We start from the raw sequence: 72,089 nt of genomic DNA on the forward strand, positions 1-72,089 counted from the left end.
CATAAAACACATTGACTTCGGGCGAATCTCGTACATGTTTAGTGGCTGCATGTGGTTTCTGTAGGCCCCAAATTCGAACATTGTGATTGTTTAGCTCACCACTAACATGGAAAGTCGCTTCATCACTGAACACGATGCGTTGTGCGAAAGTGTTATCATTGTCATTAGCATCAAGAATCTCGTTACAAACTGCCACACGTTTGGGTTTGTCACCAGGACGCAGAGATTGTACGAGCTGTAACTTGTACCGTATCATAGGCAACCGACGTCTCAAAACGGGCCAATTGTTATTGTAGGCAGTACAACGAACTGATTTTGAAGAACTACGTTGGAAAGTAGAGTGAATTCGTGCAACATTTTCTTCAGGAACTCAAGAGCAGCCAGGACTCTTTCCTTTACATACGCACCCTGTATCCAGAAACTGTCGATAGTATCTGCGAATTTTCCACCCATTCGGAGGATCAATTTGGTACCTCAACCTAAAACGTCTTTGCACTGTAATCACGGAATTGCACTTCGCAAACTCGAGACCACAAAATGATTTCTGCTGCGGAGTAGCCATTTTAAACATATGACGGTTACCAAGCAAGACAGAAGACAACTGACATCTAGTGGCTATTAATAAAAACTAGACTATGTATTCGTTTCTCCAATAGCCGAGACGAGGCGCAGCGATCGATAGTTTGGACAAAATAATACTTTGTAATATGTATATTCTTTTTGAAACACCCTGAACGTGGTGATGCTATTGACAACCTTTGATGGACTGCGCCATTCACAAAGTTAAGACAAATTTAAATATCAGCAGCTTTATGTAACGCCTTTCACGACTACTGCAGAGACAGTGTTGTAGAATGACGAGTGGGCCACGGAAGAGTTGTCAAGAAAATCATCAACAGATGCCCAAGGCATCCACATGTGGACTCATATTGTGAGAAATTGCTCGTAATGGCATCGGGAAACTCAAGAAGACACGTAGAACAAAAGCCTACGCATCCTGTCGTAGACATCAATGAATGGTGTTACAACAAAAAACTAAGAACGGAAGTAAATAAAATGGTGTACTTATTACTTAAAGTCGAACTTAAAAGAAACCCCAGCATCAAGCTCAATAAGAAAACATTACAACCCAAAATAGTGACAATATATGTAGGTTTACACCTTGACGACACACTAAAGTTTGCTGAACATGTCAGACTTACACCCGACAAAGCAATGAAAATAATGCATAAATTAACATACAGACTACCCATAAGGACAACACGTACATATCTTACCGCACAACTCGTATCGCTTTTTAGCGAGCACCTGGGCGCATCGACTGAGGCTTGCAACACATAAAACCATTGCGAGACGTGGACAAAGAAGTGTGCTGGGCAAGATACCGGGTGCCTTAGACAGAACGTAGGCGGAGGCACTACGCATGGTGATGCGAGTGTGCCCCACTGAAATCATTGTCAGTTAAATAACAGCAGCGTACTGGTTGAAAAAAAGGCAGACGCGACGAGGCATTTGTCATTATAGGAAAGAACGTCACAGAAAGGCTGCAACAAAACCGCTAGCGAAATCATATGCCATATGTAAAGCACATATGAACCTGTGACAAATATAATGTTAGAGTAATACAAATACACGTCGGTACACATATATTTATCAGACGAAAGATGTATTTTGTACGCTGACTCGAATGCGACAGGCTCGATGATCTGCTGAACCCACACATTTGAGACAGCTAGGTGGTGGGATCTCTAATATGAATCTATGTACTTTCCTGTTACATTTTATTTCTCCTTCTTAACTGCAAAAACATTGCTATTTTAGAAACCTTGTCCGAATTTATATCGGAAAGCCGTAATATGGCACAATCACTCTCACCTTCTTGAATTCCCATCTTCTCTTCATGCATCGTTAATTTTAAGATTTTCATTTCTTAGTTACTTTTAGATCTGTAAATGTTTTAAACTGCTACATTAGTAATCCATATCACAAATAAGAAATACTAAATAAGTCTCATATTCCGTACACATACAATAGCATATTGTGAAAATACGACTTGTCTTAGTAACTATATAGAAGGTCATTTGTAAATGGCGGCAAGTAAAATAAGATAAACTGTATTTTAACAGTTTTAGTAACAACTGGTTGGTCTCATTTCATCGTATACATAAATTTTACAACTACCCTTCAGTAACTACTTAATCTTGATATACGTTTTTGTATCAGTGACACAGAATTTTTTTTTAAACGTACTTGATTTTATTTCTGTTGCTCGCTTATTATTTATATACATTAAAACCACATATACTGATAGTTTGGAACGCCACTTCTTTCTTCTGTTTAACTTTTAGTGATACTTACACACACAGTCTATAATTACGGTTTATGGTCTTAAGATACGACAGCGTCTGGAATATGGATATTTTTTAAAAGTACGTATAAATATTTGGCTTTGATTATTCTTACCCTTGCTTGTTCCTGTAACGCATAAACTGCATATAGCAAACATAAGTGTATACAGAGTGCGCTTCTATTCACCTCGCTTCGCCCGTGTCCTTTGTGTTTCCATTGCTCCCAGTTTCCCGTACCCCTTTCCTAATTTCCCGTACCTCTCCCATCCATAGCCTTACATAAACAGTAGACGGCAGTTTTTAATTTCAGTCTCTTTTACAATGCGACTACATTATATGCAATAGTTCATTGGCATATTTTATACCACTTGATGATGTTCAGAGCGCGTAACTTGAATTTTTCTACATCATGGCGAAGCCATAAATGCATTAAACACTTCTGAAAATCGCAATTAAATGACAAAGCGGTGGTGTGAAACTGTTGTTAGTAGGCGATCGTGACGTAATAAACTATAATAAATGAAGTACTGTTTATTACTACTCTATAAGATTTGTAAATTTTCTTCTTAATGACCATTTTCAAATATTATTTCATATAACTTAAAAAAAGGGCTCCTTTTATGGACATGCATGAAGGTGTGCTGCAAAGTAATGACTCAGAATTTCTTATGTCCAAACTCGTAAAACTTTTTAAATGAAACTGACGTTATTAACATTCTACTTCTTTATTCCTCATGTCTAAATATTAGCAACCCTCTGCTGCTAGACGTCTCCGAACTGTTGCGTGCAACATGGCAGTCTGGAAAGTAACTACATTGGTTGTGTGAGAAACAGCGTGCAGTAATCGATAATCGAATTCGAAGAGCTCGTTCACAGATGGAACACCCTTTGCTTCGGCAGGACAATGTCAGACCACAGACTAGTGTTGTGACGTCTGCAGTGGTCCGATGCCTTGGGTTCGCTGTCATCAATCATCCTCCATATAGTCCTGACTTGGCCACATCCGATTTGCATATGTTTCCAAAACTTAAAGAACACAATCGACGACTTCGCTTTGTTAATCATGAAGCGGTGCTAGCAGAGGTGAGGTTTTTCTCCATCAGCAAAGTTAAACATTCTGCAATGTCGCTATCAACAAAATGGTCTATCGTTGGGAGAAATTTGTTTCCTCGCCAGAGCGGCTCTGTTGAGACATAAATATCTAGACATGAAAGTTGTAGACTGTTAATAACCTTCGTTTTATTTAAAATGCTTTGAGAGTTTTCACATAAAAAATTCAGAAGCGTTTCTTTTGAGCATGTCCTTGTATTTATCAAATCACGTTGGTGCAAATATCAAAAGCACTATGAATTGTCTTGCACATTCGGTATTCTGTAGCTTGCAGAAATTTAAACACGTCATATTAATAATTAATTAATCACGTGACGTAAGTGATACCTCACAAGAAAATATGGGCTAATTTTAGGGAAAAACGCACGGAAGGCGGGCCCACATATTTCGCCATTTGTCCTTTCACGGAATGCACTTTATTGCTTACCAACAGTTATTATGGTTGCAAACCAAACATCTTCTCAAAAATTAAAGATAATGTTCACAACAGTTTAAAGAATTTGAACTGGATCAATTCATTAATAAACTTTACACCATTAAGAACAGGACTTGAAACCAGGAATATACAGTCCTCAAATACAAGTAAGAAGTCAGACGAACCACATGTGGATGAAAGCGGGTTCGCCGACCTCGGTGGCCGAGTGGTTCTAGGCGCTTCAGCCCGGAACCGCGTGACTGCTACGGTCGCAGGTTCGAATCCTGCCTCGGGCAGGGATGTGTGGGATGTCCTTAGTTTAGTTAGCTTAAAGTAGTTCTAAGTTCTAGGGGACCTATGACCCTAGATGTTAAGTCCCATAGTGCTCAGAGCCATTTGAACCATTTTGAAACGGAGTTTTCCCAGTAAAATAAATTACGACTGACTGTCACTAAATGTTCTAACAATTTCCAAGCATGGATAACACGTTAAATAAATATACAACGGTCACTCAATATACAGAAAGAATAAGAAGTCACGCCACTGATTGTGGCTGTTGGAAAGCCCTTAACAATCTAGAAGCCTTAAAAAATCCTTAAGCGATAAAATACACAATCCCCCAGAATGCAAGCAAAGCTGAGAAGGCATACAATTTAAATGTGACTCCCAGTTGGTTCACACCAGCAGAAATGCTTACAATGACCCCTAAATAAATATACAATCCCCCAAAATACATGATAAGCTGGCCAATACAGTAGGCAGCTATAACTGCCAACGAGCAACAATGAGGCAAGTGTTACAATCAATGCAGTTAGTTAATGACTGTGGATGAAAAGGAAAGCTTCCAGAACACACTTCAACGCCTATGTGCTTGCTCAGTTTATAATATTGGATAGATCAAGGTTCCCGATTAATTTGCGACGCTCCGTCGTGGCACGTATCAAACAATCAAAATTTACCTAACTTGAGCCAACACGAGGTGGCTGGTAGAGGCGACTCGTGTTGGCGGGCCAACCTAGACGTCGTGCGAAGACGGAAGTGTCGCCACAGCAGAAAGAAAACACGTCTCCGCTCCGGGCCCAAGAAACAGGAACGTGGCATCTGCTGCCAAAATTACCCTGCCAGTACACGTGGGAAAGGAACAATACACTGCCCAAGTAAGGCTACAGTCAGGAATGTATAGGATGTAGGTAATATTAAGTTATTGTGGAAGCAATTACACATACAAATTACAAGCATAACACTCCTTAAAACTACTTGAAAATTACAAGGTGACATATCAGATCTGCAAATCCAGTTACTATGGGCATCCTCATCTACAAAAGAATGCCTTGCCTTCGACACAGACTATATTAAAATTTCAATTTCATCAAATCAGTTTGTAACAGAGAATGTTGATACACTTGCACGGAATATGGCCTGGAACAACAAATTATCAGTTACACTGACCAACGATCACGCATACAATCATTCGGAAGCACATTAATATGACGGGTCAAATTCTCCACACTAACATACACGTGGCCTTACGATACCATGTATCAGTAAGAAACAACACTTAACTGCACTCACGTGCGAAGGAGCCACGACTTCCAGGATTACAAGCAGGGGTGTTTTCTCCAATCCGTGCCGGCCGAAGTCGCCGTGCGGTTAAAGGCGCTGCAGTCTGGAACCGCAAGACCACTACGGTCGCAGGTTCGAATCCTGCCTCGGGCATGGATGTTTGTGATGTCCTTAGGTTAGTTAGGTTTAACTAGTTCTAATTTCTAGGGGACTAATGACCTCAGCAGTTGAGTCCCATAGTGCTCAGAGCCATTTGAACCATTTGAACCATCTCCAATCCGTGCAGCTGATCTACAGGTGCAGTAATGCTTAAGCCTCCAGAGTTGCCCCGTGCTTGCTGCCCTGGTTGCCCCCGGCGTCAGCTGCCAAGCCGCAACTCGCTGCTATCAGTACTTAGTCTAGGCGGAAAACTTTAGCTGCGTTCACGAGTTCCAAGCCGAGGCAGCAGGAGTGCCGCAAAAAACCGACTCGACAGCCTCTGCCCTCTCTCTAACTGCCCGTACCATGGTCACCCTAACCCAATAACACACTGGCGTATGACCAGGATCGATGTTGGCTGCACAGTTACTTAGTCGCGTCAGAGGAGTAGCACGCCCGCCAAATTAAAGCCGCCACGGCGCAGTGAGCTGCTTGTTGGTAGTAGTTTAGTTTACCGGTAGCTCGTACAAAGCGTCCTCTGTGTCTTCCAACGACGTTGCGTCGTAATAATGGTGAGATACTACGATTATAAGATATACACACAGGGTGGTCCATTGATCGTGACCGGGTCAAATATCTCACGAAATAAGAGTCAAACGAAAAAACTACAAAGAACGTAACTTGTCTAGCTTCAATGGGACAACCAGATGGCGCTATGGTTGGCACGCTAGATAGCGCTGCCATAGGTCAAATGGATATCAACTGCGGTTTTTTAAATAGCAACCCCCATTTTAATTACATATTAGTGTAGTACGTAAAGAAATATGAATGTCTTAATTGGACATCTTTTTTGCTTTGTGATAGATGGCGCCGTAACAGTCACAAACATATGGCTCACAATTTTAGAGGAACAGGTAGGTTTTTAAATTAAAATACAGAACGTAGGTACGTTTGAACACTTTATTTCGGTTGTTTCAATGTGATACACGTACTTTTGTGAACTTATCATTTCTGAGAACGCATGCTGTTACAGCGTGATTACCTATACAAACCACATTAATGCAATAAATGCTCAAAATTATGTCCGTCAACCTCAATTCATTTGGCAATACGCGTAACGACATTCCTCTCAACAGCGAGTAGTTCGCCTTCCGTAATGTTCGCACATGCATTGACAATGCGCTGACGCATGTTGTCAGGCGTTGTCGGTGGATCACGATAGCAAATATCCTTCAACTTTCCCCGCAGAAAGAAATCTGGGGACGTCAGATCCGGTGAACGTGAAAGCCATGGTATGGTGCTTCGACGACCAATCCACCTGTCATGAAATATGATATTCAGTACTGCTTCAACCGCACGCGAGCTATGAGCCGGACATCCATCATGTTGGAAGTACATCGCCATTCTGTCATGCAGTGAAACATCTTGTAGTAACATCGGCAGAACATTACGTAGGAAATCAGCATACATTGCACCATTTAGATTGCCATCGATAAAATGGGGGTCAATTATCCTTCCTCCCATAATGCTGCACCGTACATTACCTCGCCAAGAACGCTGATATTCCACTTGTCGCAGCCATCGTGGATTTTCCGTCGCCCTATAGTGCATAATATGCCAGTTTACGTTACCGCTGTTGGTGAATGATGCTTCGTCGCAAAAAAGAACGCGTGCAAAAAATATCTCATCGTCCCGTAATTTCTCTTGTGCCCAGTGGCAGAACTGTACACGACGTTCAAAGTCGTCGCCACGCAATTTCTTGTGCATAGAAATGTGGTACGGGTGCAATCGATGTTGATGTAGCATTCTCAACACCGAAGGTTTTGAGATTCCCGATTCTCGTGCAATTTGTCTGCTACTGATGTGCAAATTAGCCGAGACAGCAGCTAAAACACCTACTTGGGCATCATCATTTGTTGCAGGTCGTGGTTGACGTTTCAGATGTTGCTGAAAACTCACTTCACGTTTCCTTAAATAACGTAACTATCCGGCGAACGGTCTCGACACTTGGACGATATCGTCCAGGATACCGAGCAACATACATAGCACACGCCCGTTGGGCATTTTGATCACTATAGCCATACATCAATACGATATCGACCTTTTCCTCAATTGGTAAACGGTCCATTTTAACACGGGTAATGTATCACGAAGCAAATACTGTCTACACTGGCGGAATGTTAAGTGATACCACGATATCACAAAGCGAAAAAGGTGGTCCAACTGAAGCATTCGTTCTTCGTTACGTACTACACGAAGACGTAATAAAAAATGGGGGTTCCTATTTTAAAAAACGCAGTTGATATCCGTTTGACCTATGGCAGCGCCATCTAGCGGGCCAACCATAGCGCCATCTGGTTTCCCCCTTCAAGCTAGACGAGTTTCGTTCTTTGTAGTTTTTTCGTTTGACGCTTATTTCGTGAGATATCACTATCAATGATATATATATATATATATATATATATATATATATATATATATACTATTTCGTGAGATATTTGACCCGGTCACGATGTATATATTTCGTGAGATATATATTTCGTGATATATATTTCGTGAGATATCACTATCAATGATATATATATATATATATATATTATTTCGTGAGATATTTGACCCGGTCACGATATATATATATATATATATATATATATATATATATATATATATATATATATCATTGATAGTGATATCTCACGAAATAAGCGTCAAACGTAAAAACTACAAAGAACGAAACTCGTCTAGCTTGAAGGGGGAAACCAGATGGCGCTATGGTTGGCCCGCTAGATGGCGCTGCCATAGGTCAAACGGATATCAACTGCGTTTTTTAAAATAGGAACCTCATTTTTTATTACGTCTTCGTGTAGTACGTAACGAAGAATGAATGCTTCAGTTGGACCACCTTTTTCGCTTTGTGATATCGTGGTATCACTTAACATTCCGCCAGTGTGGACAGTATTTGCTTCGTGATACATTACCCGTGTTAAAATGGACCGTTTACCAATTGAGGAAAAGGTATATATATATATATACGAAATATCGTCATTGGCATATATATATACGAAATATCGTCATTGGCATACGCTAAGAACATCACATATAAAATACTGCCAATGAAGGGCAAACGCCCGAAATTAATCTGGTAAAAATAAATTAATTTCAACAAGCAACTTACTGCAAACAATTCATTATTAATGTAACACATTTAGGCTATCAACTGTGTTTCGCATGGATAGGTGTATTAAAATTTCCACAAACCGAAGTATCCATTGGAGCTAGCAGAAAGAACTACATCTTTCCTAAATATCTGGGTGGAAAAGTAATACATTCGTCTCTTGAAGCTTCCTGGCAGGTTAAAACTGCTTGCCGTCTCTCTTATTGAACGTTACCTAAGCGACTTTCATGAATTACTGAAACCTCTTTTTTCAAGTTTATTTTTGGCTTTGGTGGCAAAGACCAACAGTGAACGGTAGTTAGAAAAGGCCCATAGTAACATAAGTGTAATTACCTCTGCAGAAAAATAAAAAAATTCCATATACAAACATAAGTTCTTAATGTAAAATTAAAACACTAAACGAAGAATACCGGACATCCAACCGTACCAAGTTAACAAAAAATGGTTCAAATGGCTCTGAGCACTATGGGACTTAACTTCTGAAGGTCATCAGTCCCCTAGAACTTAGAACTACTTAAACCTAACTAACCTAACGACATCACACACACCCATGCCCGAGGCAGGATTCGAACCTGCGACCGTCGCAGTCGAGCGGTTCCAGACTGTAGCGCCTAGAACCGCTCGGCCACTCCAGCCGGCACCAAGTTAACATTAGTGCAATTTTCACAATAGAACAATGATGAGAGTGTGAAGTACAAAAGCAATTTTTTATACAAATAAAAAATCATGACCCAGATTTCGAATCGGGCCGGTTCCAAAGGTGAATGATATCTACATTAACTTATAATTGAAAGCTGGACAAGTTGACGTCTATGAAGCACACTTCTCTACGTAGTAGTTAACGTCCTCCCGGATTACGTTCATGGACGTTGGGACCGAAATTGGTCACCGACAGGGTCAGATAAGACAGAAATATACTGCCGTTAGAGGCTGCAATCGACAGAAGACCAACACCGACAACGATAGTTCAGGTTTACATGCCGACGTTGTAAGCTGAAGTTGAACAGATAGAGAAAGTGTATGAGGATATTGAAAGGGTAATGCAGTATGTAAAGGGGGACGAAATTCTAATAGCCATGGGCGACTGGAATGCAGTTGTAGGGGAAGGAGTAGAAGAAAAGGTTACAGGAGAATATGGGCTTGGGACAGGAGAAAGACTAATTGAGTTCTGTAACAAGTTTCAGCTAGTAATAGCGAATACCCTGTTCAAGAATCACAAGAGGAGGAGGTATACTTGGAAAAGGCCGGGAGATACGGGAAGATTTCAATTAGATTACATCATGGTCAGACAGAGATTCCGAAATCAGATACTGGATTGTAAGGCGTACGCAGGAGCAGATATAGACTCAGGTCACAATATAGTAGTGATGAAGAGTAGGCTGAAGTTCAAGACATTAGTCAGGAAGAATCAATACGCAAAGAAGTGGGATACGGAAGTACTAAGGAATGACGAGATACGTTTGAAGTTCTCTAACGCTATAGATACAGCAATAAGGAATAGCGCAGTAGGCAGTACACTTGAACAGGAATGGACATCTCTAATAAGGGCCATCACAGAAGTTGGGAAGGAAAACGTAGGTACAAAGAAGGTAGCCTCGAAGAAACCATGGATAACAGAAGAAATACTTCAGTTGATTGATGAAAGGAGGAAGTACAAACATGTTCCGGGAAAATCAGGAATACAGAAATACAAGTCGCTGAGCAATGAAATAAATAGGAAGTGCAGGGAAGCTAAGACGAAATGGCTGCAAAAAAAATGTGAAGACATCGAAAAAGATATGATTGTCGGAAGGACAGACTCAGCATACAGGAAAGTCAAAACAACCTTTGGTGACATTAAAAGCAACGGTGGTAACATTAAGAGTGCAACGGGAATTCCACTGTTAAATGCAGGGGAGAGAGCAGATAGGTGGAAAGAATACATTGAAAGCCTCTATGAGGGTGAAGATTTGTCTGATGTGATAGAAGAAGAAACAGGAGTCGATTTAGAAGAGACAGGGTATCCAGTATTAGAATCGGAATTTAAAACAGCTTTGGAGGACTTACGGTCAAATAAGGCAGAAGGGATAGATAACATTGCATCAGAATTTCTAAAATCATTGGGGGAAGTGGCAACAAAACGACTATTCACGTTGGTGTGTAGAATATATGAGTCTGGCGACATACCAACTGACTTTCGGAAATGCATCATCCACACAATTCCAAAGACGGCAAGAGCTGACAAATGCGAGAATTATCGCACAATCAGCTTAACAGCTCATACATCGAAGCTGCTTACAAGAATAATATACAGAAGAATGGAAAAAAAATGAGAATGCTCTAGGTGACGATCAGTTTGGCTTTAGGAAAAGTAGTACGAGAGAGGCAATTCTGACGTTACGGCTAATAATGGAAGCAAGGCTAAAGAAAAATCAAGACACTTTCATAGGATTTGTCGACCTGGAAAAAGCGTTCGACAATATAAAATGGTGCAAGCTGTTCGATATGCTGAAAAAAGTAGGGGTAAGCTATAGAGAGAGACGGGTCATATACAATATGTACAACAACCAAGAGGGAATTAAAAGAGTGGACGATCAAGAACGAAGTGCTCGTGTTAAGAAGGGTGTAAGACAAGGCTGTAGCCTTTCGCCCCTACTCTTCAATCTGTACATCGAGGAAGCAATGATGGAAATGAAAGAAAGGTTCAGGAGTGGAATTAAAATACAAGGTACAAGGATATCAATGATACAATTCGCTGATGACATTGCTATCCTGAGTGAAAGTGAAGAAGAATTAAATGATCTGCTGAACGGAATGACCAGTCTAATGAGTAAACAGTATGGTTTGAGAGTAAATCGGAGAAAGACGAAGGTTATGAGAAGTAGTAGAAATGAGAACAACGAGAAACTTAACATCAGGATTGATGGTCACGAAGTCAATGAAGTTAAGGAATTCTGCTACCTAGGCAGTAAAATAACCAATGACGGAGTACATCAAAAGCAGACTCGCTATGGCGAAAAAGGCATTTCTGGCCAAGAGAAGTCTACTAATATCAAATACCGGCCTTAATTTGAGGAAGAAATTTCTGAGGATGTACGTCTGGAGTACAGCATTGTATGGTAGCGAAACATGGACTGTGGGAAAACCGGAACAGAAGAGAATCGAAACATTTGAGATGTGGTGCTATAGACGAATGTTGAAAATTAGGTGGACTGATAAGGTAAGGAATGAAGAGGTTCTACGCAGAATCGGAGAGGAAAGGAATATGTGGAAAACACTGATAAGGAGAAGGGACAGGATGATAGGACATCTGCTAAGACATGAGGGAATGACTTCCATGGTATTAGAGGGAGCTGTAGAGGGCAAAAACTGTAGAGGAAGACAGAGATTGGAATACGTCAAGCAAATAATTGAGGACGTAGGTTGCAAGTGCTACTCTGAGATGAAGAGGTTAGCACAGGAAAGAAATTCGTGGCGGGCCGCATCAAACCAGTCAGTAGACTGATGACCAAAAAAAAAAAAAAAAAAAAAAAAAAAAGAAAAGGGGCTGCAAACTAGCAAACCAGGTCGACTGAGAAAAAAGGCATATCCCATAACTGATCTTCTCAGGAATGGACAGAGATGCGAAAAGTTCCACTTTCCCGTCACGGGTTTGCGGAGATCGTGTTACGTCTAGGCTTCGCCAAGCACAAAATAAAACGACCAGTCCTGGGGCACCCGAGACACGAGAGCAGGTTGTCGGGCGCGGTCATACGTGACGTCAGAGAGAGCTGCCGACCGGTTTTTCCAGCCGAGAGCACGTTCCAGAATATTCCGCGACCAGTTCGTGCTCCTGACAGCTCAACGGTCTACTCGCGACGGCGGGGTCTGGCGTACACCCTGTCATGCTAGCAGCCACAAGAGTTCAACGTCCTAAAATACATGTATGGAATTCGGTATGCGATATACACCATGTGCGTAATATAAGAAATGACTTACTGAGGTGATAGAGTATATGTGTACATCAAAATGGCTATATTCGAAATCTGGCGAACAAAGCACATATACGTTAAACCAACTTAAGGGAATGTAGACGGGCAACGTCTTCGACGACCGCCGATATTTCGGCAGGGGTGTGGATCTGTCGAAACATCGACAGTTGTCGAAGACGTCGCCCGGCTGCATTCTTGTAGGTTATTTGAACATTTTATACACCAGCAGAAAATCAAGTTCCACTTAGAAAGTACAAACAGTTGACTTTATAGAAGGTGGAAGCAAAGGTGATCGCGTAACACTTTCCTATTTTCCCTTGAGCTTTTCGGGTTAAATAAAGAAAGTTGTGCACAGTACTTTACACGATTGTTTGTACGAAGTATGCAAGTTACATTTAACAAACTATTACAGATGAAGAAACTGGATGTTTACCACATGCCTGGTGTAAACATCTTATTGTTATGGTGCAAAATTCAGCACAAAGAGAAGTTATTAAAATTATAAGAGACGAAAGATGATTTATAGTATTTATTGGGTACTGCGGTTATCAACTTGTATGGTGTTTTACTATATAAAAGTCGTCACCATCATCACGATCATCATCATCATTGTCTCCAACATTTTGATCGTATTAAACATCAAAACATGACACTAACGTATCACTAATTTAAACACAAAGCATTTTAACGCAAGTAAACACATAGTACTATTATTATTTAGTATTTTCTTTCCACATTTTTATGCAGTTTTCCCATACATTCTGTATTGTTAGTCATTATAGCGTCGATGGGGGGGGAAAATCATGTATAGGTTCCAAAGTTTTCAAGTATCTCAAAAAAAGTTCCATTTCTGATTTATTGAACCTCATTGTCCTACCGACACCATTTTTCTTCAATTGCCTCAAATTTATAACTAGAGATGAATGAGCGAGCCCGTTTCTTTATTAAACGGGTGATTTAGGATATTATTTTTGGCAAACTGGTATGATAAATGTCTGTAGTGTTTAAACGTAATGCCATACAACGCAGAACCCAGACTGATACAGTGCTCTACCAGTCCAGTTTCTTTTGTCTGCGAAAATACTCTCTTGAAACAGCACAATGATGAAACTCCATAGCCTGCCTTAACACTTTTACGTATAGTAAATTAATTAAATCCACGAGTTAAACTGCATTGATAATAGAACACCTGCCTAATATCGTGTAGGGCTCCCGCGACCACGCAGAAGCGCCGCAACACGACGAGGCGTGAACTTGACTAATGTCTGAAGTAGTGCTGCAGGGAACTGACGCCATGAATCCTGCAGGGCTGTCCATAGATCAGTAACACTACGAAGGAGTGGAGATTTCTTCTCAACACCACGTTGCAAGTCACCCAAATATGCTCAATAATGTTCACGACTAAGGAGTTTGGTGACCAGCGGAAGTGTTTAAACTCATAAAAGTGTTCCAGGAGCCACTCTGTACCAAATATGGTTATGTGGGGTGTCGCATTGTCCTGCTGGAATTGCCCAAGTCCGTCGGAATGCACAATGGACATGAATGGATGCAGGTGACCAGACAAGATGCTTACGTACATGTCAGCTATCGGCCTCATATCTAGACGTTTCAGGGGTCCCACATCACTTCAGCTGCACACGCCCCATACCATTACAGAGCCTCCACCAGCTTCAACAGTCCCTTGCTGACATACAGGATCCCAGGAATCATGAGGCTGTCTCTATACCCGTACAAGTCCATCCGCTCGATACAATTTGAAACGAGACTCGTCCGACCAGGGAACTCGATTCCAGTCATCAACAGTCCAATGTCGCTGTTGATGGGCGCAGGTGAGGCATAAAGCCTTGTGTCACGCAGTCATCAAGAGTGGGGCTTCCGCTCCGAAATCCCACATCGATAATGTTTCGTTGAATGGTTCGCACGCTGACACCTGTTGATAGCCCAGGGTTGCACTTCTGTCACGTTGAACGATTAAGTCGTCGTTGGTCCCGTTCTTGCAGGATCTTTTACCGCCCGCAGCGGTGTCGGAGATTGGATGTTTTACGGATTCCTTATATTCACGGTACACTCGTGAAATGGTCGTACGGGAAAATTCAAACTTCATCGCTACCTCGGAGATGCTGTGTCCTATCGCTCTTACGACGAATTGTAGCAGCAGTAACCGATCGAACAACTGCGCCAGACACTTGTCTTGTACAGGCCATGCCGACTGCAGCGCCGTATTCTGTCTGTTTGTACATATCTGTTTAGAATACACATGTCTACAGCAGTTTCTTTGGCGCTTCAGTGTATGTCTTTCCTTGCGAGCTCTGATTTCCTTTACTTCATTGTGATAATCGTTTCTCCCGATGTAGGTCAACGTCAACAAAATGTTTTTGCATTCGGAGGAGAATGATGCTGACTGGTATTTCGTCGGAAGATCCCCCCCAAATCGAAAAACGTCCTTGTTTTAATTATTTCCACCCCAAATCCTGTAACATGTCAGTGACACTCTCTCCCATTTTTCTCGATAATACAAAACGTGCAGTTCTTCTTTGAACTTTGTCGTTGTACTCCGTTAATCCTATCTGGTAGGGACCCACGCTGTGCAGCAGTACTCCAAAAGACGACGGGCAAGCGTAATGTTGACAGTCTCAGTAATACAACTGTTGTATTTTCAAATTGTTCTGATTATAAAAGGAAGCCTCTGGTTCGCCTTTCCCAAAATATTTTCTATGTGTTCTTCCCAATTTACGTTGTTCGTAATTATAATTCCTAGGTTTTTAGTTGAATTTACGGCTTTAGATATGTGTGATTCATCGTAAAACCGGAGTTTAAAAAATACCTTCTAGCACTCGCGTGGATGACCTCATATTTTTCATTATATAAGGACAATTGCCAATTTTTGCAGCATACACGTGCCTTATCTAAACCTTTATGCAGTTGGTTATGATATTCTAATAAGTTTACTAGACGATAAACGACAGAATCATCTGCAAGGAACTTAAAACGGCTGCTCAGATTGTTTCCTAAATCGTACACACACCAAAAAAAGGTTTGCATTACTGCGGTTCTGAGAGTTAAAGAATGTTACAAGAAATTGGAACAGAGCTAACATGGACATCATTTCCGCCCTTTTTATTGCTCGTGAAAACCACACATTGCATGTTGTACCACCATATTTTATTTTATTTTATTTTATTTTTTTTTTTTTTTTTTTTTTTTTTTTTTTTTGGTCATCACTCCACTGACTGGTTTGATGCGGGCCGCCACGAATTCCTATCCTGTCCTAACCTCTTCATCACAGAATAGCACTTGCAACCTACGTCCTCAATTATTTGGTTGACGTATTCCAATCTCTGTCTTCCTCTACAGTTTTTGCCCTCTACAGCTTCCTCTAGTACCATGGAAGTCATTCCCTCATGTCATAGCAGATGTCCTATCATCCTGTCCCTTCTCCTTATCAGTGTTTTCCACATATTCCTTTCCTCTCCGATTCTGCGTAGAACCTTATCATTCCTTACCTTATCAGTCCACCTAATTTTCAACATTCGTCTATAGCACCACTTCTCAAATGCTTCGATTCTCTTCTGTTCCGGTTTTCCCACAGTCCATGTTTCGCTACCATACAATGCTGTACTCCAGACGTACATCCTCAGAAATTTCTTCCTCAAATTAAGGCCGGTATTTGATATTAGTAGACTTCTCTTGGCTAGAAATGCCCTTTTTGCCATAGCGAGTCTGCTTTTGATGTACTCCTTGCTCCGTCCGTCATTGGTTATTTTACTGCCTAGGTAGTAGAATTCCATAACTACACTGACTTCGTGACCATCAGTCCTGATGTTAAGTTTCTCGCTGTTCTCATTTCTACTACTTCTCATAACCTTCGACTTTCTCCGATTTACTCTCAAACCATACTGTTTACTCATTAGACTGTTCATTCCGTTCAGCAGATCATTTAATTATTCTTCACTTTCACTCAGGATAGCAATGTCATCAGCGAATCGTATCATTGATATCCTTGTACCTTGTATTTTAATTCCACTCCTGAACCTTTCCTTTGTTTCCATCATTGCTTCCTCGATGTACAGATTGAAGAGTAGGGGCGAAAGGCTACAGCCTTGACTTACACCCTTCTTAACACGAGCACTTCGTTCTTGATCGTCCACTCTTATTATTCCCTCTTGGTTGTTGTACATATTGTATATGACCCGTTTCTCTCTATAGCCACATATTCCTTTCCTCTACGATTCTGCGTAGAACCTCTTCATTCCTTACCTTATCAGTCCACCTAATTTTCAACATTCGTCTATAGCACCACATCTCAAATGCTTCGATTCTCTTCTGTTCCGGTTTTCCCACAGTCCATGTTTCGCTACCATACAATGCTGTACTCCAGTTGTACATCCTTAGAAATTTCTTCCTCAAATTAAGGCCGGTATATGATATTAGTAGACTTCTCTTGGCCAGAAATGCTTTTTTGCCATAGCGAGTCTGCTTTTGATGTACTCCTTGCTCCGTCCGTCATTGGTTATTTTACTGCCTAGGTAGCAGAATTCCTTAACTTCATTGACTTCGTGACCATCAATCCTGACGTTAAGTTTCTCGCTGTTCTCATTTCTGCTACTTCTCATAACCTTTGTCTTTCTCCGATTTACTCTCAAACCATACTGTTTACTCATTAGACTGTTCATTCCGTTCAGCAGATCATTTAATTCTTCTTCACTTTCACTCAGGATAGCAATGTCATCAGCGAATCGTATCATTGATATCGTTGTACCTTGTATTTTAATTCCACTCCTGAACCTTTCTTTTATTTCCATCATTGCTTCCTCGATGTACAGGTTGAAGAGTAGGGGCGAAAGGCTACAGCCTTGTCTTACACCCTTCTTAACACGAGCACTTCGTTCTTGATCGTCCACTCTTATTATTCCCTCTTGGTTGTTGTACATATTGTATATGACCCGTCTCTCTCTATAGCTTACCCCTACTTTTTTCAGCATCTCGAACAGCTTGCACCATTTTATATTGTCGAACGCTTTTTCCAGGTCGACAAATCCTATGAAAGTGTCTTGATTTTTCTTTAGCCTTGCTTCCATTATTAGCCGTAACGTCAGAATTGCCTCTCCCGTACCTTTACTTTTCCTAAAGCCAAACTGATCGTCACCTAGAGCATTCTCAAATTTTTTTTCATTCTTCTGTATATTATTCTTGTAAGCAGCTTCGACGCATGAGCTGTTAAGCTGATTGTGCGATAATTCTCGCACTTATCAGCTCTTGCCGTCTTCGAAATTGTGTGGATGATGCTTTTCCGGAAGTCAGTTCGTATGTCGCCAGACTCATAAATTCTACACACCAACGTGAATAGTCGTTTTGTTGCCACTTCCCCCAATGATTTTAGAAATTCTGATGCAATGTTATCTATCCCTTCTGCCTTATTTGACCGTAAGTCCTCCAAAGCTCTTTTAAATTCCGATTCTAATACTGGATCCCCTGTCTCTTCTAAATCGACTCCTGTTTCTTCTTCTATCACATCAGACAAATCTTCACCCTCATAGAGGCTTTCAATGTATTCTTTCCACCTATCTACTCTCTCCCCTGCATTTAACAGTGGAATTCCCGTTGCACTCTTAATGTTACCACCGTTGCTTTTAATGTCACCAAAGGTTGTTTTGACTTTCCTGTTTGCTGAGTCTGTCCTTCCGACAATCATATCTTTTTCGATGTCTTCACATTTTTCTTGCAGCCATTTCGTCTTAGCTTCCCTGCACTTCCTATTTATTTCATTGCTCAGCGACTCGTATTTCTGTATTCCTGATTTTCCCGGAACATGTTTGTACTTCCTCCTTTCATCAATCAACTGAAGTATTTCTTCTGTTACCCATGGTTTCTTCGAGGCTACCTTCTTTGTACCTATGTTTTCCTTCCCAACTTCTGTGATGGCTCTTTTTAGAGATGTCCATTCCTGTTCAAGTGTACTGCCTACTGCGCTATTCCTTATTGCTGTATCTATAGCGTTAGAGAACTTCAAACGTATCTCGTCATTCCTTAGTACTTCCGTATCCCACTTCTTTGCGTATTGATTCTTCCTGACTAATGTCTTGAACTTCAGCCTACTCTTCATCAATACTATATTGTGATCTGAGTCTATATCTGTTCCTGGGTACGCCTTACAATCCAGTATCTGATTTCGGAATCTCTGTCTGACCATGACGTAATCTAATTGAAATCTTCCCGTATCTCCCAGCCTTTTCCAAGTATACCTCCTCCTCTTGTGATTCTTGAACAGGGTATTCGCTATTACTAGCTGAAACTTGTTACAGAACTCAATTAGTCTTTCTCCTCTTTCATTCCTTGTCCCAAGCCCATATACTCCTGTAACCTTTTCTTCTACTCCTTCCCCTACAACTGCATTCCAGTCGCCCATGACTATTAGATTTTCGTCCCCCTTTACATACTGCATTACCCTTTCAATATCCTCATACACTTTCTCTATCTGTTCATCTTCAGCTTGCGACGTCGGCATGTATACCTGAACTATCGTTGTCGGTGTTGGTCTGCTGTCGATTATGATTAGATCAACCCGGTCATTGAACTGTTCACAGTAACACACCCTCTGCCCTACCTTCCTATTCATAACGAATCCTACACCTGTTATACCATTTTCTGCTGCTGTTGATATTACCCGATACTCATCTGACCAGAAATCCTTGTCTTCCTTCCACTTCACTTCACTGACTCCTACTATATCTAGATTGAGCCTTTGCATTTCCCTTTTCAGATTTTCTAGTTTCCCTACCACGTTCAAGCTTCTGACATTCCACGCCCCGACTCGTAGAACGTTATCCTTTCGTTGATTATTCAATCTTTATCTCATGGTAACCTCCCCCTTGGCAGTCCCCTCCCGGAGATCCGAATGGGGGACTATTACGGAATCTTTTGCCTATGGAGAGATCATCATGACACTTCTTCAATTCCTGTGGATACACGTTACGTGTCTTTATTGCAGTGGTTTCCATTGCCTTCTGCATCCTCATGTCGTTGATCATTGCTGATTCTTCCGCCTTTAGGGTCAATTTCCCACCCCTAGGACAAGAGAGTGCCCTGAACCTCTATCCGCTCCTCCGCCCTCTTTGACAAGGCCGTTGGCAGAATGAAGCTGACTTCTTATGCCGGAAGTCTTCGGCCGCCAATGCTGATTATTTATCAAAATTTAGGCAGTGGCGGGGCTCGAACCCGGGACCGATATCGTTTTGATTATTGACGCTACCCCTAGACCACGGGTACCACCATATAGCAAGACATACAGAGGTGGTGGTCCAGATTTCTGTACACACCGGTACCTCTAATATCAAGTAGCACGTACTCTTGCATTAATGCATGCCTATATTCGTCGTGGCATACGATCCACACGTTCATCAAGGCACTGTTGGTCCAGATTCTCCCACTCCTCAACGACGATTCGGCAGAGTAGTTGGTGGGTCACGTCGTCCATTAACAGCCCCTTACAATCTATCCTAGACATGTGCGATAGGGTTCATGTCTGGAGAACATTCTGATACGCTAGTCCTTCCCTGAATGAAATCATCCACAAGATGTTGACGATGGGGCCGCGAATTGTCTTCCATGAAGACGAATGCCTCAGCAATATGCTGCCGATATGGTAGCACTGTCGGTCGGAGTATGGCATTCACGTATCGTACAGACGTTACGGCGCCTTCCATGACTGCCAGCGGCCCCACATAATGCCACCCCAAAACAGCAGAAAACCTCCACGTTGCTGCACCCACTGGACAGTGTGTCTAAAGCGTTCAGCCTGACCGGGTTGCCTCCAAATACATCTCAGACAATTGTATAGTTGAAGGAATATGCGAAACTCATCGGTGATGAGAACGTGAGGCCAATCATGAGCGGTCCATTCGGCATGTTGTTGGGCCCATCTGAACCACGCTGCATGGTGTCGTGGTTGCAAAGATGGACCTCGCCATGGACGTCAGGAATGAAGTTGCGCAACATACGGCCTACTGCGCACAGTTTGAGTCGTAACACGACGTCCTGTGGCTGCACGAAAATCATTTTTCAACATAGTGGCGTGGCTGTCAGGGTTCCTCCGAACCATGCATAATCCGCAGGTAGCGGACTCCATTGCAGTAGGAGCCCTTGGGCGGCCTGAGCGAGGCATGTCATCGACAGTTCCTGTCTCTCTGTATCTCCTCCATGTCCGAACAACATCGCTTTGGTTCACTCCGAGATGCCTGGACAGTTCCCTCGTTGAGAGTTCTTCCTGGCACAAAGTAACAATGTGGACGCGATCGAACCGCGGTATTTACGGTCTAGGCACGGTTGAACTACAGATAACAAGAGCCGTGCACCTCCTTCCTGGTGAAGTTACTGGAACTGACAGGCTGTCGGGCCCCTCTGTCTAATGGGCGCTGTTCATGTATGGTTGTTTATATCTTTGGGCGGGTGTACTGACATCTCTGAACAGTCCAAGGGATTGTGTCTGTGATACAATACCCACAGTAAACTATCTTCAGGAGTTCCGCGAACCGAAGGGATCCAAAACTTATTTTGATATGTGTATATAATGATATGGAACGTACAGGGTCTTTAGTAATACTTTGGGGAATGCCAGAAATCACGTCTGTTTTACTCGATAACTTTCCGTCAATTACTACTAACTGGGACCTGTCCGACAGCAAATCACGAATTCAGTCACTCAACATTGAGACGATACTGTGTAGGCACGCAATTTGTTTCGAATAGATTTGTGAGGTACGGTGTCAAAAGCCTTCTTGATCTACATCTACATCTACATCTACATCCATACTCCGAAAGCCACCTGACGGTGTGTGGCGGAGATATTGACAAAGTAAATATTTCAGAATATCTTACAAAGATATACGGAATCAATTCGAAGTCCATTGTCGATAGCACTCTACACTATGTGTGGTTGTCTTTCGAAAGAACGACGTTGTCGAGACCGGTGTTGTCTCTGTGTTAATAGACAGTCTTCTTCGAGGTAATTCGAAATTTTCGGACACAATAGTGTTATAAAATCCTGCTGCATATCGACATTAACGATATGGGCTTGTATTTTAGTGGGTCACTCCTAGTACCATTCTTGAATATTGGTGTGACCTGTCCAACTTTCCAGTTATTGGATGCGGATTTTTCGTCTAGCGAACGGTTGTATATTGTTGTTAAGTATGGTGCTATTGTATCAGCATACTCTAAAGGAAACGTAACTGATATAAAGTTTGGACCGGAAGATTTGCTTTTGCTAAGTGGTTTAAGGTGCTTCACTGTTCCGAGAATATTAACTTCTACGTACCTCATGTCGGCAACTGTTCTTGATTCGAATTCTGAAATATTTACTTCGTCATCTTTAGTGAAGGTATGTCGGAAGGCTGTGTTTAGTTTCTCTGCTTTGGCAGCACTGTCGTTGACAGTATTTCCACTGCTATCCCGTAGTGAAGGCATTGATTATGTTTTGCCTCTAGCATACTTCACATACGACCAGAATCTCTTTAGATTTTCTGCGAGGTTTCGAGACAAAGTTTCGCTGTGGAACCTATTATAAGCGTCTCGCATTGAAGTCCACGCTAGATTCCGGGTTTCTATAAAATATTACCAATCTTGGAGATTTTGCGTCCGTTTAAAATTGGCATGTTACTTTCGTTGTGTTTGCAAGAGTCATCTGTCCCGTTTTGTGTACCAAGGAGGATCAGTTCCGTCGTTTGTTAATGTACTTGAAACAAATCTCTGAATTTCTGCCGATACTATTTCTTTGAATTGAAGCCACATCTGGTCCACACTTGCGTTGTTCATTTGGATGGAGTGGACATTATCTCTCAGAGAAGCGCCAAGTGAATTTTTATGTGCTTTTTTGAATAGGTATATTTTTCATCTATTTTTGGGGATTTGGCGATTACAATATCAGTCTCGCTACGACAAACCTGTGTTCACTAATTCATGATTGTGTTTTGGTGCTCGTTATTAGCTCCTGATTATTTGTTACTAAGAGGTCAAGTACGAGTATGTTCTGACAACCGTGGGCTCCTGAGCTAACTGCTCGAAATAATGTTCAGCAAATGTGTTAAGCGCAATTTCTGATGATGTTTTATGCGTACCTCCGGAAGTAAACATGTATTTTCGCCAAGATATCGGGGATAAATTAAAATCACCACTAACTATAATGGTATGAGTCGGGTACGTGCTTGAAATCGCTGAGGTTTTCTTTGAACTATCATCTGAATTGGGAGATCGGTAAAAGGATCCAATAATTATTTTATTCCAGTAGGCAAGAATGACCTCTGCCCATACTAACTCACAGCAACTATCTACTTCAATTTCACGACAAGCTGAACTACTTCAAAGAGCACCAAACACGCCACCACCAACTGTGTTTAGCTTATCCTTTCGGAACACCATTAGGTTCTTCGCTAATATTTCGGCTGAACCGGCCTCCGGCTTTAGCCAGCTTTCAGTGTCTATAACTATTTGAGCAACAGTTTTTTCAAATAGCGCTTGGAGCTCTGGTACTTTCCCAACACAGCTACGACTATTTACAAGTGTTATGCCGATGGTTCGTGTATCTACGTTCTTCCTGTGTGCGGTCTGCACCCTTTGTGACTGAAGCCCTTCTTGTGTTTCACCGAGACCCTCTAACGTAAAAAAAAAAAAAAAAAAAAAAACACCCAGTCCACGGCACAGAGTCCGTGCTATACGTGGAGCCGCTTCCTCAATAGAATTAGAGTAATTAATCCTACTGAATAGAAAAATATTCAGGAGTGAATAACAAATATAACGAATAGAAAAGTTCACGCTATCCTGTTGCCTGCCGGTGTTGTCGAGCGGTTCTGGGTGCTTTAGTTCGGAACCGCGCTGCTGCTACGGTCGCAGGTTCGAATCCTGCCTCGGGCGTGGATGTGTGTGATGTCCTTAGGCTAGTTAGGTTTAAGTAGTTCTAAGTCTAGGGGACTGATGACCTCAGTTATTAAGTCCAAAGTGCTTAGAGCCATTTGAACCGTTTTAGCTATACTGTTCCCCAAATTTTGAGCTATATAACGCTTTCCGTTACATACTGTATAAGAAGTGATTGAGAAACGTGTGAGAACTTTCAAAAGCAAAGCACTTGCATTGAAGTCGATGGATAATGCGTTTTGAAACAAATTTTGATATCGCTAGGTGTTTTTTTACCTTACTAAACTTTTCAATTTACATCTTCAGAAGTGGAGTATAAACGATGATATTTAATCAACTAGTAATTAACTGTGAGCATATACCTCAAAGAAAAAATAATGTGGGTCCCTGAAAGTAAAAATTTGAAATGAGAGCTGTATGTTACATACGCAACAAATTAGTCAGATACCTAGCAAACATGTTTAAGTTATTTATTTCGTTGTGAACACGCGCTGTAGCTGTTCTAGTACTGTAGGGGAAAGTGTTGTATCCAGAGAGTAGTTTACCTAGCTCGGTACTTCAGTGTAGCGACTGATTTTAGTACCTCATAAATGGATGTGCACTAGGGACCGCCAGTTTTTGTTGTTGTCAGACATGAGGTTGTGTTTCGCGCTCTCTGCACACTTTAAGTGCGGTATAATATGTTAAAGCTATTTAAAATGTATTGTTAATTCTTCATGTATAGAATTTTATGATGAGTAAAGTGCTATGTATTTTGAGAACTGTTTACATAACACGTGGAGAGTTAAGCCATACTTCGTCCGTCGTTCACTATCATATACCTTGAAATAAAATAATATCTTTTGCCATGGAACATGTGACACTTGGAGATGAACTGAGTTTCTTTTAATGTCTCAACAGCTTTACCTGTTTTGAATTGAATTTGTGTTGGTTTCTATAGCTTATATTTCGCAATGTATTTAACTTGTAATCCGTTTTTGACAATAATTCTATTTAATTTCATTTCACTCGCTCATTACCGACGGTATTTGACTAAGAATTTAACAGACAGACTATTAAATATAGTAGTGGCAAGATTTTCTCGAGAGCAACGCTTTTAAATTTCAATCGGAATATTTATTTCTAGGTAGGCCTACATGAGCATGTTGTACCTTGGAACATGTCTTCAGACATAGAAAAACGTTGATTTTCGGGAGAAATTTTTGTAATTTCAGCGAAAGGAAAAGACTTTAACATATATGAAGTGAATGCCATTATTTAAAAATGGAATAAAAAACATATGAAACGTCTGTTACAGGTTTGGCTAGATTCTGAAAAGTGCATCAATGTACAATATGGTTCCCTACTCATTTAACGTGTAGTGTACACAGTCTTTCATCATTCCCTCCTTGCGGTTGTTCTCGGTAAGAACTACATGTGAAATAAGTGATCATGTTATAGATGGAAAACATTTTGGAGGTTTTGTAAAGGCACATTTGCATGCCGTGCGTGAGTTTCCTTGGAAACGCGAAATCTTAATTAAATAATTAATCTGTGACAAATAAATAAAGCCTATGGCACAGAACTGCAGCGCTGTGTCGCTGATAAAACAAAAACACAATTACGATACTCTTATGTTTCATTAAGAAGTAGAGGTCTTGGACAAGTGGTGCGGGAAGCACGTATATTTCATTGACTGGCACACCGCCATATTTGATGTTATATAAGAACACTGCGAGTTGCAATCTTACTAGGCACTCGATTCTGTAAAGAATTTATATTTATGAAAGTAAGTAGAATTATTTAACTGTAGGCTTATTCGTTGAATATATCTGATTTAACTAACTGTGTAAACTTTTTATGTTTAGTAGACAGTCACCTCTGTACGACGTATTGACATGGCTGGAAATTATTCTAATATTGAGATTTAGATTTGAGTCCGCACCTACCGCAGCAGTCTTTGGAAACGATTTAAATACGAAGTCCGATTATTTGAGTCTTATTTCACGGTCAACTACGAATAGCATTACATTTACGAAAAAGCCATTGTCAAGCGTCTGATACCGAATAATTAAACATCCACGTTCCAGATAAGCAAATATTAATTACATCCAATCACTATCATACATAATTAATAATTAATGTTTTGTTTTATTTTATTTTATTTATTTTATAGTTTCAAGCTACAAAACCCCTTTCAGATGCTGACACCGCTAATGAATATCTTACTGTTGACTTCACAAGCAGGATCCACACGTTTGCTACAAGCTACAGACTTCAAAGACACTTCTCACGTTTTTGCCTAGCCCTTTCAAAGACTCTCGTTCAGCAATTTTCGACTGATATCCGACCGTATGTAGTATATAAAACGTTTTCTAGGAACCCGATAATTTTCTTCTTCAGCACAGCAAAACGTTTATTTTATTTTACTTCATCATACTTTAAACACTTTTACATATTGAGCAATTCCTTATTACTGTATAAGACAACGCTGGAGGCTCTGGGAATCACAGAAGGTCAAGTCGAAGGTTCTTTGTGGAAACCACTGGACGGAGTACAAGGCCGCGGTGGTTTTTTTTTTTTTTTTTTTTGTTGAAGAGCTTCGATACTGTGGACATGTAAAATATGAAGAACGAAGGTATATACCTGTAGTATAATAAATGGAAATAACGCAGAGTCATAGCTTGCCTACAGGTTTATTTATGTTGATAAATATACAGCACCTACAATTTTTCAAAGTGTTTGCCATGAGGTATGAATGGTCAAAGGACCTTACATAGGTAAACGTGGTGATGTTCATTATTTAATGTCTCTTAAATGATCCTATATTTCTGCCTTTTCAGACAGGACAGTACTGCAGTGGGAATGTTCAATTGTTGGAAGATTCTGACAGAGAGAAATTACTACAAGCCAGATCGAGGGAAAGTAGCGGAAAAGCTCTTTTCAGTCAGTTCTGCACCGAAAACTATCCTGCGATAGGAAGCAGGGCTGAATGTAAACGCGCTGATGTAGCGACCGTCTTCGGGCTCGATAACAGCCCTCATTTGCGGTTTCTCCTTGGAGCCAGAATTCATTTGAATATGGACAGACCTTAATCCACAACCGCTGAAGGTCGTATACGGCACAAGTATTTAAGACCTCTGTGAAGTAGACTGTTTCATCGCTTCGTGGCGGTACTGAGTAGTACGAGTAAGAAGGAAGGCCGGGGCCGCGTTTGTGTTACAAATTACAAAATTTGTGCATTTATTGAAATAGCCGATCTAGAGATACATAGAAAATCACAACGTTCCAGTCCGGAAATTTAACTTGAGTCCAAGTAACTAACCACTAGAACAAAGATTAAATGCGTTAACAGCTGCGAAAACCAGGCTCACGAGCAATTTAATTCAGCCTATCAAGAAGTTAAAGGCATCTAAGTAATCGTTCAAACACCATTCTTAACATTCAGAGTATTTACAAAAATACAGCTTAATGGTATTAAAACCAGCATTTAAAACAGAGCTTCAGAATGATTAAAGAAGCTGACAGTTATGGGTATCACAATCTTAAAAACAAGACATTAAAAAATTAGTTAGCTTCCTTTTGAGGAAGAAATTCGATGCTTCCTGCTTTGCATCCCAGACAGTCCTATTGATCTGGGCCCCTATTTAGCATACACCTGGTTTCGTTAGACATGCTGACTGATTACATCATAATTTTGGCTAAACAATCAGCACATAACCGCATATGTAACTTACATCAAAATTAACCACTACTCAAATGCTTGACGAAAGAAATTTCCGACTTTCCCTGAAAAGGAACATTGAAACAGCTCAGTGTCAACATATGAAAATTTATGCTGAACAGAGATTCGAACCCGAATTTCCTGTTTTTCGCTAGCTGTCGCCTTAATCGCTTCGGCTATCCGTGCACGTTCCCTTCCTCCACCTTCCCCCTCATCCTCCTCTCACGCACAAATCTCCATATGCAACACACACTAGTCCATTATTCCTCTTCGCTCGCCAGCAGCCCTACTCTATCCCCGCGAGAGGCAGGAAATTATTGTGCATATGCTCAGAAAAACCGATATGCCGTGACGCACATATGAGGTGACAAAAGTGTGGGATAGCGATGTGCGCATATACACAGGCCGATAATGTAGCGTACACAAGGTATAAAACGACGGTCGTTGCCGGCACTGTCATTTGTACTCAGGTGAGTCATGTGAAAAGGCTTCCGATGTGATTATGGCCGCAAGACGGAAGGTAACAGTCCCTGAACGCGAAATGTTAGTTGGAGCTAGACGCCTGGAACACTCCATTTCTAAAACCGTTTAGGAACTCAATATTCCGAGATCCAAAGAATAAAGCATGTGCCGAGAATACAACGGACAGCGCATTGGTCGAAGGCCTTCACTTAACAATCGAGAGCAACAGCGTTTGTACAGAGGTGTCAGTGCCAACAGGCAAGGACCACTGTGTGAAATAACCGTAAAAATCAGTGTGGGACGTATGACGAACGTATCCGTTAGGTAGCACAGCGAAATTTGGCGTTAATGGGTTATGGCAGAAGACAACCGAAGCCAGTGATTTTGCTGACAGCACGACATCGCTTGCAGTGCTTCTCGCGGGTTTGTGACCATACCGGTTACACCCTAGACGATTGGAAAACCATTGTCTGGTCAGAGCAGTCCCAATTTCAGTTGGTAAGAACTAACGGTAAGATTCGAGTGAGGCGCAGGCCCATCGAAACCATGGACCCAGTTTATCAACAAGGCACTATGGAAGCTGGTGGTAGCTTTATAATTGTGTGGGCTGTGTTTACACGGAGTGGATCGCGGTGCTTTGGTCCAACTAAATCTGTCACTGACTGTAAATGGTCATGTTCGGCTACTTGGAGACCATTTGCAGCCTTTCATAGATTTAATTTTCGCAAACAGTAATGTAATTTTTATAGACGGATCTCAGCGGGGTGCAATTTTTCGCGATTGTTTTGAAGAACATTGTGGACAATTTTTTTTTTTTTCACTTGCTTCAGCTGCTTTGTGACCCACCACCTAATTTATTACGATGGGTCGTGTTTGGCAGGAGCGGTTGAAAGAATCATTAGCTTGTACAGAATAGTATCTACCAACCCTTACAACCACACACACACATTTTCCGTGTCCCACACCGTGGTGGAAGGCTATACCAGTATCCGTGTTTTTTGTCCATTTTCCAAATCTTTGTTTTGTTGTCTGCAGCTTTACGTACCTAGAAAATAGGATAAAAATGAGGAAATAGCAAAATATAAAAAAATGTTATGTTAAGAATTACGTCAAAAAGCGACATTTTGATCCCGAGGCTGTGTAGAAAACATAGGTTAACTCTTACACTGAAGATTACAGTAACCAGCCACTTTTTACAATGCTATTTATTTATTTAAACTGAGCCGTTACCGATTTCGCACCGATAGGTTCAACCTCAGACGGCTGGTTCACTTTTTACAGTAGATTTCACCTACTGTTTTCCCATTTCACGAGATTTCCTTGGCGCGAATTCTTCATCGGCACCACCACCCCAAGGAAATTTCATCAGATGGGGAAACAACAGGCGAAATCTAATGCAAAACGTGAACTAGCGGCCTAAAAATGATCCTGATACGCGAAGCGAATTTTGTGAGTGGTTCATTAACAGATGTGAAGAAGAGCAACGTTCCCAAGATTGAATTCTGTGGTCTGATGAAGCGACGTTTAAGCTTGATGGTACAATTAACCGCCATAATTGCATGTACTGGGGCAGGTAGAATCCATACGTAATCGAGCAAAGCCATGTTGATCTACCAGGAGTAACAGTCTGGTGTGGTCTGTCTTCTAGACAGTTAATCGGGCCGTACTTCTTTGACAACACTGTCACGGGCGACTCGTGCTTGGATATGCAGGAAATGATAACTCGTGGTCTTAGTGTTGCGTTTGGAAATGAAGATAATTAGTTTCAACAGGATGGGGCGCCATCTCACTTTTACCTGGATGTGAGGGCATTTCTCAATCCTACATTCCCTGCCAGATAGATAGGATGAAGTGTGGAGTATCTCGCTCGATCTCCGCATTTAACTCCTCTAGACTTCTTTCTGTGGCGTGCTCTCAAGAACACAGTTTACGCTGCGAGACCAAACGCTGGATGATCTTAGAGAGCAAATTGACCAAGCCTGTGATACTATTCCGTTGGAAACAATAACGTTTGCAAGTCACTCAATCGTAAGTCTATGTCGACGGTGTATTGCGGTGAACGGACACCAGTTTGAACATCTACCACCTTAAGTAGGACCATGAGGCATTTAAACCCATTAAAATTGTATTTCTAAACCCTTTCATTAAAGAGATGTTCAGTTTCAAAGAGTGTACACATTATTTTGGGACACCCTGTGTTTCACTCTACCGCAGAAGAGTGCAACAATTCACTCCTTTTTTTAACATGCAACGTAGTCTTGTGGCACGTGTAGACATAAATGGTCTAATGAAGGCTCTCAGAATTAATTAGAACTCTGATGAATGGAAACTCTTTATTGATTCGTCACAGTTGAGCTTAAAAGCAGTGCTTTTACATATTGGTACGGAGCTTCCTTCTATTCCAGTTGGGCATAGTGTGCATATGAAACAGTCATATCGAAACATGAAAATTTTACTAGAAACCATCAAGTATAATGACTCTCAAAGGCAGATTTGTGGTGACTTGAAAGTGGTTGCACTCGTATTAGGTATGCAATCAAGATATACCAAATATTTTCTGTGAATGGGACAGCCGAGCTCGTGCATCTCATTACAGTAAACATGAATGGCCCACCAGATAATCTCTTCAACCAGGTATAAAGGACATTACGAGTGAACTTCTAGAAGACGATAAAAAGATTCTGCTCCCTCCCTTGTAATCAAATTGGGTCTAATGAAAAACTTTGTTAAGGGAATGAATAAAGATGGTGTCGCGTTTACGTACTTAAGGCGAGAACTCCCTTACTTAAGTGATGCCAAAGTAAGGGAGGGACTTTTGTAGGCCCACAGATTCGAGAGCTTTTTGGAGACCATATTTTTAATGGAATCAAACAAGGTGATAAGAAGCTTGCATAGGAATGTATTAAGACAGTCTGTTTACAGTTATTAGGGAACAAACGAGCAATTACAAGGAGATTGTAGATGGCATGTCGTCATCTTATGAAAAACTTGGTTACAACATGTCACTGAAAATGCATTTCTTACATAGTCATCTTGACTTCTTCCCCAAAGATTGAGGTGCAGTAAGTGATAAAGATGGGGACCAATTTCATCAAGATATTGCCACATTTGAGAAGAGGTATGCTGGAAAGTGGAGCCCTAGTATTTTAGCAGATTACTGCTGGACTGTCATAAGGTATGTTCTCGAGTATGTGTATAAACGTCAAGCCAAGAGAAAACGGTCATCTTCTGAATTTATCTCTGAACAAAATATGTAATTGTATATACTGTACATACGGACATTTAACATTTTATAATACTTTATATACATTTGTGACCAGTTAATTTATATACTTTCTTTTGTGCTTTACATAGTTCTGGTACAAAGTAGACTTACAAAGTATTTTCATTCATGTAATATTATCTTAATTTTTTCTTAATTTTTACTTTTGTACTTCCAGAATGGCACTTAAATTTATCAATGCATAACACATGACATAATTCAAGTAATTATTCGCTTAAAATTTGTTATGCTGAATCTTGGAACATGAATGATTATTTAGTTAGTGAGTTATTTATACAAAAATGCCGATTACTTTTAAAAAAAACTGGAGCTAAATACTTGCGAAGATGATGATTTTGTATAATTTTATACTGAAATAAACATAACTAACACAAAATCAATCAATTTACACACTTTCACTTCAGACTTGATGTTCAGTGTTATCAAAGGTGCGTGCGATATCGATCATTATTGCGACTGGGTATTTACAGATGGTTTCTCCCATAATAGTAAAGGCTTGATTTATGGCACCATCTATCGATTTTTTTTTCTCGGGAACCATGCTGATACTGAGACATATCAACCAATCTTCGATGGGTCTGAAGAACGTCTCCTGAATTTTGGTCAGCGTGTTGATTGGGCAGACTGTCCTATAGGATTTCGGGTCTGCAGACGTGACCATAATCAAAAAAAATCCTCTGATGCTGCGTCCTTATCAACTGAATTTTAATTATGATCACGTCTGAAGTTTTCCAGGCTGTAGGCACCCTTCCTAATCTTAAAGCTTCTCTGCAATGTGCTCTGATGTAAGGGACAATCAGTGGGACAATGTATTTTAAAGCCTCTGCTCGTATGCCGCCTGGCCGAGGTGCTTTTTTTGTTTTTCAACTCTGCTATAGCTACAGCAACTTCTTGCTGTGCAAAGGGGCTGGTAACAGATTCATTAGTGTAGAGTTCCTCAAGTTGGCCTCTTTGTGTTGTGTGTTGCTGGGTATCTGTACTAGCGTCATCATCTGAGGGGAGTTTGTTCAACAGGTACTGAGCTGTTTGTCTTCAGCCCTTGGTCATCGCTCCATGTTCTTGGCTTAGTGTTCCTACCACTAGTGGTGTTTTGATTTTTACTGTTTGTGTTTTATGTGATCCCTTCAAGATGTTTTCTTTTGCTTGTGTTGCAATGCAGTGTTCCCAGTGTAGTTTTCTCGTCATGTTCAGTGTAGTCTCGATTGTCTCTTTAGCTTGTCTATATGCAGCCATTCGCAGTTGTCAGTCTCGATAAGTTACTGCCGTTTCTTTAGCGCTGCATGTTCCCTTTTTACTTATGTTGGATCTTCAGACAGTTCTAACTAATGATTTGCTCACCCTGATCGCCCGACACGAATATCATGGAAAATTTACTGAACCTAATAGACAGGTCAGTTTGGAACAAAATCCTGCACGGGCAACACTTCCACAATTATGGACGCCTATGGAGACAGCGTGGCACAATATTCCTATAGGGGACTTCCAATGACTTCTTGAGTCCATGACACGTCGAGCTGCTGTACCACACCGGGCAATAGGAGATCCGACACGATATCAGGAGGTATCCCATGGCTTTTGTCACCTCAGTGTAGTTTCTATGGGCGTGGTGTCTGTTCTCTAGGACATACCTACACAATATATGCTCCTTACGGCACATCGACCTTTCAATGCAGATGCAGAATGATATCCTACCTCTCGCAGGAATATACTAGGGCTGCGAGCGAAGAGGAAGAATGGACGGAGGACACTACCCTGCAGAGCGCAGCTTGTATGAATTTAGTTCGGACGGGATATGTGCTCGGATAGCTGAAGTGGCTTAGGCGGCCGCTCGCATAAAATGGAAAACCTTTATTAAGATTCTTAAACTCGATGATGGCTTCCAGGCTTCTTTAGTTCTTCGTGTTTCAGTACCGTCGAACAGTCTTCGAAACAAAACTTAACTATATGGTTCCTGAGAGTTTTTCAAATGTCAAACATCTATACCGTATATACAGGGTGGTCCAGTGATCGTGACCGGACCAAATGTCTGAGAACGCCTGCACAGCGTAGTTACCTGTAAATACCACGTTAATGCAATAAATGCTCAAAATTATGCCCGTCAACCTTAATGCATTTGGCAATACGTGTAACGACATTCCTCTCAACAGCGCGTAGTTTGCCTTCCGTAATGTTCGCGCATGCATTGACAATGCGATGACGCATGTTGTCAGGCGTTGTCGATGGATCACGATAGCAAATATCCTTCAACTTTCCCCTCAGAAAGAAATCCGGGGACGTCAGATCCGGTGAACGTGCGGGCCATGGTATGGTGCTCCGACGACCAATCCACCTGTCATGAAATATACTATTCAATATCGTTTCACCCGCACGCGAACTATTCGCCGGACATCCATCATGTTGGAAGTATATTGCCATTCTGTCATGCAGTGAAGCATCTAATAGTAACATCGGTAGAACATTACGTAGCATACATTGCACCATTTAGATTGCCATCGATAAAATGGGGGCCAATTATCCTTCCTCCCATAATGCCGCACCATACACTAACCCGCCAAGGTCGCTGATGTTCCACTTGTCGCAGCCATCGTCTATTTTCCGTTGCCCAGTAGTGCATATTATTACGTTACCGCTGTTGGTGAATGACGCTTGGTCGCTAAATAGAACGCGTGCAGATAATCTCTCATCGTCCCGTAATTTCTCTTGTGCCCTGTGGCAGAACTGTACACGACGTTCAAAGTCGTCTCCATGCAATTCCTGATGCATTGAAATATGGTACGGGTGCAATCGATGTTGATGTATCATTCTCAACATCGACGTTTTTGAGATTCCCGATTCTCGCGCAATTTGTCTGCTACTGATGTGCGGATTAGCTGCGCCAGCTCCTAAAACACCTACTTGGGCATCATCATTTGTTGCAGTCGTGGCTGACGTTTTACATGTGGCTGAACACTTCCTTTTTCTCTGAAATAACGTAACTATCCGGCGAACGGTCTTGACACTTGGATAATGTCGTCCAGGATACCGAACAGCTTACATAGCACACTCCCGATCGGCATTTTGATCACAATAGCCATACATCAACACGATATCGAACTTTTCCGCAATTGGTAAACGGTCCATTTTAACACTGGTAATGTATCACGAAGCAAATACCGTCCGCTCTGGCAGAAAGTTACGAGATACCATGTACTTATACGTTTGTGACTATTGCAGCGCCATCTATCATAAAGCGAAAAAAGTCGTCCAACTAAAACATTCATTTTTCGTTACGTACTACACGAATATGCAATAAAAATGGGGGTTCCTATTTAAAAAAAACGCAGTTAATATCCGTTTGACCTGTGGCAGCGCCATATAGTGGGCCAACCATAGCGCCATCTGGTTTACCCCTTCAAGCTAGACAAGTTTCATTCTTTGTAGTTTTTTCGTTTGACGCTTAATTCGTCATATTTGGCCCGGTCACGATCAATGGATCACCCTGTACAAAAAATATTAAACGGTGCTTAAAAGCAAGTATATATATGTGATCTTTACATCTTGAGCCGTCCGCTGTGACCTAGCGGTTCTAGGCGTTTCGGTTCGGAACCACGCTGCTGCTACGGTCGCAGGTTCGAATCCTACCTCGGGCATGGGTGTGTGTGTGATGTCCTTAGGTTAGTTTGGTTTAAGCAGTTCTAAGTCTAGGGGACTGATAATCTCAGAGGTTAAGTCCCATAGTGCTCAGAGCTATTTGAATCTTTTTTTTTTATTTTTTTACATCTTGAGGTTTGACATTAATAACCATGAAGTTAAATATGTGAGGCGCATGAAGCATAAAAAGTTAAAGAACAAGAACTACAATTTATTACAAATGGACAACATTTAGTCATAATAAACGTGATGTTTTGTGGCCAGTTGCTCATTAACTGTTTTTTAAAGTACGCGTGTTTGATAGTATCAATCTCTTCTAGTAGATTAAGCCTCCTCTCCTTTGGAGCTTGGTGCAGGACCTCGAAGTTAGCAAGCGTGGGTGGCGAATGACTACTAGCTTTAAGATGTTCTCTGGAGGTACATCCGTTTCTTACCCATCTCGTAAAATCTAGTTTTAGAGGCCCTACCCGTCAGTCCTATGTGTGTATCTTGACAGTCCGGGCATTTAAGTTCATAGACCCCAGAAGCCGCATATTTACCTTTACGAGAGAGTTCATTTTGGATGTAGCGGTATTTGATGCTATTACCAGCCGTAAACGCTATTTTTATGTTCTGTCTCCGGATATGTCTTGCTATATTTTTAGGTAAGCTACCTAATAACGGAATTCAAATTAATTTTCTATTTGAAAATGAAAAGGCAGGAACAGCTGTTCCCATATGCTGGGATGGTTTTTGCCTGTATAGACCCTTGTTGAAAGCACAAAACTTCAAAGTTTCAAGTCCCTTTGTAAAAGATTCGCCGCTCTTGGGAATTTCGGTCACTCGAATATAATGGATATGAAATAATCGACTTTATGTTTGTGAGGGTGTCTTGAAGTGACGTATGATTCAATCACTAGTTGTGGACTTGCGGTAAATATCGAAACCTACAATGTTATCACTAAGACAAATCTGTGAGTCCTAATAATTAAGACTATCACTGCCATTAGTGACTTTATATGCGAACTTCGTATGACAATGCCGGCCGTTAAACAACTGACGCAATAAAAGAACGTCAGAATCTGTTCCACCGAAAATCATTACTATATCATCAGCGTACCGTCTGTGAAACAGCACTTTGCTAGAAATAGGGAGCCTCGGTTGAAATATTCGTTCTCTACATAACTGATGAATACGTCCCCCGGGAACCCAGCCAGACAACTACTCATTACTTGGTCCTCTAGTTGACTGTAAAGTTTATTACCGAAAGAAAAGTAACTGTGATGTTAATAATCAATTTATAGTAAGGTCACTGTACTAATCCTCCACAAGAGAATGGTGTAGTTTCTATGATTTCAGGAGGTCTCCATCAATGCCGCTATCATCAGATTCTTTCGAATTTTTAAGGCTTTTGATCAGAAATTTTATCTTCATTTCGTTCTTGTGAACTTCTTCTGGTTCTTATGGGAAATTCTGGTGGAAATTTTTTGTGAATTCAGATAGGGTTAGAAGTTTTTTTAAAATATTTGCAATGTGCTCTGCAGTTTTATGACTGTTAAATGCTAACTGTCCATTTTCTTTCTTTAAGCAGAGACTTGAATCTGACACCAATTTAGTTTCGTTTTCGACGTTTTATAAAGAGTCCTTGTGTTGTGCTGTCTTCCTTTTTTGTTTTTGAAACCTTCATTCATTCCAGCAGTGGAGGAGGGGGGTTTCTCCTCTTGTACAGGAATTTGGCTTTAGGTAGCTTTGATAAACTTGTGTTTCAATTGCTCCCGATGTGATGCTTGCGTTTTGTCGAGTTAGTTTGTTAATAGTACTGATTTGGTTTAAATAGTATCTACCTTAGTAATTACTCATGCACTTATGCTGAATTTTTAGCGTTTTAAATTTAGTTTCTCTTTATTGGGGTGAGTCAACGTATATGTCTACTTGAATGTTTAAAATCTCCTTGTGATTGCGATATGATTAGTTTGCCTGTATTCCTGTTGGCTGTTCCCTGTTTTTTAAATAATTTGACATGATTTTGAGAGTGAAATTTCTGTTTAGTTTGTGCCAGTCTCTTTTCGTTTCTGACTGATCCATTTGTGAGCAAGAAATTCTCCAATCGTTTCCCTGAGTTTTGTCTCTTTCTCTTTATGTTAAAATCATCTATTGGAATTTCTACATGATTTTGTGGAATTTTGGAGAGCATATTTTCCACTACATCACATGACTTATTTACTTCTTCAGGGTTTGTTTTATTTTCTTCGTTGATCGGCATATACAATTTTGTGTATCTTCGCGGTTCAATGATTGATCCGTTACATCTCGGGCGTGCAGCCGCATGAACTCCAGTTCTTGTTCTGATATTTCGGCTGTGTATTTCTTCAGAGTGAGCCTAATGACTGAATGGCTGAAGGATACACAGCCGAAATATGAGAAGACGAAATGGAATTTATGCGGTGGCGTGCCCTAAATGTAATGGAGCATGCACATTTTACTTGACCATTCCCAGGAAACTGTCGTTAATCTGTTGTTTCCGGCTTTGCCTCGATAATGATCTAAGAATTTATTCTGAATCTATGAATATAATACCCAGATGTAACATATTTTTAAGGATTCTTTTGCGTGTTTTCCTTTAGAGTAGTCTCTAGCTTCCAAAATCAATTATATAGTCATCTGGCAACTTGTTTGTTGCAGAACTCCAAAAAACGACTATCTAATAGGCAAGAATATTGTTTACCATAAGAATCTTATTCCAGTGGAGATCAGAATGTCGTACACCCGAAAAATTTTATTCCAGTGTCCTTTAAATGATGATGTAAACGTCGGTTGGAACACTGATTACACGAAAGAAGAATAGGCTATTTAAATAAACCGTGAGAAGTTTGGAAATTTTAGGGTGTGTGCTCGGGAAGCGAAGTAATTCTTCATTTAATCAGCATTTAATGTCTAGCGGTCTATTCTAAGCTGCAGAACCCTTTACCTTTCATTAGTGCTGTGGCAAGTGTTCTCATCTTTGAGAAGCGGCGAAGAATAGAAGCCGAGAGGAGTGGCCGATCGGTTTAGGGCGCCATGTCACGGATTGTGCGGCCTTCCCGTCGGAGGTTCGACTCCTCCCTCGGACATGGGTGTGACTGTTGTTCTTAGCATAAGTTAGTTTCAGTTAGTTTAAGTAGTGTGTAAGTCTAAGGACCGATGACCTCAGCAGTGTGGTCCCTTCGGAATTCAAACACATTTAAACAATTGAACATTTGAAGAATGCATCCGACGTGCATCAGTTAACTTATAGAAACGCAAAAATGTCAACTTACAGTTCAGGAACAGGAAGCAGACAGAGGCTGCTAGCGTGTCAGAGTAAGTGTGACTCACATTTATCTGAAGCTGGCGGATCACGACAACGAAAGAAAGTACAGTAGTACGAGATTTGGTAATTGTCGGTATCAAAAGTCACGTTACACTGCAAGGTGCCTGTTACTTGCAATAATAGATTCAACTCCAGTACATGGTTATGCGCTCACAATGACTCACATACTTCCGAGGTCATCTTTTCTCACTCTCTTAATAAACTGATAGGAGGAGTTTATATTATCATAAATATTTCATAGTATGATTCACAACGTAATGTACGTAGCCCAAATATCTCTGTTTCCTGCATTATCTAATATTGAGTTTTTGCACTATTTGCTGCCTGAATCGATCTAATGTCTTAACTCGAAGTACAATAACTAGTGATAACAGCCAGGTGACTAGTTCAACGTGAAATCAGTGACGTGGTGGTGGAAATCGGTCTGGTGTACCAGGATCTGTGGTGGCTCAACACATGTGGTTCCCTTTCTTCAGTTCAGGAATACATAATGTGTTTCTACATGAGAGAACACACAGCAAATTTTACACAGTTCGTCGTAAGCTGTGAAATAACTCGCCTCACTCTCACTATGTTTCGTTGCCGAGAAGGTCATTCCAGCAAGGAAACAAGAGACATATACGTTTTCCTTGAAGATCGACGTATTAACATGAAAATAACGTACCTGAAGTGACAAAAAAACACAAAACAACTTTTATACGATTCTGTATAAGCTGTTATATAACTCACTCCACTCGCATTGTGTTTCGGTGGCAAAAGGGTTAAGCACGGAAACAAGTCACATATATACTTCCAATGAAGATCGTGGTAGTGACATATAAATAAGAGAATTCAAGCAACAAAGAAAAACCAATATTTGGTGCTATTTGCTATCGCCTCCACTGAAATTTACTACAACCACAACATACATTCGCTTTTCATTAATCCATTATTTCTGGACTTGGTTTCTGTGCTCAGCAGCCACTGTCAGATGTTTTCTAAGCTTTTTAGTGCGGTGTGGTGGATTTATTGTAATATCTTCTTCAGTAGACCCTAACTGTGATTCAGTCTGAAGCCTTTCGGTTTGTCCTTGCACTTTCTTTAGTTAGTGAATTCCGTGTTGCTTTTGCTTACCTTTCGTTGTGATTCCTCTCACTCCTTCATTCAACACATACGTCTTGTGTAGGTGATAGGACTTGTACGTTATACGACAGCTAACAATGCTCTATTAAGTGAGACAGTGAAAATGGATGGACACGGGAAGGGTGGTAGGAGGACTCCAGAGCTTGAAGACAACACAGTGTTATATGAAGCACTTGTTCTGTGAGCAGGTCCCGTCACAGGTTGTGAAGAAGTAGGTGTACGAATCGCCGCTGTATGAACTGGATATGCTAATTTGCTACACTTCCCTATGCTACGGCGGTGCAATTGAGGACAGGTGCGCACAGTAAAGAAACACCACGCGTACTTCTGCTTCTTAGCACCACAAGCTGTCGGAAGCGTAGGAGACGGAAAGGAAGAAGGCGACAGGCAATTCCGGGCTCCATGCTGTAACCGCTGTCTATTAAGCAAGACAGATCTACATCCATACTCCGCAAGCCACCTGACGTTGTGTGGCGGAGGGTACCTTGAGTACCTCTATCGGTTCTCCATTCTATTCCAGTCTCGTATTGTTCGTGGAAAGAAAAATTGTCGGTATGCCTCAGTGTGGGCTCTAATCTCTCTGATTTTACCCTCATGGTCACTTTGCGAGATATACATAGGAGGGAGCAATATACTGCTTAACTCCTCGGTGAGGGTATGTTCTCGAAACTTTAACAAAAGCCCGTACCGAGCTACTGAGCGTCTCTCTTGCAGAGTCTTCCACTGGAGTTTATCTATCATCTCCGTAACGCTTTCGCGATTACTAAATGATCCTGTAACGAAGCGCGCTGCTCTCCGTTGGATTTTCTTTGTCTCTTCTATCAACCCTATCTGGTGCGGATCCCACACCGGTGAGCAGCATTCAAGCAGTGGGCGAACAAGTGTACTGTAACCTACTTCCTTTGCTTTCAGACTGTATTTCCTTACGATTCTTCTAATGAATCTCAGTCTGGCATCTGCTTTACCGACGATTAATGTTATTTGGTCATTCCATTTTAAATCGCTCCTAAAGCCTACTCCCAGATAATTTATGGAATTAGCTGCTTCCAGTTGCTGACATGCTATATTGTAGCTAAATGATAAAGGATCTTTCTTACTGTGCATTCGCAGCACATTACACTTGTCGACATTGATATTCAATTGCCATTCCCTGCACCATGCGCCAATTCGTTGCAGATCCTTCTCCATTTCAGCACAATTTTCCATTGTTAAACCTCTCGATATACTACAGCATCATCCGCAAAAAGCTTCAGTGAACTTGCGCTGTTATCCACAAGGTCATATATATTCGCAGCACATTACACTTGTCGACATTGATATTCAATTGCCATTCCCTGCACCATGCGCCAATTCGTTGCAGATCCTTCTCCATTTCAGCACAATTTTCCATTGTTAAACCTCTCGATATACTACAGCATCATCCGCAAAAAGCTTCAGTGAACTTGCGCTGTTATCCACAAGGTCATATATATATATATATATATATATATATATATATATATATATATATATATATATATATATTGTGAACAGCAACGGTCCTACGACACTCCCCTGCAGCACACCTGAAATCACTCTTACTGGGGAAGACTTCTCTCCATTGAGAATGACATGCTTCGTTCTGTTACCTAGGAACTCTTCAATCCAATCACACAACTGGTCTGATAGTCCATATGCTCCTACTTTATTCATTAAACGACTGTGGGAAACTGTATCAAACGCCTTGCGGAAGTCAAGAAACACGGCATCTACCTGGGAACCCGTGTCTATGGCCCTCTGAGTTTCGTGGACGTATAGCATGAGCTGGATTTCACACGATCGTCTTTTTCGAAACCCATGCTGATTCCTACAGAGTAGATTTCTAGTCTCCAGAAAAGTCTTTATATTCGAACATAATCGTGTTCCAAAATTGTGCAACTGATCGACGTTAGAGATATAGGTCTATAGTTTTGCACATCTGTTCGACGTCCCTTCTTGAAAACGGGGATGACCTGTGCCCTTTTCCAATCGTTTGGAACGCTACGCTCTTCTAGAGACCTACGGTACACCGCTGCCAGAAGGGGTCAAGTTCCTTCGCGTACTCTGTGTAAAATCGAACTGGTATCCCATCAGGTCCAGCGGCCTTTCCTCTTTTAAACGATTTTAATTGGTTTTCTACCCCTCTGTCATCTATTTCGGTATCTACCATTTTGTCATCTGTGCGACAATCTAGAGTAGTGCAGTCTTCCTCTGTGAAACAGCTTTGCAATAAGACGTTGCTGGGTCGTTGAGCGCTCATGCTGCAACAGGAAGTGCTCTTTGGAAATAATGTATTCGATTTCCACGTGCTAGGTGCCATATTCTTCAGACAGTTCTGAGACTAGCACTGGACTGAGTGGATGACGCACATCTACATCTAATTCTATACTCCACAGGCCATCTTATGTGGCCGTGGATATTTCTAGTAACACTGATACTTCCCACTTACCTGTTCTAGCAGCGAATAATTCGCAGAAGAACGATTACCGTGAACGGAAAGTCTTTTCTTTACATCGTAGATACAACGATTCATAGGTTCTAGTGTTCCCTCAGCAGAGATATCCTACAACACGTTCAGCTTCGTAGTAATGTCGTTTCCTGAGCATGACTCTTTTCGCCAATCTGATACATTTCATCATGTCATTAACACGGAAACATCCGGTATATTGTAGATTTCGTGGTCTCATAGTATGCTCTCTTCCGCCCACATACTCCTGGCCACATAGTGTCTGTTCGAGTAACATCCTGAAGCAGTAGCACGCATTCCCATTTTGAAAACGGCCTTTCTAGCCAGGATTACAAGTGTTTGGAACTGCTTCTGGTCGACCGCAAATTTTTCGAACTATTGCTCACAATTGGTAAACTATCATTGTTAAGAGGTCCAAGATTTTCAACAGTACAAATCGTTTTACATTCCTGTTAGGCATTCACATGTAAGTTTCCCTACATACTAATCATTTCATTCTTTAAATAGTGTTATGAGTTAGCAGTTCTTCTCCGCCACATTTTAAACATCACAAAAATAGAAACTCTTCTGTGAAACAGAAGGAATTGGCAAGAGCGACTATTTCAGTTATTTTCCAATTTAACTTTGCTCACTGTCAGATATTTTTATATCACTAGATAAGTGATCAAAATTTTTGATGGCAGCCTTGTGCACCTGTTTTTGTGTAACAGGCAACTTTAATATGGGGTAATGAATGTCACTTTTCCATCTGGTACTGCAACTATAGACAACGCTGTTTCTGCTACAGTGGATTATTAAAAAAAAGAAAAACTTAAAAAAAAAACTTCATGAAGTGAAATGCTGTGAGGCATCAGTCAAAATCTTTAACTCCTTGATCATATTTATACAAGATGATCGTGGTTTAGCGTCACATATTATCTCTATATCTCGTCTATGTGGGATGAACACTATCTGTCTTACAGACGAGTTACCCCAGAATAAGATTCCATATGGAAGTATCGAATGAAAATACACAAAATATGCAGCTTACTGACTTGCAAATATGGCTGAACTAAATTGTTTTAGGAGCTACAAAGAATTTTTTATTTGACACTTCCTGGCAGATTAAAACAGTGTGTCGGACCGAGATTCGAACTCGAAGGTCCCGAATTCGAGTTTCGCTCCGGCACACAGTTTTAATCTGCCAGGAGGTTCCATATCAGCTCATACTCCGCTGCAGAGTGAAATTCTGATTTTGGAATTTTTTACGTATTTAAATCCTCGTTTGTATTGACACCTGAAAGTTCTCAAGTTTGTATCCTAGTTATTATTATCTTACCATGTGTTACATTTCACTGCTGTAATACCTCTAGATAAGTAGAACCCAGTATGTTGCCTTTATGAAATGGAGAGCGTGACCATTCGCTGAAAACCATTCATTAATACGTATAAGAGTGTCATTCACCCTTTCTTCTGTTGCGGTAAGTATGTTCGGATTGATTATAGTACTAGCGTCATCAACAAAAATTATCTAACCGCTGTGTATTACATGGAATATCGTTTACATAACATGAGAAACATTTGGGCACCCAAGACTTAACGTTGTGGAAACCCGTAAGTGGTTTGTTCCCTACTTACATTGGTTGAATTGTTAAGTATAAATTTCTCATTTCTGTTGGTCAGATATTAAATTATCCATTGGTTGGTTGTACTACCAGTTCCATAAAAACCTCAGTTTATCGCATAGAATATCGTGTTTCATACAGCTAAACGCCCTATGTAGGTCACGGGAGACAACAACTGGTATTGTTTTTTTAATTAATTAATGTAAAATTTGATGAGTGGATGTGTAAATGGCATTCTCAGTTGAGCAACATCCTAACTGTAACTCACTGAGAATGTTGTTGTTCTCAGCTGGGATACTATTCTAGAATACATTACCTTCTCAAAAATTTTGGAAACCCATGTCAGCAGTGAAACAGGTGGTCGTTATTGACATTATTGGTCGGCATGTTTCAGTATTGCCTGAATATGAGAGTAGGTGGAGGCTGTAGAAATATTGTCGCAGAAGAAGCTGAGTAGCACCGTAGTGTAGTGGTTATAATAATAAACTGTTGCATGGAGTGTCGTGAGTTAGAAAACTTACCTGGAGTGTACAATTTTAATTTCTATATTTTGTTCGACTACATTCTAGAATTATCCACAAATGTCAAGAATCATTGTACTGGAATGTTCTATAGCTGCATATATACTGTATGTGTTCTGGCCGGAGGCAGTTCTCTTCACGTTCTTGTATGTCCAAGTGTCGAATAAACCTTCGTAAGTGAAGTTGGTGTCTGTCATTCATCTACTTACACCTTCTTCTACGTGACATTACTCTGGTGGAGGCGCCGGGTACTGGAACTTGTAATTGCGCTCATTATCTACGACACAGCGGCTCCCATCAGGCCACGACAGAGCCGCCGCTTACGTGTCGAGAAACCCGAGTTCGAGTCATATTCAACAGATCGCAATCTACCGCAGACAAGAAGAAGAGTACGTTACGATGACAGCAACTGCGTGCCACCACATGAGACATCCTTCCGGGTTCTCTGGTGGCGATGAAGAAGAAGATCCAAACAAGTGGCTGAAGGTATAGGAGCGTATAGCCAAATTTAACAAATGGGATGACGCCGTGTGTTTGGCTAATGTATTTTTCTACTTGGAGGACTCTGAAAAGCAATGGTATGAGAACAACGAGGAAAATTTCACAAGCTGGGAAGTATTCCAGGCGGAACTGCGCAAGTATTTCGGCGACACTCAGTGACAGAAGTGCAAGGATGATGATAAATTAAAGTGCAGGGAACAATGTTCAGGAGAAACTACAGCATCCTACATTCAAGACATCTTGGAGCTGCGTAAATTAGTGGATCCTAGAATGAAGGAGGAAGATAAGGTTGCACATCAAATGAAGGGTGTTGCTGAGGACATGTATCAAACCCTACTCCTGAAGGAGGTTGCGACAGCAGACGCCTTCACAAAATATCGAGACAATGCACCAAAAAAGAATTACACGCAAGAAGTTTGAAAGGCTTCCATGGTGTGGCTGAGCGGTTCTAGGCGCTTCAGTCTGGAACCGCGTGACCACTACGGTCGCAAGTTCGAATCCTGCCTCGGGCATGGATGTGTATGATGTCCTTAAGTTAGTTAGGTTTAAGTAGTTCTAAGTTCTAGGGATTTTAAGTCCCATAGTGCTCAGAGCCATTTGAACCATTTGAAAGGCTTTCAAACGTCTGTAATTTCACAAGTGTTCTTCGTCAGATAGTGGGAGAGGGAGTTCAGAACGCACTTGGATTGCACAGGGAGCAAAAAATCGAGACGCTTCAAGAGGTCATAAAGGAGGAAGTGGAACAGAAATTCAACCCAATCTCTCGTCCTTCATTTCGCTTTAAAACGATAAAAAAGTAGAGACCCAGGCGGCGTTACGTTCCTACAATGTTGCATGAGGAACCTCTTTGGGCACCAAGGAAGACAGACGTCTGGAGGACCCGGGACAACTAGCCAGAATGTTTCTACCGTGGACGACCGGGACATATGGTGCGCTATTGCCGAGAAGGGCGATGGATATTTGATGACGCCTGCTCCAGAAGATGCAGACCGATCTCAGCCGACGCCATCACCGGGATGACGAAGATGAACAAGAAAATGTGGGTGCAGGAGACGTAGGTCACCATCGCCGCAAGCTAGCCGCTGCAGACGACGCTCCCAAACATGCCGATAAACGCCTTCATCACCGTTTAGAAGCTCCAGCCGATCACCTAGCCGCCGCAACCTGGAAAACTAAAGGGTGCGACCGTCCTTGGAGGTGAGGCCGCCGAAGAGAAAAATCCTCCGCCGTAGATCACTACAAAAATGATAAGAAACTACGTCGATATCCACATGGATGGCCGACCTGCCCAAGCTCTTGTGGACTCTGAAGCATCATATTCAGTCAATTCGGAGAAGTACTGTCGCCAGTTGCACAAAACCGTATTCGTCGACAGCAAAACATCTGTTTTGAAGGTGCCTAGCCGGCCGGTGTGGCCGAGCGGTTCTAGGCGCTTCAGTCCGGAATCGTGCGACTGCCACGGTCGTAGGTTCGAATCCTGCCTCGGGCATGGATGTGTGTGATGTCGTCAGGTTAGTTAGGCTTAAGTAGTTCTAAGTTCTAGGGGACTGGTGACCTCAGATGTTAAGTCCCATAGTGGTCAGAGCCATTTTTTGAAGGTGCCTAGTGGGACATATGTAAGACTTACAGGAAGATGTGCCATTCGTGTGGGTATAAGTGACCATACACAGCCCTTAGAATTCATCGTCTTACAAGAGTGTAGTCATGACGTCGTTCTCGGATGGGACTTTTTAAAAGCATCTCAGGCAGTTATAGACTGTGGTCGCTCGAAGATTATACTAGACGAGATGAGATACTGTGGACAGGAAGATGCACATCCGAGTGTGTGGAGACTATGTGTGCTGGACGAAGCGATCATTCCTGCAGTCAGCGCTAGAAAGGTAACTGTCACGTGTCATGCCATGCATCAGCCCATGGATCTTGTAGTGAAATGTAAGAGAAGCATACCACTGAAGAATAACTTGGTCATCCCAGCCTTTGTCGTCTCGCTTAAGAACGAAATCATTGAACTTTTGATAGTTAACATTCGCCGAGAACCGCATATCCTTCCAAGACGCATGTCCGTAGTAAGCACTGAGCCGTTAATTGAAGAACAACTGAGCGTCATAGAAGCCTCCCATGCCGACTCTGTGGGCGAAATTAGCGCTACCACTACGAGACAAGATCTTCTAGCTCGATTATCACCAGATCTCAGTAAGGAACAAGAGAAGAAGCTACTTGCCGTTCTGCAAGAGTTCTGTAAATGCTTCAATCCATAGGTGAAGAGCAAATTACACAAGTTTACGGTGAAGCAACAGACTAATACTGGAGACCATCGACCAATAAGCCAGTGAGTCAGCAACGGAACGTCGAATAATTTGCGACGAGGTAGAGAAAATGATGAAGAATGACATCATTCAGCTTTCGCTGAGCCCATGGTCGTCACCAGTGGGTTTCGTCGGGAAGAAAGATGGCAGCTAGTGCTTTTGTGTTGTTTACAGGAAGCTTAATAAGATAACTAAAAATGACGTTTACCCTTTTCCATGAATTGACGATACACTAGATTGTCTGAAGGGGGATAAGTTTTTCTCAGCCATGTACACGTACTCGGTATTCTCGCAAATCGAAGTCGATGAGACTGATCGTGACAAAACTGCATTCATCACCCCTGATGGCCTGTATGAGTTTAAGGTAATGTCGTTTGGTTTGTGTAATGCACCAGTAGCTTTTGAACGGATGGTGGATAATCTCCTAAGGCACCTGAAATTGACGATGTGTCTTGTTATTTAGATGGCAGTATAGTGTTCTCAGAGACATTTGATGAAGATACAAAAAGACTGAGGGCCGTTCTTAAGTGTCTCCAACTGGAACTTAATCCAAGAAAGTGTCTCTACGGAGCAAAATAAATCAAAATACTTGGGCCCCTTGTGTCAAACGAATGTGTGAAGCCAGACCCAGAAAAGATGAGATCTATAACGGAATTTCATATTCCTAAAGGTATTATAGATGTGAGAAGCTTCCTCGGATTATGTTCTTATTGCCGTCGTTTTATCAAAGACTTTTGTATCAAAGCCAGGCCGCTCCAAGAGTTGTTAAAAGCTGATGCCAAATTTATCTGGGGTGGTGCTCAACAAGATTCTTTCGATGTGCTGCGAAAACCTCTGACGACTGACCCTATACTTGATCTGTATGATGAGAGAGCACCTAAAGAACTACACACAGATGCCAGCGGGTATGGGTTCGGTGCTGTTCTGGTGTAAATTTCGGATGGAAAAGAGAAGGTTGCAGCCTATGCTTATAGGACACCCACAAAAGCTGGGAGAAACTACTCAACTACAGAAAGAGTATGTCTTGCTGTGATCTGGGCCATGTGCAAATTTCTATAGTATGTCTATGGAAGGCCATTCACTGTTGTTACAGATCATCATTCGCTTTGTTGGCTGACAGGTCTTAAGGATCCAACAGGACGACTGGCCAAGTCTTCAAGAGCATGACATTACCATAGTGTACAAAAGTGGAAGAAAACATCATGATGCCGTCTGTCTCTCAAGAAACTCTGTGCAGGACCATCAAAACTTTAATGATGAAGGATGGCAAGATATCTCAAATTATACTTGCCTTAAATCGGTCAGAGGATGTGAAAGGACAATTTAAGATAGTTAATGGATTATTTTGAAAGAAAAACTTTGATCTGTTTGGAAGGAGGTGGCTCCAGTGATTCCTAAACACATGCGCTTAGATGTTCTACAGAAATTCCGTGACACACCTGAGGCCGGACATTTAGGATTTATTAAGACTTATGATAGAATACGCAAGAGACTTTTCGCACTGTAGAGAGTGCCAGAGGAAAAAGGCAGTTCCTCAGAAACCACCTGGCCGACTCATACCAATTCCACCAGCCGAAACGTCTTTCCCAAGTGTTGGGATTGACGTGCTAGGGCCAATAGATGGATTATTGTTTGCACTGATTATCTGACACGCTATGCCGTTACAAAATCCGTGAAAAGAGTCGAAGCATCCGAGGTAGTCAAATTCCTCGTGGAAGACATTGTACTAAAACACGGTGCCCCAAGGTCGTTGCCGATAAAGAGAAAGTTTTTCAGTCGAATCTTGTGACAGAGGTAAACCGTCGGTGCAACATTACTCATCACATGACGACTGCCTACCATCCGCAGACTAACGGGCTTACTGAACGCCTTAATAAGACCTTGACCGACTTGTTAATAATGTTCGTCAATATTGAGCAGAGAAACTGAGAACAGGTGCTACCTTTCGTGACGTTTGCCTACAACACCGCCAGACCAGACACCTCAGGATTTAAACCATTTTTCCTGGTGCATGAGCGTGAGGCGACGACGACGATGTGCACTGTCGTTTCGCTACATCCTGATGACGCGGACGGCGATTACATCGGCCAGCTGTTAACCAGAGCTGAGGAAGCTCGGCGGTTAGCTCGACTCCGCACGCTGCAGGCTCAATAAATCTATCGCCGAAGGTATGACGTGAGCCACCGCCCTGTCGCCTACCAGCCTGGTGACCACGTGTGGATCTTCACTCCTGTTCGGACGGTTGGTCTCTCTGAGGAGCTCCTCAGGCGCTACTTTGGACCTCATAAGGTTGTAAGACTGTTATTTAATGTTACGTATGAAGTTGAAGATTTCGACCCCCGCGTAAGACGACGGAAGATCAGAGATACGGTTCACGTCCTTCGTATGAAGCCCTACACGGATCCTGCCACCCAGGGTACATTCGAAGCTCCAGCGACAGGCAACAAGTGTAAAGGTGACGAAGAGCCTAGCGGCAAAAGAAGTTCTAAGAAGGTCAACGCCAGGGCGAGCATCAATCATTGGGAGTCGGAGTATGAAGGACCGATGACTGGTTTCCGGACTAGGACGACCTAACACTGAGACGCTGTTCTCTTAAGGAGGGAGCAATGTCGCAGAAGAAGCTGAGTAGCACCGTGGTGTAATGGTTATGATAGTAAACTGTTGCATGGAGAGTCGTGAGTTAAAAACTTACCTGGAGTGTACAATTTTAATATCTATGTTTTGTTCGAGTACATTCTAGAAGTATCCACAAATGTCAATACTCATTGTACTGGAATGTTCTTAGCTGTATATATACTGTGTGTGTTCTGGCAGGAGGCAGATAGCTCCACGCTCTTGTATGTGCAAGTGCTGAACGAACCTTCGTAAGTGAAGTTGGCGTTCGTCATTGATCTAATTACACTTCATCTGCATGACAATATGACTCCACATTTGCTGGGATGTACTGAGTGAGGGCCACAGCTACCAGCCACAGTCCCATATCCTCCACTTAGCAAACAAAGACCAAAAACTCAGCCTGTTGGAAGACCTGGAAATCAACAAACATCTGGCCCTCAGTCCTAATTTAATATTAAATGAGTAAACGTAACTCAGTAGCTCCACTCTTATAAAATTCATTTAATCCATGCATTTTGTCAGTTCCTTTCTATTCCTACGTTCCCCTGTGTTTATTTGCTTTATTGTGGTTGCCTATTTGCTCCACGTATTCCGTTCTTACAGTCATCAGTTCTATCTCTTGCTCTGTTTATGTGTCACTTTCCGTATGTATACCTCAGTTACCCCATACGACATCTGGAACCAATTCCTCCTGCAGTTGCTCCTTTTCAACAGATTGTAATTGGCCTCTTGGAGAATTATCCCTAGGCAAAAATAGGAATAAATGGATAATAATCTGCACCAACTGCATCACCCAAGGCGCTAGGCTGTTCCAGCTCGAATGCCTGCCCCCAAGCACTGGGGGGTAAACTGCTGAGGCATGAGCATTTAGGTTCAAATGGTTCAAATGGCTCTGAGCACTATGGGACATCTGAGGTCATCAGTCCCCTAGAACTAAGAACTACTTAAACCTAACTAACCTAAGGACATCACACATATCCATGCCCGAGGCAGGATTCGAACCTGCTATCGTCGCGGTCGCGAGGTTCCAGACTGAAACACCTAGAACCGCACGGCCACTCCGGCCGGCCATGAGCAGTTAGGCAGCCGGGCTCTAGTGTATGTGACCATACTGCCCTGGTCTCACAACCGGGTGCAACGTGGCCAAGTGGTTTGCATATGTGCAGAACTCGTACAGTAGGACTACCTGGCAAGTAGCCTATAGCAGCTGTCCCTGCCCATTAGCGAGCTGACAGGTCATCCCCAGCTCCCATGCACCATGAGGCAGTGGTGGAACAGCCTGCACTGCACCAATCACCGAGTGTAGAACACTCATCAAGTACTAATTTTATTTTACTGGGATTTTTAATTTAATTTAAATTATTGTATAGCCGTTGTTTTTCGGGTTTACTAATAATGTTTCCATTTTTGTTCTCTTTATATTCGCTGTTCAGTTTTGTACCTTTTTCAATTGCATTACAGCTCCACCATCGAAGATGACGTTTACCCTGGGTCCATGCCTCAGTTTAGATGAGTAACATCTTTTCCAAGGTTGTTTGATGATATTCTAGTTTATTTAATGGCGAGAGTTGAGGTCTGATGGTGGCCTTGAAAACCGAAACCCGCTTAGATAAACAAATGAATCCTATATAACACAATTAATATTGTGCTCTTCATTTATATTTATGTTGTTCTGTCAATAAGCGAGGATGAATCAGTTAACACGCTTATTTCAGTCTCTCTCCAATGTACTGAGTTAGAGATTCATTACATATTTAAGGAAAGACAGTACATATTGTACGGGAGCAAGGCTATAGTATTCTCTTAGAACCATCATGAATTCAGAGAAGCTTTTATTTTAGTAAGGGTACATAATTTTGTCAATTTTAGAAGGGGACAGGGGTGAGACATCCGTATGATTGAATTCTATGTAAGTTGCTTGTTCAAGACAGTGCTTTCATTTCCTCTTTTACACTGTTCGTCCTCATATTTTCTGTTATGTGTAAGAAATGGTTTTTAAACTTTTATACTATCTGTGACTGATCATTTATATCCCTTCAGTTTAAATCAATAGAGATAAGATACTACCTATTCTGAAGCCTTCTGTCCTGTCCCCCATTTATCTACATTCCGTATAGTATTAAGCCTGTTGTTGGGATTAGTGCTTTCTGACATAATGCGCATGTTCCTTAATTTTTAATACCTTTTCTACCGAGCGAGGTGGCGCAGTGGTTAGACACTGGACTCGCATTCGGGAGGACGACGGTTCAATCCCGCGTCCGGCCATCCTGATTTAGGTTTTCCGTGATTTCCCTAAATCAGTCCAGGCAAATGCCGGGATGGTTCCTCTGAAAGGGCACGGCCGACTTCCTTCCCCATCCTTCCCTAATCCGATGAGACCGATGACCACGCTGTCTGGTCTCCTTCCCCAAAAACAACCAACCAACCAACCAATACCTTTTCTCAGCATTTTTAAAAAGATTTTGAAGTGCGCTACTGCTGTATGTTTTTTATTTGTTCTTGCCAACAGAGAATGTTTCCTTTTCGTTTCGCAAGGTATTTTAATCCCTCTAGTGATCCATGGTTGTTCCATAATCATTATGATTACCTTATGGCATAATGATATAATTTATCATCGAATAGATTAAATTTTATGTCAGCTTTTGTTTCATTATAAATTTTGTCCCATGTCATCTCTTGTAAACTGTTCGAGAGTGGAAATGTTATATATTCTGATTTTCATTGAGGAATACTGTGAAGCACTGTCTCATTTTTTATGCTAACTCTCTTTGGATCATGATCTCACAAAGCGTTTACTAAGGGGTACGAGTATACAGTTATTTTCTTCCTTTAAACTTCATCACAGGAAACAGTGTCCGTTAGGGGACTACTGTCTATATACGCATGTGCTGGAAAAGTAATTACTCAGATCAATTTGTATGATCCAAATAAAGTTTCCTGAGCACCTTTTCTATCAAAATCCCTTAGAAAATCTACATTAAAATCATCACAGACAATTAAAGGATTGCTGCTGTCTGACAGATAACATGTAAGGAATTGTAGCAATGAGCACTGTACTCACGTGAGATTTAATTTCAGTCTGCAGCAGCCTGCTCAACTCTGCGTTCACATGGTTCATCTAGGGCTTATGACGGCAATGTACGACCTCCACAAACCTTTACTTTGCCTTGTGTGGTGTCACCGCCAGACACCACACTTGCTAGGTGGTAGCCTTTAAATCGGCCGCGGTCCGTTAGTATACGTCGGACCCGCGTGTCGCCACTGTCAGTGATTGCAGACCGAGCGCCGCCACACGGCAGGTCTAGAGAGACTTCCTAGCACTCGCCCCAGTTGTACATCCGACTTTGCTAGCGATGGTTCACAGACAAAATACGCTCTCATTTGCCGAGACGATAGTTAGCATAGCCTTCAGCTACGTCATTTGCTACGACCTAGCAAGGCGCCATTATCATGTGCTATTTATCTTGTGATGCATGTACCGTCAGACCGATATTCACCAATTATGGATTAAAGTTAAGTATTCCAGAAGCTAAGTACTTTTTTTACTAGACTCAACTCCTTTAACTGTTCCAGACCTCACGCCAGCCTGCGTGAGCTTAAACGCGTGACTTTCGGCTATCTCATAGTGGCTTGGCTGTCTTGCCAAGTCACAACACCTTGTATGTGAAGTTGCTACTCCTATTCCATCTATCCCACATCTAGCGCTGTAATTTCTGCTCTAAGTCAGAGTACGACCTGATCGACCTAGTATAATAACCTGACATTCTTTGTCAAAATGTCCTGTGCCATCTGCCTAAGGCTAGCACTTGGCTTATCAATACTTGTGGCCTTGTACTCTGCTCCTAAGTTATCCAGAACTATCTGACCTACCCCCGTGCCACATAGCAGAAAGACTCTTTCCTTCCTTATTTCTTATGTTACCAACCTACACTAAGTTTATTTGCTTGAAGTCTGGCGCATCCTATCTGTATGGGACTCTTCCCCTCCTTCTTCACGTAACAAGTCAAACTTATTAGAGACTGTAAGCTCAACGTAGTTGAAGAATTTTAAGAGCTGTAAGGATTTCGGCCTTTACGTGTTCCTTCATCCAATTTCCATGATTTTTCCCCCATTTAAATTATCTAGTTCTAGTTTTTCTTAATGTAAGTCAGACTGAAGGGCACAAATCTTTCCTTCCTTATCTTTTAGCAGAGTCTACAGGTCTATGGGAGAACATCGATGAGTTCACTTTTGAATTCCCCACTAAAATCTCCCCAAAGTAACTCCAACCCACAATCTAAGAGTAGCACTCACTGTCTTATCACCCTAAGGCAACATCCACATTTATCACGCATTCCGATACAGACTAAACACCTAACAATTGAATTACATAACTTAATACATTTTACACTAAACGACCTGTCGTTACTTACGAGCCTTAGTAGTTAGGCCTACGGGGTGGCGCTTCAGGCGTATGATATAACGTAAAGAGTTATTTATTTCCACTTAACATAAGAACTCAGCACTCGCTTAACAGCAGAACGTTTTAGTTATTTACAATAAAATGTAGCCCTTACATTACTGCTAATCACGAGTATTACTCGTTATTGGAAAATGTTTACAGTTGACAAAATACGGACTTCTACGCGTGAGCGATTTTACGTGGTAACATAAATACAAAACCGCAGACCACAAAATGTTCAAATGCACAGATCAAGGAGATGTAAAAGAACAAACTTATGTATAAAATCGGCTTCAAACAATCACTTTTCCCTATAAAAAATGTCTATTTTAGCTTAGTACCACAGATTTGTATACTTTTACTGAAAAACATTTGAAGCTGCATCTGTAGTACTAATCTAAACCAGACATTCTCTTGCTGTAGTTCAGGGGAGCTCACTCAAAATCATTTTGTGTTGCGGTATTCCTAAGTATGAAGTATTAAAACAATGAAAAATAAACTTTAGAAAAGAGGTTTGGTACGTCAAGACATTATCACACAAATTTAAAACGATACCTAATCCGTTAAACGTAATGAAAAGTATAGTACACTGAATGTGTGTCTATGCACAAGCAACACAATTCAGCCGGCTTCCCTGCTCCCATTACTTACCTTAGTAAAATTTTAAATTCCAAAGTATTAATCCTCACCTCGTATAATGTTCAAATGATCAAATATAGTACTTGAGTTCTTTTGTGTTGCATGCTTACTATGGCTTCACACACGACGCTACAAATTTAGTCTATTCTATCATAAATAGATTCTGGTTTTGATTCTATACTGAGTTTATCTGTATAGAGGTGTGTATAAAATTTCATTTGCACCGCAGTGAAAACAGGTTCGTTGCTGCCTAGAAGACAGAGTTACTAGACAATTTCGTTGAGATACTAGTCATACATTGCACTCCAGGCGTTCAAGTAACATCAACGAAGCATAAAGATTAGTTTTACGTATTTTTCTGATGCTTGTAGTACTTACGTTCTAAATGGGATTACTTGAAATAAACACGGTCTTTGTAAGAACCGAAATGGTGAACATCAGAAGCTGATCAGAATCCAATGTAATATTTGCAAGAGCCCACAAACAAGGTATCAGAAACGGTTAATTTTGTCGTAAGAGTTATTTTCTCATAAAAATAAAGGGTTCCGAAATGAACTGTCCATGACATTATGCAATTCTCTGACTGCGTGAATGGTAGTAGTTTCTTACATTCCAGTACTTGCATGTAATTATATCATATCTGAATCACCCTCACGAACTTCTAATAATCAGACTGCCTGAAACAATGAAGTATGGAGACCGAAGTGGCTTTTGGTAATCTATCCTTTTAGAAATGTACCCCGCTTCAAGTACTACGGACACATATGAAGAGCTCAACGTGTTCACTGCTTTCTGCATAGTTCGCTACGAAACACAGAAAAATATTCGTTTGTATACTGTTTGGGATTACCACGTTATTCGCTACTAAAACAAACCCAAGGTGTGTAACCGCTCGCAAGAAGTCTAGTGATTCAATGCATTGTCTGGCTTGCGCCAGCACGCATGTGGAAACATGGTATGAAGGACGGACCAGGACAAGGGAACCTGTTTCTCGCGGCCCGTTTCTCACAGCCATCTAGCCCTGTGTTTTCTGTTGTACACCGTGTTTCCTTATGCGTTTCCACCAGTAAAGTAATTGGAGGAATCCGTAATATTTTCCTCTTCGTTCGAGGAAAGGGGACGGTAAGTGAATCAAAAATACCGGAAGAAATAAAAGCAGTTATTCAATATTGATTTACGATGTTCTCTAAAAGTCTTCAAGGTCAGCCAACACAACGTTCACACATTTAGTTCTACCCTTCTCCTTGTAAGAAATCTTAACTACAGTCTCCGTTGTCGATCGTGGATACGGGTCAACGTGGGGTTAGATAATTATCGAAGAAAAATCACCAAACAGCGACCAGTTTCGGCATGTCATTAATGCCATCCTCAGACTCCTACGCACTCCATGTCTACAGAATCAGATACATCGACGCTTAAATAACTGTAGCAATCAATATCGGTATTCCGTGATTTTTTTATGGAGTGTGTACTTCGAAGACTTGACAAGTTGATGCGCTATGAGTTGTTACTTCTGCCGTTGCTAGACGCAATGTGCTATCATCAAGCCCTGCACAAGCTGTGTCAGGAGAGCTGAAGATTCCATGGTTCATTTTTCTAAAAGTGCTACGGACAATTCTGAAATGTTATGCATACAAATTTCACTTTACTCACCATGTAACGCAGGTATTCTAGTAGACTTTGCTCTTACGTTTCTTGCAAGAAGTGAAGGGGACAACATGTGGCCTTGAAACATTTTGTGTAGTGATGAAGCATACATTACGGTTACTTGGATAGCGAACATGCACAATTGTCGCATTTGCGAAGAGCCACCGCCAACGAACGTTCAAGAAGTTCCCCTGCAACGTGAACACGTCACCGTGTGATGTGGCTTCACGGCACATTTCATGTTATGACGACTTTTCTTCAGGAATTTGGAATAGTAACTGCACGGCCGACAAGGTCACCGATTAGGACCCGTGTGACGTCTGGCTGTGGGATTACCTTGAGCACAGGGTTTTTAAGCGAGTCATTTACGCAGTTTGAAGATGAGAGATGAGCATAGCCAGGGAGGTAGCCAACATCCCAGCAGCAGTTGAGCATTCTCTAGTGCAGTTCGAAGCTGTCGTGGATGCAAATGTTTGTAACCTGAAATGTAAACATACTACGTAATTAATAAATGTTAGCCTCTCACGTGGAGATTACAATGTGTTACATTCAGGAACTTATTCGTTATTTGTCTTCCACATGTCGTTGCAAATGTTTCCATAAAATTTCATTGTCCTACGATTACGCATTTTTGTAGAGTACTCTCTCAAGTAACGAAAGCTTAATTGTAGCCTCCCTGAGGTACGAAATGGGATAGGGGAAAAATCTATAAAAGTGTGTTATCAACGTAGTAGCCATTTCGGAAGTCGTCATCCTGGATGAAATTAGTAAGTTTCAAATGGGAAGGGGGTCGTATGACATTTCAGTAAGACAGAGAACTACACAAGAAACATCACGATATCTTTAATTTGGATATAGCTTCTTTCATTCTGCAGTTTCGTCGCATTTTATACAGAACAAGGCAAACGCTGGCGATGACACACGAGGACTATGGGGTGTGCTCGACGTGTTGTCCGCTTTACCCAGTCCTCATGAACTTTAACCAACACATGCCCCGAAATACGACAAGAAGCACACGAATTTGCGCATTAGAAAACAAGTTCCTCCAAGGTACCGCCACATTAAAGGGTATACAAAAGAATTCTTCGTTTTGGATATAGCATCTTCAATGTTTTCCCCGCCGGTTTTACGTCTAGTAGAGGGTACGCTTTATACAGGATTTCACAAATTTTCACTGTTCAGTGTGTCGTCATATTTTATGCGTTCATGTGTTGCGGTCTCTAAGGCGCAATTTTTCAGCATTAGCCAAGACGAGTTAGGAAACCGCCAAAAAACCACATTCATGCTGGAAAAAGTACCAGCCCACTGTGGTTAATCTGTCATATCTTACGGTATGCCTGCAAATATTGTGTCGTTTGTTAAAATTGCTGTCATATCTCTGAGGGTATACGAGTCGAAGGAAATACACAGATCTCCGGACATTTTACTCAGTTTGTGTGCATCTCTGATAACCACATAGGTGTGAAAACTTGGTTTGAAATGATCTTGGAAGCTAAGGTGTCAAAATAAGTTAGAAATATAGACATTATTACCTACCACATGAAGAAAAACTACATACTTGGTTGTATACTGCTTTCGAGATACACTGCTTTACAGATCAAAGTTTGATTCCTGAACTATTGTAAAATGTTGCTCATCATAATGGTTTGAATCTTTGTTTGCTTGTTCACGTACAGTATCAAGTGCCTTTGTATTACGGATGCTGTCACAACATTGTCCAGAGGTATCACAATGCCGTCGTTTTCAAAATCTGTGTGGATGGTGCGCCCCGGGAGAGTGCTGCAATCTCTGACAGCCATGCCCATGTGATCATTGCTGTGCACTCGCTAATAGCGCTGGAAATCGTGTTCATGTCCAGGTTCGTATTCGCGTCTCGTCGGAGGACGGGTTAATTGATATTTGCGCCTTGCGTCCTGCTTTCCCCGTGCAGCTCTCACTGAAAGTCAGAGCAGGCGACTCGGGAACACAATCATCGAAACACATCTGTCAAGCTCTGCACAATGGTAGGTGTGACACGTCGGGAGAAATCACACGCCTCCCCTTCCACAATGTGGTTTCGCAATGTTACCTTTGTCCTCGACTCAGAAGAGAACAACTTCTCAGCAGATCTGTATCGGCGGCTGATTTGATAGACCGCACTGCAAGTAGTTCCATGAATTTCTCCTTTCCTTATCTCCTTAAAAAGGCACCTCGTACCAATCCTTAGTGTTGTGTACGCTACCACACTTACTTTTTCTGACGCTAGGTGAGTGTTAGTGGTTATTGGAGCGGAGCAGATCCTAGCTTTACTTACCACTATGTATGGAAATGTTTATGTCACATCAATCAGTTAATCACAGAAGCTGTGCTCGTCGAGATCGTTTTGGATACCACAAATCACTTTTTCGTCAGTCTCCAACCTGTTGTTACGGATATTCCCACACTCAGTTCGTGATTACAACACCGTGTACAGTGCGATATTTCTAATTTTTGCATTTGCCGCACTATATAAATGGCGCTTCAAAGTAAATATTTTACAAGCATGAGTTGTTGGACTAGTGATACCTGATACGGATGTCGAAGCCTGCCGGGCTGGACTAGCCTTGTAATAGGGTTTGGAATCACAGCTGAACGGCGTCGACATCTTGTCACGTCGTTTCGGCTGACAAACAGGCAGCCATCGTCAGTTGAGTTTTAAAACGACACGCAGTTTTTTAGAATCGAAACTACAAATTACTGAGAACTGTATTTATAAATCACCAAAAGTGCTACAGATACCTCTTTGTAATAGGTATCTCGTACCGAGATATAACTATTTTCTGGTACAAATGTTTGGAATTACGATTCTGTGCGATGTTGGCCTGAAGGTATTGACCAGCTTAAGTTGTATTTGAGCATTTTTCTATACCTGTTTTGGACAAATACGAAATAGTTTTAGAAATACAACGAATTAACGCAGTTGTAACGGTCTAACTACACACGTTTTCTTATTCCATCCTAAAATATTAGTTTAAAATGTACCTAAAGGAGAAGGTAACGCATCTTAAACGGTTGCTGAGTGATAGAATAAGGGCGACGAGTTAGGAAACTTTATTTTATTAATAAATCTGCTGCATATGTACTACAAAGTACATCCTAGTCACAATTTCTTTTCCGATACTGGAGCAATAGCGAAAAAAAAAAAAAACCTCGCAGCACCACGAAGGAAATGTGAGATATAAACGAAAGTTGGTAGGCGTGTTTCTAAACCCTAAAGATGATGTCTGTTCAAATTCCGCGCCGCTATGTGTATGCAAATCAGGTTTGCTTTAAATACATGCTGCGGGGTCGTAAGCGTTAGTTAGCTTTGAGAATGAGACGTGTTGAATTGAAGTCAGTCAAGAACACCTTTAAAGCAACAAGGAAGCCATCATCAGCACCTCACTGTGTTAGAACGGGGTATGAATAGAGCCACGAGAACCTGGATGATTCTTCTGTGATATTGGAGGAAGACTTGACAAAACTGTAGCTATTGTACGTGACTACTGGCAGCGGTGATCAAGAGAATATGCAGTCACAAAAAGACCGGGCTCCGGATGGCCAAGCAACACTACAGAGAGTGAAGACCATCGTGTTCGGCGTATGGCTGTGGCGAATCTTTCTGCATCTCCAGCAGCAATGTGAGCAGCAGCTGGCACCACGGTGACCCAACGAACTGTAACAATTCCGTTACGCCACGGAGAGTTCCGAGCCAGACGCCCCGTAAAGTGAATTCCTCTGACTCCAAACCATTGCCATTTGCGTCTTCAGTAGTGTCAAGCTAGAGCTTACTGGATGGCAAGGTGAAAGTCTGTTGTGTTTTCTAATGAAACCTGGCCCCTCCTCGGTGGCTGTTATGGCCGTCTGTTGGTTCGAGTCAGACCACATGAGGGCTTTCAACCAACCTGTCTGCGTGCTGGACACACTGGACGTACACCTGGAGATATGGTCCGGTGTGCGATTTTGTGTGACAAGAAGAGGACTCTCATCGTTACTCCACGTACCGTGACTGTAAATCTGTACGTCAATCTATTGAACTGATCTGTTGTGCTGCCAGAGGGTGTTTTCCAACAGGATAACGCTCGTCCACATACCACTGTTTTAGCCCAGTATGCTTTATAGAGTTTCGACGTGTTGCCAGACTATAGCGCCTAGAACCGCTCGGCCACTGCAGCCGCCACCAGATCTGTCTTCAATCGAGAATATACGGGACATCACCGGCCAGCAGCTCCAAGTCGCCCATAAACAGCATTAACGTCCCCACCAAGTGCAACAGGCATTGAACTCTCATGTGCAGCACAATTCAAGCACGTTTGGATGGCTGCATTTAACATCCTGGTGGCTACACCGATTGTTAATGTAACAGTATTTCACGTTTGCAGAGGCTTATCGCACTTACAATAGCCTATGATCTTGCAATGTTAGTCTCTTAAATGAGTTACCAAGCAAATGTATTTAAGAAATTTCGTTACTCTACATTAATTATGTTTTGACGAACGTTGTGATTTTTTTCGGCAGAAGAGGTGTCGCAAAATTAGAAACAATCTCTCTGCACCTTCGTAAGTCATCGTATCGTATCCATTCTGGACAAACCTGTCTGTAACTGCACCAGGCAGCACTACTGCAATTATCCTTAACATTTTTAATGACTGTTAGGAAGTTTAGTACTACGAGAAACAGTGCCTCTAATTTTATTGGGAGAATATATTGTGTTTTTAATTCAGTGAACAACGGCTCATTTTAGGAAGTGAATGTGAAAGCATGTCTGTTTACTTTCAGCAGCTTCGCGTTGAAACTAAACAGGCACGCTTTCATATGGAAATGCTATTTTTAATTCCACTGTGTTGTTAGCGGTGCAACATTTCTGAAACAGTGAGATACAAAAGCTAGGGCCCATGTTAACGGTCTGTGCACGACACTGCGCGGTAACAATATGTTCCGAAAAGTTGGACTCTAAAATGTGAGTTTTCAAGGGCTCATATCTCGGGTTCCATTGATCACAAAGACCAACGGAGGTATGATCTAAGACTATACGATGTGCAATAGGCCCACGGCTTCACAGTTTTGTACGTTATATGTATCATAAAAATCATCGTCATCACCATAATCATCATTATCATCATCATCATTAGCCACTCTATATTCACTGTTTGATTAGTACATCTCTATATTTTCCTCTCCACTACGAGCTTCGACTATACCCACCCACGTGAAATCTTATCGTTTGTTATAGATGGCGTTAATTCGAGGCCGCTAATAACAAGTAGAATTTCCAAAATCACAGTCCCGTAGAGTCAAGGTCGGGAAAAAAATATAGAAACACCACGAGAACTGCTTACCTGAACAAAAATGCAGATGCTAGCGAAGCGTTCAGGTTCGGTTGCAGTATTCTTTTCATTAAGGGCACCTGTGCGATGTCCCCAATAGCTTACAAAATGCCAGTCGCCATCAAAACAGTATTCTGTGCACATATGTACGAATTATGTCACAGATAAGTGATTCAGAATGTGGGAAAATTGTTGGTGGTCGTGTTGTGGGTGCTTCTATGACCAAAGGAGATGAAATGATTTACGTTTCACGATGCACCGCATCCAATATTTATACCGTATACCGGGAAAGAGGAAAAAAATTATCTACAAACTCGCTTGAAAGTCGATCATTGAAGAAGAGAGCGCTATAAGCAGGAGCTGCAGGGCGAACCGTATCCCAAAACCCCTCATCCGTCGTGGTAACGCCCATAACTGCAGAACCAAGTGGCGAAGTCATTAAACCTAGTCTATGAAGGATTGAAAGACAGTCATTTGGTCGGACGAGTCGTGTTTCGCAGTTTCCAAATTATGGCCCAGTCTTTTTTTTTTCTTTTTTTCTGGAGGAATGTAAGATAGTCATTCAGTCGGATGAGTCTTGTTTTAAACTGCTTCCAAATTCAGGCCGGGTCTTTTTATTTTATTTCTTCCGACTGGTTTGGTAAGGCCCTCCACGAATTCCTCTCCTGCGCCAACCTCTTCATTTCACATACTTGCACCATACATCCTCATTTATTTGTTGGGTGTAGAAGAATCCCTATCTTCCCTTACAGTTTTGCTCTCTACAATTCCCTCTAGCCCTGTAGACGTTATTCTCTGAAGGCTTTACAGACGTCCTATCACCCTGTCCCTTCTTCTTGTCAGTGTTTTCCATACGTTTTCTTGGCCGATTCTGTGAAGAACCTCTTCTTCCCCTACCTTATGAGCCCACCAAACTTTCAACATTCTTCTGTAGTACAATACCCCAAACGCTCTTCTGTTCAGGTTTTCCCACTGATCATTGTTCACTACCATACTGTACTGTGATCCACATACACAAACGCATAAACTTAATCCTTAAATTACGACTTATGTTGATACCAAGACTGAAGCGCCTAGAACCGCACGGCCACACGGGCCGGCCTCCATATTTTATCCTAGCCCTCCACTCATCTTGTAGTCGTCTATTGTCCATGGTTACAGATCCACGGACCCATTGTTATGGTTGAGGTGATCTTTTAACTTTATAAACAAAAGCCTTTCATGATGTTTGTTTTCTTTGGGCTCCAAAATAGAAACAGCAACACAGCAACAACAGCTGATGTAACTCATCTTTAAGAAGGAAAGTCTTCACTGCACAAAAACGTGCTGTAAAAATAATTTGTGGTGCTAACCCACAATCATCCTGTAGACATCTGTTTAAGTGTTCGGATTAATGCTTACATTACATTTACTTCCTCAGGAAGCTTGTTGTAAGCAATGCACTACAGTTCAAAAGGAACAATGAGGTACATAATTACAATACAGAAGGAAAAAGTACATTCATTATTCCACATTAAGGTTGACTTTGTACAAAAAGGGATGTACAATGCTGCAAGAAAAATTTTTGGGCCCTTATCCAGTGACATAAAATGCCTGACAGATAGCAAAGTAAAATTTGATAACAAACTGAGGAAGTTTCTCCATGAGAACTTTTTCTAATGGGGGGCAGGAATTACCAGTTCACATCTGTATATCTTTTTTTTCTTTTTGCAAAAAAAGAAAAAGTTAGAAATGTCCTAAGGGATCAAACTGCGTAGGTCATCGGTCCCTAGACTTACACAATACTTAAAATAACTTAAACTAACTTATGCTAAGAACAACACAAACACCCATGTTCGAGGGAGGACTCGAACCTCCGTTGGAAATGGCAGCGCAATTCGTGACATGACGGCTCAAACCGCACGGCTACTCCACGCGGCTTCATTTGTGATGTCAATGTAAAATGACTCGTTGTACGTCATTACGATCTATCGTGCAATATGATCCGTAGGACATGTAAGTCACAAACTAATTAATGGCACTAAATTACGTCGTAGCATCAGGGTTGCCAGCTTCACGCTGGGCAAAAACAATGCAATTGTCGATACCGTGCGCGAGACTCTCACCCTCTCACCCCAACAACCGAACACATAGCTGCCCAGCAGCTACTGTTCCTCTTCGACTGAGACAGATAATTTTATTTTAAACGTAATTCCAGTGGCGCCAGGCAAGACCTCCGTCAACATAACAACATGTCTTATCACTCAAGTTCCACGTAATTTTAAGCTATTATGGTGGAAAATTATAGACAGTTCAGTACATCCAAATGGCACACAGAATCCCCCATAAACTACCAATTCTGTTTCCATGCAAATGATATTTGTTATATACTGACTGAAGCGGCTTTAAAGGAGGTGGAAGGGCTAATGACATACAAAAAAAATTTTCAAAAAATACCAGACATTGAAACAGGAAATTTTCCTGATGCGCATCAAACGATTCCGTTTGATCAGAGGACAACGAAACTGTAGTTTAATTTTGCCTATGCACTACATTATGAAAGCTATATATGTATCTTCAGCAATGTTTATAATTAACTGTGATTGAAACATTGTCTTTCAAGTAAAAGTAAAAGTTGATATCGGAACCGAGGTATTTTTTACCGCCTGCTTCTAATAACGCACATGAATTGCTTCAAAAGTCTTTCCTAAGTAAGCGTCAATATCAAGATGAGCAATGTTCTCATGTCAGGCTTTGCAGGATAGTAGATAGAAACCTATTAGGTAACTCCAAATAAGAGCTAGTTCTGACTTAAAGCACATGTTACTAGAGCTGGGGGTAATTTCTAAAAGAGAAACGAAGTACAAAAACTTGAAGCAAATGAAAGAAGATGATAATGTAAAAACAAGTAAGAAGAACGACGTTTAAATGGAAGGAAAATTTCAAGCAATGTTATGTAATGGCTGGAAGCTTGTGTTATGTTACATCCGACCCGACCTTTGTTATAAGTGATGTAGTTTATGTCGAACAAAAAGTTCTCATTTTAGAATTGCTTTAGAACTCATTGATTGGTCGCAACTGATCTTGGATTTATGAAACGCTTGGTAATTTGAATAGAATTACATAACATAAGTCGCTCCTGCTTGTTTTCTACTATCATCCGCCCACATTTTGTTAGCTCGACCTTCAGGCCTTCCTTTTCCCCTCAGAAACCCGGAAGTAACTTCCTTGGCCACCCCACCTTTCCCTCTGGATATGTCCCTCCCAACTGCGGCACACTTGCATCGCGGTGATAATCACGTCTTGTTTTTCTACTACTCCGTCACTCTGGTGACAGGGAGACAGAAATGGGTAGTTGTGTGCTGTTTAAGAGAAAACTGACTCTGTTACCGGTACTGACGTGAGGATCACTTTACTTTCAATGTAACGTAGGGATGGGACAAAGGGACCGGTTAACAGCAATACCGGTGTTTTAGTTCTGACTAGTCGGTATTCTTCGGTATTTGTTTGTTCTCGGTTATAACAGGTATTTTTCATTTTTTACTAATAACTGATAAAAAATGCGAAATACCAATTACCCATGGCAGCGGAGTTAAAATCTTTCTTCTTTAAATAATCCTCTTTTAAAAAAGGAGCGCCGGCCGAAGTGGCCGTGCGGTTAAAGGCGCTGCAGTCTGGAACCGCAAGACCGCTACGGTCGCAGGTTCGAATCCTGCCTCGGGCATGGATGTTTCTGATGTCCTTAGGTTAGGTAGGTTTAACTAGTTCTAAGTTCTAGGGGACTAATGACCTCAGCAGTTGAGTCCCATAGTGCTCAGAGCCATTTGAACCATTTAAAAAAGGAGCAATTAGCATTCGTAAGTTTTGCATTGGTTTGAAATATTGCGCTATTATAAAAAAATGGGAAACGCAATTAGTGAAACATTAACAACAATGCTGACAGAAAATGGTAATAAATACTTGGCATGAAATTTGGTACAGCGTATCCGACACAATAGCGCCCCTCTTGCTGCGTGTTGTGGCTTAAGGGGCGCGAGTACGTGAAGTGTGCAAGTCTTACCACGACATGATATATATGTTAGTTTCCCGATGGACATCCTTTGTATTGCCGAATGGTACCATCTGTAGTCGGGAAATAGTTTAGGAAGTGACGTAGCAATTAAGACAATCCCTCATTTGCTTTAAAGGATTAAAGATTTGTCTGCCATTTCTATGAAGTAATAAAAAAGGAAGTAAATGATGGTGACAAGAATAAATTTTAAACTTAACAAGTGACTCAAAGCATACAATAAAAATAGAATGTAGCTTATCTGCTTTTGTGTCTACGTAATATGCCTTTATCTGCTTGTAGCTCTTGAAAACGGACATATGTCACCCTTTATCACCGACTTTTAGAGATGCCAAAGTAGTGGTATCACTCCCGATCACAAAATGAGTTTTGAAGAGAGTGTCAAAAAATTAGAATCAATAGGACAATACTAATGATCGTTTCGCTGTATTCAATCACTTATCGCTTTTCGAGAAAAGCAGCGAAGGATTGTTTCCACTACTTCACTATTTTATTTAATATTTTGATTCTGTGTCTCTAGAAAGTTATAGAGTCTAAATTTTTCAGTCTTTATCCGAGCTCTAAGTTTACTGAAGGAAATACGAGTAACAGAAGCAAATAACAGAAAATAAGTTACTTCAGAAACCCGTTACTCTGAGCGGTTTTAACAGTCAAGTTAAACTGACACTGAAGAAAAAAACGATGAAACCCGAAACCCGGTTGTTTGAGCGATAGCTACCATCCCTAGTGTAACGTCCACTCTCTATTGGATTTCTTGGATTTCAGTTTAACTCGCTACGTGTTCCACAGTAGCGACTTCTGTATGTGCCACGCAAAGGCACAAAATACCTTCACTCTGTTCCGTGAAGAAATTGTATCCTTTTCTGTCTCTCTCTGTAGTCCCGCACATGTATGTTTGCATCACTCGCGTAGCGATCTGCGGCTTCCACGTTTAAATGTTATGTCCCATTGTCGTAAATCAAATTCACTAACTATAAATTTTACTTTTTCGAATTGGCACCTTGGTTGTGGAAACTCTTCGTAGTCGACCAGACTCACTACACGACACATTTACTCTTCTGTTAATTTCCTTCGTTTTTCGTCCAGTGCTCGTCATAATCTTTCATAAATAACAAAATTCACCACTAAGCGCTACGACCTCATTGGTAATATGCACAACACACTTTCGGATGCGTTCACTGTACATGATTTAAGATATAGTAAAACTGATTTTCAGGTCAACCTCCAAATACGTTGTACTGAATTTTTCAATACTTTGGTGAAGGATTCTTTCGCCAGAGGCAAATGGCACAATATTTTCAACAAAACAAAGCTGTACCAGGATTGTTGTATTAGAAATTTTTCTTTCTTTCGCGTCTTAAAAATCTGAAAAGTTGACATACGACTTCTGAGGATAACTTTAATAAGAATAAATCTTCTTGACTGACTCTTCTTACAATTGTGACTGTTCCACAATCTTGATGATCTCTGATGTCTACATTCTATGAATCCCACATACACATACTGATAATTGGTACTCGATTCTAAAATCTGCAGCTTCATTTCTCGATTTGCAAGTGCTCTATTGTAACACGCACACTTCAGAAGCCACCTCGTTCCCTTTCCTAATTAAAAACTGAAGTCTTTTCTATGCGGTAAGTAATAAACTCAATGATTACTTTAAACAGACGCAAATCAATGTGATAACTATATTCATTTTATGTCTCGCCTGTTTCACTTCATTCGAGGTAAATTAATTACAGCATTGTTCCAGCACTGGGAAATTGTCTTGTTCCACAGATATTCTATAAGCAATCCTACAAGTGCCTATCGCAATATTTTTCGTACAGCTTTAATCATTCTTATTCAAATGCCATCATCTCCAAGCACCTTTCCTTTGCTTTACCTAAAATTCCTTACATCACCTAGTATTTCTCCGAGGTTATTTGCATTTTTATTAAATATCCACATTTTAATTAATCTCTTGTTCTTCAGAAACGTATAAGGAAACCTTCAGTACACAGATATTTTTCTGTCTGTTTTTATTTTCTAGTAATGAAGTCTAACAAGACCCGTTCCGTCTTGGGAACAACCCTAGAATCATGTCTCAGCAAAGCGCTGGGCTCATTAGAGACAATACTCGCTTGTTGTTGTTGCGGTCTTCAGTCCTGAGACTGGTTTGATACAGCTCTCCATGCTTCTCTATCCTGTGCAAGCTTCTTCATCTCCCAGTACCTACCGCAACCTACGTCCTTCTGAATCTGCTTAATGTATTCATCTCTTGGTCTCCCTCTATGATTTTTACCTTCCGCACTGCCCTCCGATGCTAAATATGTGATCCCTTGATGCCTCAGAACATGTCCTACCGACCGGTCCCTTCTTCTTGTCAAGTTGTGCCACAAACTTCTCTTCTCCCCAATTCTATTCAATACCTCCTCATTAGTTATGTGATCTACCCATCTAATCTTCAGCATTCTTCTGTAGCACCACATTTCGAAAGCTTCTATTCTCTTCTTGTCCAAACTATTTATGGTCCATGATTCACTTCCATACGTGGGTACACTCCATACAAATACTTTCAGAAACGATTTCCTGACACTTAAATCTATACTCGATGTTAACAAATTTCTCTTCTTCAAAAACGCTTTTCTTGCCAATGCCAGTCTACATTTGATATCTTCTCTACTTCGACCATCATCAGTTATTTTGCTCCCAAAATAGCAAACCTCCTTTACTACTTTAAGTGTCTCATTTCCTAATCTAATTCCCTCAGCATCACCCGACTTAATTCGACTACATTCCATTATCCTCGTTTTGCTTTTGTTGATGTTAATCTTATATCCTTCTTTCGAGTCACTGTTCATTCCATTCAACTGCTCTTACAAGTCCTTTGCTGTCTCTGACAGAATTACAATGTCATCGGCGAACTTCAAAGTTTTTATTTCTTCTCCATGGATTTCAATACCTACTCCGAATTTTTCTTTTGTTTCCTTTACTGCTTGCTCAATATACAGATTGAATAACATCGGGGAGAGGCTACAACCCTGTCTCATTCCCTTCCCAACCGCTGCTTCCCTTTCATGTCGCCGGCCGGTGTGGCCGTGCGGTTCTAGGCGCTTCAGTCTGGAGCCGCGTGACCGCTTCGGTCGCAGGTTCGAATCCTGCCTCGGGTATGGATGTGTGTGATGTCCTTAGATTAGTTAGGTTTAATTAGTTCTAAGTTCTAGGCAACTGATGACCTCAGAAGTTAAGTCGCATAGTGCTCAGAGCCAGCCCTTTCATGTCCCTCGACTCTTGTAACTGCCATCTGATTTCTGTACAAATTGTAAATAGCCTTTCGCTCCCTGTATTTTACCCCTGCCACCTTTAAAATTTGAAAGACATTATTCCAGTCAACATTGTCAAAAGCTTTCTCTAAGTCTACAAATGCTAGAAACGTAGGTTTGCCTTTCCTTAATCCTTTTTCTAAGGTAAGTCGTAAGGTCAGTATTGCCTCACGTGATCCAACATTTCTACAGAATCCAAACAGATCTTCCCCAAGGTTGGCTTCTACTAGTTTCTCCGTTCGTCTGTAAAGAATTCGCGTTAGTATTTTTCAGCTGCGGCTTATTAAACTGATTGTTCGGTAATTTTCACATCTGTCAACGTCTGCTTTCTTTGGGATTGGAATTATTATATTCTTCTTGAAGTCTGAGGGTATTTCGCCTGTCTCATACATCTTGCTCACCAGATGGTAGAGTTTTGTCAGAACTGGCTCTCTCAAGGCCGTCAGTAGTTCTAATGGAATGTTGTCTAATCCCAGGGCCTTGTTTCGACACAGGTCTTTCAGTGCTCTGTCAAACTCTTCACGCAGTATTGTATCTCCCATTTCGTCTTCATCTACATTCTCTTCCATTTCCATAATATTGTCCTCAAATACATCGCCCTTGTATGGACCCTCTATATACTCCTTCCATGTTTCTGCTTTCCCTTCTTTGCTGAGAACTGGGTTTCCATCTGAGCTCTTGATATTCATACAAGTAGTTCTCTTTTCTCCAAAGGTCTCTTTAATTTTCCTGTAGGCAGTATCTATCTTATCCCTAGTGAAATAAGCCTCTACATCCTTACATTTGTCCTCTAGCCATCCCTGCTTAGCCATTTTGCACTTCCTGTCGATCTCATTTTTGAGACGTTTGTATTTCCTTTTGTCTGCTTCATTTATTGCGTATTTATATTTTCTCCTTTCATCAATTAAATTCAATATTTCTTCTGTTATCCAAGGATTTCTTCTAGCCCTCGTCATTTTACCTACTTGATCCTCTGCTGCCTTCACTACTTCATCCCTCAGAGCTACCCATTCTTCTTCTACTGTATTTCTTTCCCCCATTGCTGTCAATTGTTCCCTTATGCACTCCCTGAAACTCTGTACAACCTCTGGTTTAATCAGTTTGTCCAGGTCCCACCTCCTTAAATTCCCACTTATTTGCAGTTTCTTCAGTTTTAATCTACAGCTCATAATCAATAGATTGTGGTCAGAGTCCACATCTGCCCCTGGAAATGTCTTACAATTTAATACCTGGTTCCTAAATCTCTGTCTTACCATTATATAATCTATCTGATACCGTCTAGTATTTCCAGGTTTCTTCCATGTGTACAACCTCCTTTTATGATTCTTGAACCAAGTGTTAGCTATGATTAAGTTATGCTCTGTGCAAAATTCTACCAGACGGCTTCCTCTTTCATTTCTTTCCCCCAACCCATATTCACCTACTGTGTTTCCTTCTCTCCCTTTTCCTAATCTCGAATTCCTGTCTCCCATGACTATTAAATTTTCGTCTCTCTTTACTGCCTCAATAATTTCTTTTATCTCATCATACATTTCATCAATTTCTTCATCATCTGCAGAGCTAGTTGGCATATAAATTTGTACTATTGTAGTAGGTGTGGGCTTCGTGTCTATCTTGGCCACAATAATACGTTCACTATGCTGTTTGTAGTAGCTTACCCGCACTCCTATTTTTTTTAATTCTTTACTAAACCTACTCCTGCATTACCCCTATTTGATTTTGTATTTATAACCCTGTATTCACATGACCAGAAGTCTTGTTCCTCCTGCCACCGAACTTCACTAATTCCCACTATATCTAACTTTAACCTATACATTTCCCTTTTTAAGTTTTCTAACCTACCTGCCGGATTAAGGGATGTGACATTCCACGCTCTGATTAGCAGAATGCCAGTTTTCTTTCTCCTGATAACGACGTCCTCTTGAGTAGTCCCCGCCCGGAGATCCGAATGGGGGACAATTTTACCTCCGGAGTATTTTACCCAAGAGGACGCCATTATCATTTAATCATACAGTAAAGCTGCATGCACTCGGGAAAAATTACGACTGTAGTTTCCCCTTGCTTTCAGCCGTTCGCAGTACCAGCACAGCAAGGCCGTTTTGGTTAGTGTTACAAGGCCGGATCAGTAAGTCATCCAGACTGTTGCCCCTGCAACTACTGAAAAGACTGCTCTTCAGGAACCACACGTTTGTCCGGCCTCTCAACAGATACCCCTCCGTTGTGGTTGCACCTACGGTACGGCCATCTGTATCGCTGAGGCACGCAAGCCTCCCCACCAACGGCAAGGTCCATGGTTCAAGGGAGGGTGGGGGGTGGGGGGGGCTGTGTGCCGGTTTAGTGTTACGGTAATTAATTACTGGATGGATGTCACGTTGTTAGGAAATGATACATGCGCGGATTTAGTTACACGCGTTTGCTAAGGTGTCTTTGTCTATTTCTAATCTCCATCTCAGTGCCAAGCTTATTCTAAGGACAAGTAACTGAATATGATTTCCATGAGCTAAGGGACAGAATAATTTATTCCCTGGGAGTAACCTATAGCATTGTTAGCAATGATACACCATGTGGTCAAAAGTATCCGCACCCCCCCAAAAACATACGTTTCTCATATTAGGTGCCTTGTGCTGCCACCTACTGCCGAGTACTCCATATCAGTTGCCTCAATAGTCAGTACACTTCGTGAGAGAGCAGAACGGGCACTCCGCGGAACTCACGGACTTCGAGCGTGGTCAGGTGATTGGGTGTCACTTGTGTCATACGTCTGTACGCGAGATTTCCACACTCCTAAACATCCCTAAGTCCACTGTTTCCGGTGTGACAGTTAAGTGGAAATGTGAAGGGACACATACAGCACAAAAGCGTCCAGGTCAACCTCGTCTGTTGACTGACAGAGACCGCCGACAGTTGAAGAGGGTCGTAATGTGTAACAGACAGACATCTATCCAGACCATCACACAGGAATTACGAACTGCATCAGGATGCGCTGCGAGTACTATGACAGTTAGGCGGGATGTGATAAAAACTTGGATTTCATGGTCGAGCGGCTGGCCTGCACGGAGTCCTGACCTGAATCCTGCAGAACACCCCTGGGATGTTTTGGAAAGCCGACTTCGTTCCAGGCCTCACCAACCGACATCGTTACCTCTCCTCAGTGCAGCACTCCGTGAAGAGTGGGCTGCCATTGCCCAATAAACCTCCAAACACCTGACTGAACGTATGCCTGCGAGAGTGGAAGCTGTCATCAAGGCTAAGTATTGGCCAACACCATACTGAATTCCAGCATTACCGATGGAGGGCGCCACGAACTTGTAAGTCTTTTTCAGCCACGTGCCCGGATATTTTTAATCACATAGTGTAACAGCTCTCATGTATCACAGATACTATTTTCAGGGTACTGAGAAGAGATACAAGCTTGCCATATGCTGGTCCAGTAGCACAAAAAAAATGGTTCAAATGGCTCTGAGCACTATGGGACTCAACTGCTGAGGTCATTAGTCCCCTAGAACTTAGAACTAATTAA

Source organism: Schistocerca americana, chromosome 5 (genome assembly GCF_021461395.2).
Source record: "Schistocerca americana isolate TAMUIC-IGC-003095 chromosome 5, iqSchAmer2.1, whole genome shotgun sequence".
Classification (NCBI taxonomy): domain Eukaryota; kingdom Metazoa; phylum Arthropoda; class Insecta; order Orthoptera; family Acrididae; genus Schistocerca; species Schistocerca americana.